General features: G+C 41.6%; 6 protein-coding genes and 1 long non-coding RNA gene across 9 annotated transcripts in view; 3 read left to right on the top strand and 4 right to left on the bottom strand.

The window, feature by feature from the left end:
- The window catches only part of st14b (ST14 transmembrane serine protease matriptase b), a 9552-nt gene extending 442 nt beyond the window's left edge, over positions 1-9110 (bottom strand). The window contains exons 1-18 of the mRNA XM_014128968.3: positions 8674-9110; positions 7216-7375; positions 6709-6842; positions 6450-6520; positions 6048-6244; positions 5796-5831; positions 5448-5682; positions 5133-5275; positions 4946-5043; positions 4734-4843; positions 4460-4593; positions 4082-4189; positions 3878-3994; positions 3653-3775; positions 3238-3421; positions 2783-3054; positions 2517-2653; positions 1-2402 (exon numbers count right to left, since the gene is read on the bottom strand). The exon at positions 1-2402 is cut by the window's left edge and continues 442 nt beyond it. Of these exons, the coding sequence (XP_013984443.1) occupies positions 2241-2402; positions 2517-2653; positions 2783-3054; positions 3238-3421; positions 3653-3775; positions 3878-3994; positions 4082-4189; positions 4460-4593; positions 4734-4843; positions 4946-5043; positions 5133-5275; positions 5448-5682; positions 5796-5831; positions 6048-6244; positions 6450-6520; positions 6709-6842; positions 7216-7375; positions 8674-8718 (2466 nt within the window). The 5' untranslated portion in view covers positions 8719-9110 and the 3' untranslated portion in view covers positions 1-2240. The remainder of the gene's footprint in view (positions 2403-2516; positions 2654-2782; positions 3055-3237; positions 3422-3652; positions 3776-3877; positions 3995-4081; positions 4190-4459; positions 4594-4733; positions 4844-4945; positions 5044-5132; positions 5276-5447; positions 5683-5795; positions 5832-6047; positions 6245-6449; positions 6521-6708; positions 6843-7215; positions 7376-8673) is intronic.
- A 13138-nt stretch (positions 9111-22248) lies between these two features.
- LOC106563537 (WD repeat domain 73) lies at positions 22249-28455 on the top strand. Its single transcript, XM_082957571.1, has 9 exons — positions 22249-22264; positions 22665-22737; positions 22981-23048; positions 23153-23238; positions 23331-23419; positions 26238-26305; positions 26491-26655; positions 26780-27148; positions 27301-28455. The coding sequence occupies exons 1-9, from the start codon at positions 22249-22251 to the stop codon at positions 27537-27539; spliced, it is 1173 nt and encodes a 390-aa protein (XP_082813697.1). The 3' UTR covers positions 27540-28455.
- A 1938-nt stretch (positions 28456-30393) lies between these two features.
- On the bottom strand, positions 30394-33144 carry LOC106563418 (sialidase-3). 2 transcript variants are annotated; one of them, XM_014128973.3, is made up of 3 exons: positions 32880-33144; positions 32415-32666; positions 30394-32275 (listed from the first exon to the last, which is right to left on the bottom strand). In XM_014128973.3, the coding sequence occupies exons 2-3, from the start codon at positions 32643-32645 to the stop codon at positions 31277-31279; spliced, it is 1230 nt and encodes a 409-aa protein (XP_013984448.2). In that variant the 5' UTR covers positions 32646-32666; positions 32880-33144; the 3' UTR covers positions 30394-31276. The 2 variants fall into 2 exon arrangements, with proteins under 2 accessions (XP_013984448.2, XP_013984447.2); XM_014128972.3 differs by having other exon boundaries at positions 32415-32663.
- Positions 33145-33300: 156 nt separating this feature from the next.
- On the top strand, positions 33301-40672 carry xrra1 (X-ray radiation resistance associated 1). Of its 2 annotated transcripts, none has more exons than XM_014128971.3 (17): positions 33301-33824; positions 33940-34118; positions 34278-34349; positions 34497-34569; positions 34680-34777; positions 34984-35132; positions 35520-35621; positions 35777-35955; positions 36043-36095; positions 36215-36337; positions 36418-36511; positions 37055-37173; positions 37388-37687; positions 37801-37966; positions 38082-38197; positions 38337-38442; positions 40135-40672. In XM_014128971.3, the coding sequence occupies exons 1-17, from the start codon at positions 33731-33733 to the stop codon at positions 40287-40289; spliced, it is 2178 nt and encodes a 725-aa protein (XP_013984446.3). In that variant the 5' UTR covers positions 33301-33730; the 3' UTR covers positions 40290-40672. The 2 variants fall into 2 exon arrangements, with proteins under 2 accessions (XP_013984446.3, XP_045546025.2); XM_045690069.2 differs by having other exon boundaries at positions 33921-34118.
- A 146-nt stretch (positions 40673-40818) lies between these two features.
- LOC145859250 (uncharacterized) lies at positions 40819-43366 on the top strand. The gene is made up of 5 exons (XR_014379456.1): positions 40819-41141; positions 41259-41406; positions 42269-42369; positions 42503-42581; positions 42693-43366. It is a non-coding gene; the product is annotated as an uncharacterized LOC145859250 (long non-coding RNA).
- A 5503-nt stretch (positions 43367-48869) lies between these two features.
- On the bottom strand, positions 48870-58239 carry LOC106563420 (chordin-like protein 2). Its single transcript, XM_014128975.3, has 11 exons — positions 58069-58239; positions 57398-57510; positions 57041-57134; positions 56643-56788; positions 55683-55776; positions 55527-55588; positions 55116-55284; positions 54695-54883; positions 54405-54593; positions 54195-54287; positions 48870-53819 (listed from the first exon to the last, which is right to left on the bottom strand). Exons 1-11 carry the CDS (start codon positions 58142-58144, stop codon positions 53686-53688), a joined length of 1359 nt encoding a protein of 452 aa, XP_013984450.1. The 5' UTR covers positions 58145-58239; the 3' UTR covers positions 48870-53685.
- A 1311-nt stretch (positions 58240-59550) lies between these two features.
- Positions 59551-68713, bottom strand: spag7 (sperm associated antigen 7). The gene is made up of 7 exons (XM_014128976.3): positions 68611-68713; positions 62349-62416; positions 62065-62153; positions 61841-61925; positions 61571-61660; positions 61044-61200; positions 59551-60932 (listed from the first exon to the last, which is right to left on the bottom strand). Exons 1-7 carry the CDS (start codon positions 68693-68695, stop codon positions 60811-60813), a joined length of 696 nt encoding a protein of 231 aa, XP_013984451.2. The 5' UTR covers positions 68696-68713; the 3' UTR covers positions 59551-60810.
- Positions 68714-69915: the final 1202 nt, after the last annotated feature.

Below are 69915 nucleotides of genomic sequence, written 5' to 3'. Positions count from 1 at the left end.
TTATTTTTTGAGCAATCAGATCTTTTCAGATCTGATGGGACAAAACACCAACTACTGGAAAAAAAGATCAGAATTGGGCTGCCTGTGTAAACGCTGCCATAGTAATGTTAACATCACTTGTTAAAATGTGTACTAGAGCAATGAGATGTACTTTCAACTAATGTATAAACCTAGACAAGGACCAAGCAACCAACCATATTGACATACTATAAACCAGAAATATATTACACACCAAACGCTCTCTATGCTCTATGACATTTACATATTGATTACAAATTTAAATCTGTCTAGGGAAGAAAATATAAAAATCAATGAACTGAGTTTAGTATAAAATCACAAAAATACCTTAATTCATATCTAAAATGTTTGTGTAAAGTATAGCTCCCTGAATATGTGAAATATTTTCATTTACCATTTCCCTGTTCAATCAAACCATTAACTGAGTACCCAGGACAGTAATTTTTAGTCGTATGGTATCTCAGAAACCCAGTCACCTGTTTTGACCGAAAAGGGCCCTAAATCTCAGAGCATATTAGACAGTAAAAAAAAAAATTCAGGTACACAAGCTGTCAGGTTTACTGAGGTACAGCAGTCTGAAGATCAATTAAAAAATAAATATAAACAGGCAATGAAAACATATCCTAAAAAAAACCCACCTACATTAACAAAACATAATATAAAAAGACAAAGACATATGAGATTTTAAGAATCCACAAAACTTCATATAACATATCACTTTTGGAAAAACAAACGATTGCCTAGGCAATGTAAGGATAAGGATTATAACACATGAACAAAGCAAATTCTAAACAAAGAAACCCAGGGGGGAAAAATGCCTACAAGGTCACAAAAGCAGGCAATTTAGTGCACTTGGGTGCAAAAATCCATCTTTAACCTGCAACCAATGCTTGCTAAATGCAATCAATGCTTGCTAAATATTTATTTAAGCAAGATAATAACACAGCTAATGTAATGCCCAGTCTATTTTTAAGTAAGTGTATGTGTAAGTATGTAAGAATGGTATTTTCTATATAAAGTAATACTTTTGGATAGAACTAAACACCACGTATAAGTGTAAAATAATGAAAACTCCTTGTTGAGTCTTGTAGAGTCCCAGTAGTCACACACTGTAGTGTGCATACCAAGATTATTATAGTTTGGTTTTTAAATTCATTTTTTATTTCTATTTGTACATTTTTTTTAATTTGAAATTCAGTTTAGTTGAAGTTACTTTTCGGACCTGATTTGCTAGTTTTTATTTAGTTTTGAGTTTTATAAAAAAAAAATGTATATTTAGTTTTTATATTATTTAGTTTCAGTTTTAGTATTGCTACAAGCCATTTGTGTTGTTTTTGGGATGTCACTTCTTACCACTGAAGGGTGTCATGTAAAAATATTCCCAGTGTGAAATAGTTCCCAATAAGATATTTACATGACAAAGGGCAGTTATGCACAAGGTGATGGGTCAGCTCATAGGCTAGGTTTACATTATAAAGTCAATCTCAATGTGACTTGGATTTAAAGGTAATTGAGCTGAGACTGGTGAAAAATAATAATGTAGAAGGAAACCCATATTTACACCAATCCAATGCTTTTTAAAAACTTAGTAGTACATGTAAGAGGAATCAAGTTAGCTACCTAGACACTTTTTCCCCTGTTAGCTAGTGATAGCTAGGGATAGTAATGAACAAACTAGGCCTATTTGAAACATCACCATCTACTGGAAGCATTTACCCACCAGATTCAGTAGCTTAAAATCCCCCCTAAAGCTTGACAACTTTTTTACATTTACATTTGAGTAATTTAGCAGATGCTCTTATCCAGAGCGACTTACGGTATTGAGTGCATACATTTGTCAGATATCAGTTGCAGCCTTCATCCGCCTTTGAACCGCATTGAAAACCCAATAAGAAGTTTAGAAAAAAACTAAAACTGAACATAACTTATTATGGTTTTTATTTTATTTTAGTTAGTTTTGGAGTCAAAGATAATAGTTTCAGTATAGTTTTAGTTTTTTGAAACAGGTTTGTTAATTATTTTATTTCAGTTTACTAAATGGTTTTTTTCAAGATTCATTTTTGTTTTAGTTTCTGCATTAGTTTACTATAATAACCTTAATGCATACCAATCAAAGGCCTGAGGATTTTAAGAACTTGGACAATGACCAATCTTCTGAGGGCTAAGTATTGCTCAGGCTTGACAACCAGGTTTCCCACTCAGCTAGACCCTGGTCTTCTCAGCTACACCCCGGTCTTCTGCTTTATCCAGTCCCTGTATTTGGTGACTTGGGTGTAGACGCCAGGCTTGTTCCTGCGGGCACAGCCGTCCCCCCAGCTCACCACTCCAGCCAAGAAGAAACGTCCACTGTCCTCCATGGAGGACAACGGACCTCCAGAGTCTCCCTGTCAGAAGGAGCAGGGCAAAGACAGCATGATGATGATGATGATGATGATGACGTTAAGAGCGGCAAAGTAAATATGCAACAAGAAAGATCATCTAGCTGCTGGCTGGGTTACCTGACAGGCATCTACTCCTCCGTCCAGTACACCAGCACATAACATGTTGGAAGTGGTCTGTCCTTCCATCAGGGTGTTACATACTGTGGCATTGATGATACGGACCTCTGCCTTCTGCAACATTGATGCCTCGAAACCTGGGACAGTGAATGACACTCAGTCAGCATCAACAGTAGTCAGAGGTTAAAACATGAGGAAATGTCAATTGTATTACTACAGAACAAGGTGTGAGAAACTACTGCAGCTATACACCGGATTCAACTCACCCCCCTCTCTGGTGGTCCCCCAGCCAGTGATCCACACTGGCTTGCCAGCAGGGAAGTAATGCGTAGCCGTGGGCAGACAGATTGGCCAGATGTTCTGGTTGAGTGTGACAGGACTGTCTAGTTCCATAAGTGCTATGTCATTGTCATAGGTGTGGGCGTGGTAGCCAGGGTGCTGGATGATCTGCTTCAGGTTCTTCTTCAGCGTCCACTTGTTAGTCTGACTCTGAACATGAAGTCCAAGGTATGCTTCCCATTGTTGAGGTTGAGAATACCTGTTGGAACACACACACTTAGTTCACGGTGCTCAATCCTCAAGACCACAAAGGTTTTGAAAGCTGAACTGTAAACAGGAGAGCTTACAGGGAACAGTCCTTAGAGCAGTAAATAAATTGGGGAAACGTACAATGGTGTGAATGAAACTTAGTAAGAGTAGGAACAATAAGGTGAGCACGTACTTGACTTTGACGTCATCCTGGACACAGTGGGCAGCAGTGACGAGCCAGCGGTCGTTGATAACTGAGGCTCCACACACATGGCTAGACCCTCGGATGTGAAGGCTAACCTGCCAGGGCCACTCCCCCTCAATGGAGGCCTGCCCACCCACAATACGGGAGTGTCTGTAAGGCCGTATACCACACTCTGCACACAGACACACGCAAAAACCAATCAGTAAATAAAGGAGGGCCACAATGGAAACAAGTCTGACTTTTTGTCTACATAACCCTCTGCGATTTTGGTACATGTATTGTTTGCCTGTTGTTTTAAATAGTCAAATAAAATGTAATCCAAATGACATTCAGAAGTCAGGGTAATGGTGGTAAAAGTTGGTCTGATGATGTAGAGGAAGCTGTGTGAGATATCTAAACTTACGACAGTCTGCCTCATCTGAGCCATCATCACAGTCCTCTTCTTCATCGCACTCTGGGTTCAGCTTGCTGATGCATATGTTGTTCTTACACTTGTAAGTATACTCTGAGCATTGCAGGGCTAGAGCTGGATACAAGGAGATGAGGAGTCAGTCGCACAAGGTCAAAGGTCATGTTTATATGGTAGCCAGTTGTATTCTACTACAACTATTTATCTTTGGATACGTACATTTTGCGCAATTTGATTCATCAGAGCCGTCAGCACAGTCAGCACGGCCATCACATTTCAGTCTCTCTGAGATACAGTTTCCATTCCGACAGGTAAACGCACCTGATTTACAAGTCCCTACAGAGAGGACACAGTAATACACAGTGTTAACAATGATGATATAATCTTGTGTGACCTCTCTACTGATGTATATTGTTGACTTACCACAGTTTTCCTCGTCTGTGCTGTCCCCACAGTCATTGACTCCATCACACTGCCAGAACTTGACTTTACAAAGTCCATTTCTACATTTGATTTGATCTGGCTCACACTCTGTACAGAGACAAGACATCAACTCAGATTACAGCATAATCATTTAACCTAATATCTCTTGTAGAGGCAAATCAAGCATCTGTTTACAAAGGTGACGTTATGAAACTTAAACACACTCAGACGGAAACACTTGAGAAGAATAGACACGTTATAACGTAGTTCTAGGTCTGTACTCACTGCAGATCTGTACTGATAACAGGTTTTAAAGTATACACTGTAGATGTTAGTTTAAGAAACAACTGTGTACTGATAACAATGTTTCTGGCTTACGAGTAGTTGGCACAAAGGCTTCAAACTCAGCAGTGAAACCTGAATCCACATAAGACATGTCAGAGTTAAATATCACTACTATCTTGTTGACTGTGCTGGTGACCACAGTGCTGTAGGGCTTATCGCCACATAGCCTGCAACACAAAAGGTTAAAGAGGCAAAGATCAGCAATGTTCATCAATTAGGGACATTGCAGAGTCATTGCTGATATTAATGGTAAATTCTTCCAAATTCCTAACGGATATACTGACACCAAGAAGATCCCATGACTCACTTTTCACTGTTGATCTCTACGTAGTCCTTAGGACAATTATTATTGTTCTGTCCTGGCTCAGACATCAACAGCTTGTTGAACTGCACCTTGACAGACTTCCCTTTTGGGACCTGAAAGAGAATAGAATGGTAGGTGGAACTTCAAAAAGAAACACATTCTCACTCTAAAAGGTCAGCAGCAGGCTCCACAACACAAATTCAACATTTGTTTACCTCAATGTCCCAGACACACTTGGTCAGAGGTGGGTAATGGGAGGGAAAGTTTGGAGATGTGAAGGTGCCATTAAGTCCTGATAATTGACCACCACAATCTACACAGAAAGAGTAACAGATAATGAGTCTCATGACCATTGGGGACACAACATGGTACACCCCATGATCATCATAATAGTAGCTGCACCTTGGCTATTGAGGGGAACCTGAGAGTACGTGGCTCTGAAGCCAGGGAAGTTCTTCTCCTTGTTGGTTACCAGTGTCAGCAGCATGACGTTTCCAGAGGAAATGAACGACAGAGGCTCATTGCGAGTGTAATATCCACATTTCCTGGACAGAGATCAACACATGATTTAACTGAGGCAGACAGTTGCACTTGGATGGAACTCAGGAGTCATGAGGCTAGCATCTGAAGGAAATATCAGTGGGAAAATGTTGACTGTGTTTCTTGTCTCCACTTTCTCTTGATCCTAAAAGTACTGTACAACTCCTCACTACTCACTCTGCCATGACCTGCTGCTCCAATGGCACCAGGGAGTCATACACCTTGATGAAGTCGTTCTGACAGTCAGCCTCCAAGTTGAAGGTGTCAAACTCCAGTTTAATCCTGTAGCCTCGGTCAGCATGTAGTCTCCACGACACATATGTGTTTGGAGGGTATGGAGAATCAGGAAAGCCAGGTGACTGTAATGTGGCCGTGTGATTCTCACTGATGTGATAAGAATAGGTTTGGGGGGCTGAGGAGCGGACAGACAGATACAGTAGACAAGCTCAGTGAGCTGTACAAGGACGGCCTTTAACATCCAGAAAGATAATAGTTGAAACTATAACAGCGAATGTTGTTTCTCACCATTCAATAAGGCCTTTGTCATACGTGCATCCAGAGCTGTGAAATGGAGGCACATATGAGACATTAGCATGGAGCAAATAAAAACATCTGCTCTGACCTTTAACAGCTCTTCTTTTATCTGTGGGATAGAGAATGTGAAGGAAATGACTACAAACGCTCCTATTAACATAGGCCTTAATAAACAGGGATGCATACAAGAGTATAGGTAACTTTCACATCCCAAGGCTGAGTGATGTTCACCCTTTACTCTACCTCCAGACATCACATTGTTGATGAGCAGGGAGCTGGTTGGCCGGCGACCCGTCCCCATCCTCCCCTTCGAACTTCCCTCCATTGGATCCATGGAGCCAATAGCTGTATCCACTGCAGACCCCCGACCGATCGGTACATCAAACTCAGACAGGTAGTAGGCTACTACACTGTCTGCCTCACTCCCTCTGTTGCCTTCACTACAGTGGAAAGACACATAGTGCATTGTAATTTTGAATATGTTAAGCAGCAAGAAAACATAACAATTGTGGGTTGAATTGAAACAACTGTCTGCTACCCTTTGTTGTAATGTCTTTATAATGTCATCATCTTCAAGTAATCAACCATAACTATCTCTGAATTTCAAAGTGACCTTAGGGGAGTGGTTAAATGGGGAACAAATACCTGAAGGCTTGCACTGTGGATCCCACTAAATATTTATCCAGATCTTTGTATTTAGAGTAGATCCCCTTCAGCTGAAAAGCAGCAAGATGAAACGTGTTATTGTAGCTACCAGGACTTGCTACAAATAATAGAGAAGGTGATCAAGTAGAAACAACAGAAAACAGTAGACACACAAATACTTTATACAACAGCCATTTAGCAACGTGTGGTTTAGTGTAAAGGACTCCTAAAGATCCAGATCATCATCACCCTGTCTTACCTGCTGTGACACCTGCATAGCCAGTTGTTTGAACTCATTGCTGTTGGGGTTGTCGTAGGAATCTATAAATCTTTGGTTGGTGATACTCATAGAGCCAATGTACATCTTTGTCAATCGCACCTCTCCTCTCCGCACTGCAAAATAAGAGAGGGGCAGGAGTGAGGACCAGAATAAGTATACTACTGGGACCAGAATAAGTATACTACTGGGACCAGAATAAGTATACTACTGGGACCAGAATAAGTATACTACTGGGACCAGAATAAGTATACTAATGAGGCTAGAGTAAGTATACTAATGAGGCCAAAATAAGTATACTAATGAGGCCAGAATAAGTATACTAATGAGGCCAAAATAAGTACACTAATGAGGCCAGAATAAGTATACTAATGAGGCCAAAATAGGTATACTAATGAGGCTAGAGTAAGTATACCAATGAGGCCAGAATAAGTATACTAATGGGTAATGGCTCTATAGGGGTTCAGTCAAGGTGGACAATATACTCACAGTGAAAATGCCAAACCAGCAGGCCTGTCGTCAGCGCAATGACTGCTGCCAACCCCACGAGGCCAATCCCAACAAAAAGTGTTTTACTCCCTCTATTTTTCTCCAGCTTCTTCTTGTCTGGGGCTGGAAGGAATGTGACAGAATTTTCCCAGTCATCATCCTACAAGTGAGAAAATAATGTTATTTTACTGGCATTTAATTTCAACATAAACATTTCAGTGTCCATGTCAATGGCAGCAAAAGAGAAATGTCTCCCTAGATAGTAATTGGGTTTATATCGACAGCACATTCAATCAATCCATGACAACATGAATATACTAACTTGTCAAATGATCTGTCCTTAGGTGTTATACTACTTATGGTGCCTGCATAACACAGTTATATTAACTGTTATTGCAATTGAACTAACCAGTGCAAGTCAAGTCCTGTCAGATTCAACAGTTACTACATTTTCCTACAACCACACCCTACTTCAACGTATCAGTTATAGACTATTCTTTAGTGTCTAAAGAGCCATACCCTTTTTGACAAATTGACTCACATGCAGCCTAGGCCATATGATCCACCAAGCATTCCAATTCAAAGGGAGCAGCACTGAGAGGAATGCTGCTTACATAATACACCGTGCATACAAAACATGAATAACACCTGCTCTTTCCATGACATAGTCTGACCAGGTGAATCCAGGTGAAAGTTATGACCCCTTATTGATGGCACTTGTTAAATCCACTTCAATCAGTGTAGATGAAGGGGAGGAGACAGGTTAAAAAATAAATTTTAAGCCTTGAGACAATTGAGACATGTATGTGTGCCATTTAGAGGGTGAATGGGCAAGACAAAAGATTTAAGTGGCTTTGAACAGGGTATGGTAGTAAGTGCCAGGCGCACCAGTTTGTCAAGAAGTGCAACGCTGCTGCGTTTTTCATGCTCAACAGTTTCCCATGTGTATCAAGAATGATCCACCACCCAAAGGACATCCAGCCAACTTGACACAACTGTGGGAAGCATTGGAGTCAACATGGGCCAGCATCCCTGTGGAAGCTTTCGACACCTTGTAGAGCATGCCCCACGAATAGTAGAGTGAAGTCCACGGGGTTCCATCCAAATGATCCCAGTCTCTTGTTTTTTTAAAGAGATACATACGACTGAACTACAACATCTGTTTAAGAACAAAACAAAACTCAACAGCGTTTGGAGTAAAATGGTTTTGTTTTCTGTTGCTTTTTTTAAACCGAATCGGTGCAATGAATCGACCCCAGGTTTCCACTCTAGAAATACACTGAGTGTATGTATGTAGGAATGTTTTGTAGTCAGTGTATTTCTAGAGTGTATTCACACAATTATATGACAATTACACATAGCCTATATTTGATGAAACGTGCTATAAAGATTTGCTTAGATTAGACAAAATAAATGATCGATAGCGTTATAACAACTGTATTAGTAGCATTACAATACCTGCGTTTTCGGGGTAAACTTCGTTCCCGAATCAAACAAATCCATGACAGAAGAACGTCACGTGTGGAAATTGACCCAAATTTGATTTCACTGTGCTTGAAAATGTAAATGATTTGTCTAGTTTCGGTCAAATTCTACAAGCCTTGAGAATTATTATCGACAGCATCGGTCCATTGTCTTCAATAGGATGGCAACAGCGACAGGTGTCTCGCAGGTAAATCCACACCAGTCATTACGAATAGGTTGTAATTTTTCCCCTATACAAAGTATTCTGAAGGATATCAGAACAACCGAAAAGTTAATTAATTCCGACACTAATTTGTGTTTATTTAGCGTACCTAAAAGAAATGTCGATATTAGGCCTATTGTAGACAGAAACCAAGCCACCTATCCATTCGACTTCCTGTGTACAGGTGATACACTGAACAATGGGGGAGAAGGCGACTGACTGAATAGAGAGATGAACGAGGAAATAAAACCTGTGGCACATATTCTGCTCATCCATAGGTTACTATTACAATCCTGATGTCTTCAGTTTAGACTACTCTTTCCTGGTCATAGTTTTGTATCCTGTAATATTTGTTAATTTTGAATCACATAAAATGTTTGGTTTGCAGGACCAACAGCTCTGAGTTCATCTCAGGGCAAGTGACTATCAAACAGAAGACAAATCACTGCCATTTAGATCAAATAAAGATATGGAAAGAAGTAGCCTAGTTGAGGACCTGAACGGATGTCATTATACGACTACAAATTGGTATGCTTAGGCCACACACTGTATACTATAATGTATTTGTCTCTCACTGGAGGGCCAGTAGTCTGTCTGATCCCTTAACACTAGAGGGCGTAGTAAACCATGTCAATATGACAGTGAGTCTCCGCGGTTACGATTGTTGTGCAGTTAACAATAGCTCCTGCGTCATCAGAGTCGTGTGTTTCGTGCAGTTTCATTGCAGTTTGACAGCATCGGCAGAATCATAAAAACGACAGCCATATTTAGATCTGGGCAGAGCGGTGTACTGAAAGAGCAGTACTAAAACACTGTGGAAAAGACACAGCTGGATGAGTTGTTTGTATCTTAATCAAATAGTTATTGAGATAATTCACCATAGCCACGGGAAGTAGTTTGAGTGTGGTGTGCTGCGAGTTTTTTGCCCGCGCTGAAGAGTCAATATTTGTCCTCTAATACAAAACTAGTAAAGGCCCAATGCACTACTTTTGTGAAGAAAAATATATATATTTGAGTGTTTACCAGCATTTGCAACTTGAGTTAATCTGATAATACTTGTGGAATATAAAAATACTTGCTTGATGTATTTTTTCCAGTTTCTTGAAATACTTTGCAAATGCAACATATTGTGAAAACTGAAATGGTCTATTCATTCCTTTTCCATAGGCGATCTTATCCAGAGCAACTTACAGTAGTGAGTGGGAATCAAACCCACAACCCAAGCATTGCAAGTGCCATGCTCTACCAACTGAGCCACATCATCACATTACATCATCACAAACCACTTGATGTCTCAATGTACTCAATTACTGTACTGCACATTGTTTTTCTTCATGGTGATGGAAAGTCTACAGGTACAAACCTAGATGACCAGCCAGTGTACAATACAGTAATGTACATTTACATTAAGTGGTTTTGTCACGACTTCTGCCAAAGTCGGCTCCTCTCCTTGTTCGGGCGGCGTTCGGCGGTCGACGCCATTGCCGGTGACAGGAAGTCTCTCCAGGGCCTCGACCAGCGCAACCGGGGTTACCTCTACCCGTCCCGTCCGGATCCAGCTCCAGTGGGATGCGTCTCTCCCTTCCCAGGGAGTATGATGGGACGGCTGCACAGTGCCAGGGGTTCCTTTTACAACTGGACCTATACCTGGCCACCGTTCACCCAGCTCCCTCAGGAAGGGAGAGAGTATCCGCCCTCGTCTCATGCCTCTCGGGGAGAGCTCTGGAGTGGGCAAACGCCATGTGGGGAGGGAAGACGCGGCGTTGGACCACTTCGAGGAGTTCACGGACCTTGGCCGCCGGAGCAGGATGGAACGACAGGGCTATCATCGACCACTATCGATGCAGCCTGCGTGAGGATGTCTGACGGGAGTTGGCCTGCAGGGATGCCACCATCACATTTGACCAACTGGTGGATCTGTCCATCCGGTTGGATAACCTGCTGTTCATCCGTGGACGTCCTGAGGAGGCTCTGTCGGTTCCATCTCCCAGCACTCCCGCTCCGGTGCCCATGGAGTTGGGAGGGGCTGCGCTTAGGGAGGCTGGAGGAGGGGCCTTCACGTGCACCATCTGTGGCCGCAGAGGGCACACTGCCGGTCGGTGCCGAGTTGGTCCCTCTGGGAGTCGAGGCAGCAGGCAGGGCACTCTGGCGTCACCCCAGGTGAGTCTGCACCACTCTCATCCAGAGTCCTCTGTTGTCCACCTGTTTGTACCTGTTTGTTTCCCCGAGTTCTCCCCGCATTCCCAGCATAAGGCGCTCGTCGATTCAGGCGCAGCTGGGAACTTTATCGACAGAGTGTTAGCTCTTAGTTTAGGGATCCCAATTATTCCTGTAGATAGACCTTTCCCGGTTCACGCTCTGGATAGTCGACCATTAGGGTCTGGGCTAATCAACGAATCCACCATCTCCCTGGCCATGGAGATGCAGGGGGGTCACGAGGAGAGAATCCGTCTCTTTCTCATTGACTCTCTTGACTCTCCTGCGTTTCCCGTGGTACTAGGCCTTCCCTGGTTGGCTCGTCATAACCCCACCATTTCCTGGCAACAGAGAGCTCTCACAGGGTGGTCGTGAGAGTGCTCGGGGTGTTGTGTAGGGGTTTCCGTTGGTGCTACCACGGTGGAAAGTGGTCTCCACCGTGTGCATTTCCCCAGAATATGCTGATTTGGCTCTCGCCTTCAATTATCACCCCATCGACGGGGGGATTGTGCGATAAATCTCCTGGTAGACGCTGCACTTCCCCGGAGTCACGTGTATCCCCTGTCGCAAGCGGAGACGGTGGCTATGGAGACATGTGTCTCCAAATCCCTGCATCAGGGGTACATTCGGTCCTCCACTTCACCCGCCTCCTTGAGTTTCTTTTTTGTGAAGAAGATTGGAGGTCTGCGCCCGTGTATTGACTATAGAGGTCTCAATCAAATCACGGTGAGGTACAGTTATCTACTACCTCTTTTCGCCACGGCGATTGAGTCAATGCACGGGGCGCGCTTCTTCACTAAACTGGATCTCAGGAGTGCGTACAATCTGGTGCGTATCCGGGAGGGAGACGAGTGGAAGACGGCGTTTAGTACCACCTCAGGGCATTATGAGTACCTCGTCATGCCGTACGGGTTGATGAATGCTCCATCAGTCTTCCAATTCTTGGTAGACTAGATTTTCAGGGACCTGCACGGGCAGGGTGTAGTGGTGTATATCGATGACATTCTGATATACTCCGCTACATGCGTCGAGCATGTTGCTAGGGACTCTTTTTGGAAGAAGCTAGCTAGCTAACGAAGAACAACAAAGAATATCTAGTTAACAGAAGAAAAGAAAGAGAAAATCAGGACAGAAGAAAAAGGATATCAAAGTGAAACAGTTCTCTAAAGACACAGGAGACAATAATACAAGAAACAACACTTCTGTAGCTTGTCAACTATGTGTCTGTCTATCCCTGTTCTCTCCTCTCTGCACAGGCCATACAAACGCTTCACACCGCGTGGCCGCTGCCACTCTAACCTGGTGGTCCCAGCGCGCACGACCCACGTGGAGTTCCAGGTCTCCGGCAGCCTCTGGAACTGCCGGTCTGCAGCCAACAAGGCTGAGTTCATCTCAGCCTATGCTACCCTCCAGTCCCTAGACTTCCTGGCGCTGACGGAAACATGGATTACCACAGATAACACTGCTACTCCTACTGCTCTCTCTTCGTCTGCCCACGTGTTCTCGCATACCCCTAGAGCATCGAGCCAGCGGGGTGGTGGCACTGGAATCCTCATCTCTCCCAAGTGGACATTCTCTCTTTCTCCCCTGACCCATCTGTCTATCTCCTCATTTGAATTCCATGCTGTCACAGTTACCAGCCCTTTCAAGCTTAACATCCTTATCATTTATTGCCCTCCAGGTTCCCTTGGAGAGTTCATCAATGAGCTTGACGCCTTGATAAGTTCCTTTCCTGAGGATGGCTCACCTCTCACAGTTCTGGGTGACTTTAACCTCCCCACGTCTACCTTTGACTCATTCCTCTCTGCCTCCTTCTTTCCACTCCTCTCCTCTTTTGACCTCACCCTCTCACCTTCCCCCCCTACTCACAAGGCAGGCAATACGCTTGACCTCATCTTTACTAGATGCTGTTCTTCCACTAATCTCATTGCAACTCCCCTCCAAATCTCCGACCACTACCTTGTATCCTTTTCCCTCTTGCTCTCATCCAACACTTCTCACTCTGCCCCTACTCGGATGGTATTGCGCCGTCCCAACCTTCGCTCTCTCTCCCCCGCTACTCTCTCCTCTTCCATCCTATCATCTCTTCCCTCTGCTCAAACCTTCTCCAACCTATCTCCTGATTCTGCCTCCTCAACCCTCCTCTCCTCCCTTTCTGCATCCTTTGATTTTCTCTGTCCCCTATCCTCCAGGCCGGCTCGGTCCTCCCCTCCTGCTCCGTGGCTCGACGACTCACTACGAGCTCACAGAACAGGGCTCCGGGCAGCCGAGCGGAAATGGAGGAAAACTCGCCTCCCTGCGGACCTGGCATCCTTTCACTCACTCCTCTCTACATTCTCCTCTTCTGTCTCTGCTGCTAAAGCCACTTTCTACCACTCTAAATTCCAAGCATCTGCCTCTAACCCTAGGAAGCTCTTTGCTACCTTCTCCTCCCTCCTGAATCCTCCTCCCCCTCCCCCCCCCCTCCTCCCTCTCTGCGGATGACTTCGTCAACCATTTTGAAAAGAAGGTTGACGATATCCGATCCTCGTTTGCTAAGTCAAACGACACCGCTGGTCCTGCTCACACTGCCCTACCCTGTGCTTTGACCTCTTTCTCCCCTCTCTCTCCAGATGAAATCTCGCGTCTTGTGACGGCCGGCCGCCCAACAACCTGCCCACTTGACCCTATCCCCTCCTCTCTTCTCCAGACCATTTCCGGAGACCTTCTCCCCTTCCTCACCTCGCTCATCAACTCATCCTTGACCGCTGGCTACGTCCCTTCCGTCTTCAAGAGAGCGAGAGTTGCACCCCTTCTGAAAAAACCTACACTCGATCCCTCCGATGTCAACAACTACAGACCAGTATCCCTTCTTTCTTTTCTCTCCAAAACTCTTGAACGTGCCGTCCTTGGCCAGCTCTCCTGCTATCTCTCTCAGAATGACCTTCTTGATCCTAATCAGTCAGGTTTCAAGACTGGGCATTCAACTGAGACTGCTCTTCTCTGTGTCACGGAGGCTCTCCGCACTGCTAAAGCTAACTCTCTCTCCTCTGCTCTCATCCTTCTAGACCTATCTGCTGCCTTTGATACTGTGAACCATCAGATCCTCCTCTCCACCCTCTCCGAGTTGGGCATCTCCGGCGCGGCTCACGCTTGGATTGCGTCCTACCTGACAGGTCGCTCCTACCAGGTGGCGTGGCGAGAATCTGTCTCCGCACCATGCGCTCTCACCACTGGTGTCCCCCAGGGCTCTGTTCTAGGCCCTCTCCTATTCTCGCTATACACCAAGTCACTTGGCTCTGTCATATCCTCACATGGTCTCTCCTATCATTGCTATGCTGACGACACACAATTAATCTTCTCCTTTCCCCCTTCTGATAACCAGGTGGCGAATCGCATCTCTGCATGTCTGTCAGACATATCAGTGTGGATGACGGATCACCAGCTCAAGCTGAACCTCGGCAAGACGGAGCTGCTCTTCCTCCCGGGGAAGGACTGCCCGTTCCATGATCTCGCCATCACGGTTGACAACTCCCTTGTGTCCTCCTCCCAGAGTGCTAAGAACCTTGGCGTGATCCTGGACAACACCCTGTCGTTCTCCACTAACATCAAGGCGGTGACCCGATCCTGTAGGTTCATGCTCTACAACATTCGCAGAGTACGACCCTGCCTCACACAGGAAGCGGCGCAGGTCCTAATCCAGGCACTTGTCATCTCCCGTCTGGATTACTGCAACTCGCTGTTGGCTGGGCTCCCTGCCTGTGCCATTAAACCCCTACAACTCATCCAGAACGCCGCAGCCCGTCTGGTGTTCAACCTTCCCAAGTTCTCTCATGTCACCCCGCTCCTCCGCTCTCTCCACTGGCTTCCAGTTGAAGCTCGCATCCGCTACAAGACCATGGTGATTGCCTACGGAGCTGTGAAGGGAACGGCACCTCCATACCTTCAGGCTCTGATCAGGCCCTACACCCAAACAAGGGCACTGCGTTCATCCACCACTGGCCTGCTGGCCCCCCTACCTCTGAGGAAGCACAGTTCCCGCTCAGCCCAGTCAAAACTGTTCGCTGCTCTGGCACCCCAATGGTGGAACAAGCTCCCTCACGAGGCCAGGACAGCGGAGTCAATCACCACCTTCCGGAGACACCTGAAACCCCACCTCTTTAAGGAATACCTAGGATAGGATAAAGTAATCCTTCTAAACCCCCCCCCCCCCCCCCCCCCCCTTAAAAGATTTAGATGCACTATTGTAAAGTGGTTGTTCCACTGGATATCATAAGGTGAATGCACCATTTTGTAAGTCGCTCTGGATAAGAGCGTCTGCTAAATGACTTAAATGTAAATGTAAATGTAAATGTGTCCTTGGTGCGTAAGGTACTTGGACGACTGTTGGAGCATGACCTGTACGTCAAGGCTGAGAAATGCATGTTCTTTCAGCAGGCCGTCTCCTTCCTAGGGTATCGCATTTCCACATCAGGGGTGGAGATGGAGAGTGACCGCATAGCAGCCGTGCGTAATTGGCCGACTCCCACCACGGTAAAGGTGGTGCAGCTATTTTTAGGGTTTGCCAATTACTACCGGAGATTTATCCGGGGTTTTGGCCAGGTGGCTGCTCCCATTACCTCACTGCTGAAGGGGGGTCCTGTACGTCTGCAGTGGTCGGTTGAGGCGGACAGGGCTTTTGGGCACCTAAGAGCTCTGTTTACCTCGGCTCCCGTGCTGGCCCATCCGGATCCCTCTTTAGCATTCATAATGGAGGTGGACGCGTCCGAGGCTGGGATCGGAGCCGTGCTCTCTCAGTGCTCGGACACGCCACCAAAGCTCCGCCCCTGTGCTTTCTTCTCGAAGAAGCTCAGCCCTGCGGAGCGGAACTATGATGAGGAGGACCAGGAGCTGTTGGCTGTGGTTAAGGCTTTGAAGGCGTGGAGACATTGGCTTGAGGGGGCTAAACACCCTTTCTTCATCTGGACTGACCACCACAACCTGGAGTACTTCCGGGCAGCTAGGAGACTGAATCCAGGTCAGGCAAGGTGGGCCATGTTCTTTACCCGTTTTGTGTTTACCTTGTCCTACAGACCAGGTTCCCAGAATGTGAAGGCAGACGCACTGTCCCGGCTGTATGACACAGAGGAGCGGCCCATGGATCAGGCTCCCATTCTCCCGGCCTCCTGCCTGGTAGCGCTGGTCGTGTGGGAGCTGGACCCGGACATTGAGCAGGCGTTGCGTACAGAGACCGCTCCACTCCAGTGTCCCGTCAGGCGTCAGTACATTCCATCTGCTGTCCGTGACCAGTTGATCTATTGGGCCCACACATCACCCTCCTCTGGTCATCCGGGGATCGGTCGGACGGTGCACTGTCTGACTGGGAAGTACTGGTGGACCGACCTTGGCTCGGGACGTGAGGGTTTATGTTTCCTCCTGCTCGGTGTGTGCCCAGTGTAAAGCTCCTAGACACCTGCCCAGAGGTAAGCTACATCCCCTACCCGTTCCACAACGGCCTTGGTCACACCTGTCGGGGGATTTTCTAACGGATCTTCCTCCCTCACAGGGAAACACCACGATCCTGGTCGTTGTGGATCATTTCTCTAAGTCCTGTCGTCTCCTCCCTCTGCCCGGTCTCCCTACGGCCCTACAAACTGCGGAGGCCCTGTTTACACAAGTCTTCCGGCACTACGGGCTGCCTGAGGATATAGTGTCTGATCGAGGTCCCCAGTTCATTTCGAGAGTCTGGAGGGCGTTCATGGAACGTTTGGGGGTCTCGATCAGCCTCACCTCGGGTTTCCACCCCGAGAGTAATGGACAGGTGGAGAGAGTGAACCAGGATGTCGGCAGGTTTCTGGGGGAGTGGGCGGCGTTCGTGCCCTTGGTCACCGCCAGCAGGCCACGCTGCACCAAAAGACCAGCGCGGACCGTCACCGCAGTGAGGCCCCGGTGTTCACACCGGGGGACAGGGTCTGGCTTTCGACCCGAAACCTGCCCCTCCGCCTCCCCTGCCGGAAACTGGGCCCGCAGTTTATGGGGCCATTCAAAGTCCTGAGGAGAGTGAACGAGGTATGTGAACGAGGTTACAGCTTCCCCCGATTACCATATTAACCCCTCGTTCCATGTGTCTCTCCTCAGGCCTGTGGTGGCAGGTTCCTCCGCCCCCTCTGGACATCGAGGGGGCCCCGGCGCACTCCGTCCGTTCTATCCTGGATTCGAGGCGTCGGGCGAGGGGCCTTCAGTACCTCGTGGAGTGGGAGGGGTACGGTCCGGAGGAGAGGTGCTGGGTTCCGGTGGCTGATGTATTAGACCCTGAACTGCTGCGTGAGTTTCGCCGGCCGGATCGCCCTGCGCCTTGCCCTCCGGGTCGTCCCTGAGGCCGGTGTCGACGCACCGCTGGAGCCGCGCATCGGGGGGGGGGGGGGGGGGTACTGTCACGACTTCCGCTGAAGTTGGCTCCTCTCCTTGTTCGGGCGGCGTTCGGCGGTCGACGTCACCGGCTTTCTAGCCATTGCCGCTCCATTTTTCATGCATCCATTTGTTTTGTCTTGTTCCCTGCACACCTGGTTTTCATTCCCCAATCAATCTACATGTATTTATTCCTCTGTTCCCCATCATGCCTTTGTGAAAGATTGTTTGTGTTACGTGTTATTTGTTGACGCACCAGACTAGTTTGTTTTTTCCGTGGTATTTCACGAAGATGTTTATTGTTAAACATAATTCTTGTTTTGCGCGTTTTGCACTTTTGCCTCAATAAAGTGTGCGCCTGTTCACAAATCTCTGCTATCCTGCACCGGACTTCGCTACCAGTACGCACACACCTGACAGGTTTGTAAGGATGGTAAATTAATACTGCACTAAAAGTGGTTGTTTTCCATGTTATTTGATCAAGAAAAACATTTAATGGATGTTTTGTGTTTTTGCCTATAACTTTGTACTTTTTATTGTAAATGTTTGAGGACAGGGTTTTGTTCTTTTTGGATTTTATTAGAATGACAATTGCAGAGAAAGGGACAGGGCAACAACTCTTACAATTCCAACTATTGAATCCTGCAAGATACTGTTCTTAATTATACAACTACCTTTTTTGCCAATGCAGAGATGCTGAATTATTTTTTGTTGTTGCATGTGCTACAGATGTCTATATTGGTCTGCTAATACTAGTAAAGGCCCAGTGCATAACTTTTGTGAAAACATTATAAAAAAATTAAAATAAAAAATTATTTTTTTCAATTCATATATATTAATATATATTTCCTCCTTTTCAAGAACCTGTACCTGAGGAGTTCTGTAAGGAGGATATAGTACCCATTTTTACCCCAAAAGACACCTCTCTTTCAATAATACTCTGCAATTGTGATTTGAACAGAACCCATTGATTCCTCCCCCTGGGGGTGAAATACTGTATAAATGCAGCATCAGCCCTGAGAACTGCATTTGCCTGGAGAACTTAATGTTGACAAAACATGAAGCGATTGGGCTTGGTTGTCCTTGTACTTCTCCTGATGCTTTTGGCTGTTGAGGGTAAGCAGTGGATACAGTACCTTGGCTTTGTTATGCATCATACCTGTAAAATAGGATTTCATTAGTGTACTTGCTGATGTGTATTTGGGAGAAATGTTTTGGATCGTTAGTTCTTATTTTACCATTAAAGACATTGCTCTAAAGACATTGAACTTGTTCTCAACTAGCCTACCTGGTTAAATAAAGGTAAAAGAAATTGCAAATGTCTGATTATACGGATCATACGGTAAATGTAAGATCTTCAATGGTAATGTTTTAGCTTGACATTGGTTATACTGTTAACATTGATTGATCATCATTAAAGGTAATATAATAACAGCTCATAAGTATTCTAGTCATTAGCAAATTACAAAAATAGTGTAGTTGAAATGTTCTTCTACTAATTGTTCCATGATTGTTTTACTGTTGTTCTAACAGCTGATGAGGCAGGGATGCAATATTGGACATGTGGTTATAGAGGACTCTGCAGACGGTTCTGTTATGCCCAAGAATATATTGTTGGACACTACGGTTGTCCTCGCAGATACAGGTACATGAATGATCTATTTGAAATGTACAGTGCACATGTAACTATGGTGAGATTTGATATCATGTATATTGTCAGAGAGACCCTGATGGAGACAGATCAGCTTTGTCAGACATACACAAGAAGAGTTGCTGTTATGATGTTACACTTTGTTGTTTTTTCTTGATCTTTCAAATTCAGTTGAGTTCTTTCAGTTAAGAACTGTCCAAGATACCTTTCTGCACAAGCCCTCACTGTGTCTATGTTCATCATTTGCAGGTGCTGTGTTGTGCGGTTTTAGCAGTGACTGACAGTCTAATGATACCTGTAGCAGGACATCACAGGCTGATGATTGGTCTGCTTCTTTGACATGGATTCTTTTGGACAAAGCCTACTGTGATCAAATTGCAAGCCTCTTGGTAAACGACAATGACAATGTTTTGGGGGAATTTTCAGCTGATGTCGAGATCAATGTACAGTATCTTGCTATGGAATCTGAAGTATGTAGTTGACTTGAAGTGACTGCTTTGATTACAGTACATTTGACATAATACATGGTAATGCAACTAAAATAGAGTTCATTTGAAACGCAATACTCATAGGATTAAAATAATCTCTAAAATACTGTAGGATCAATCACAGTGATATTATTTCCATAACTATTATCAATGCATTTTCAAACAGTTGATATGTGCTTTGGAAATGAGTGGTTGACAGTAAATGTGTATCAATACTTTCTTTGTTGTTTGTTTTTTTATTCAAAATATCAGGTCTTCTAATTATATCATGTTAGATGATGAATACCACTCTGTCGACCAGATGTGATGATTATTAAAATGAGGGTTTCAGGTACTCCATTTTACATCCTTTGTCTGATGTAATGCTGTTAGTCAATAATATTGTCATGTTGCTTTGGAAGGAGAGAAAGATATGACTACAAGGTATAGATTGATGCATGCACTCTGAACAGTGTTTGAATCAATGTAAAAAAAAAAGAAGAGTACTACACTACCACTACATATCTACAATACAACACATTATTACACCACTACACTACCATATCTACAATACAACACATTATTACACCACTACACTACCATATCTACAATACAACACATTATTACACCCCTACACTACCACTACATATCTACAATACAACACATTATTACACCACTACACTACCATATCTACAATACAACACATTATTACACCACTACACTACCATATCTACAATACAACACATTATTACACCACTACACTACCATATCTACAATACAACACATTATTACACCACTACACTACCATATCTACAATACAACACATTATTACACCACTACACTACCATATCTACAATACAACACATTATTACACCACTACACTACCATATCTACAATACAACACATTATTACACCCCTACACTACCACTACATATCTACAATACAACACATTATTACACCACTACACTACCATATCTACAATACAACACATTATTACACCACTACACTACCATATCTACAATACAACACATTATTACACCCCTACACTACCACTACATATCTACAATACAACACATTATTACACCACTACACTACCACTACATATCTACAATACAACACATTATTACACCGCCTTATTTTTTATTTACTTTCTACAAATAACAGCATACAAAGCTGCTAATGAGGGGGACAATGACAGTCAGGTGACTGAGCCAAATAGCTTTGGTGGAATGGTGCTTTTGTGAATGAAGTGTGACAGTTGGTGCTCATGTTTATGTCATCTCACCATGTATGGATATGTTTGTTTGGCATTTCCATGGCATAATTCTGTCCTAGGCCATTTTACTATGTTACAACGTCAAAGCATTACCATTTTAGTGGGATGACTAATATGGTTGACACTAGAGATGTCAAGTAGCCGCTAGACTTGTCTGCCTGTTGCTATCTTGGACCAGGTTACCTTTCGCCATAGTACATGTATATTGAGACCAATTCACAAATAGCAATAATATCCCCAAATCATACGAAACTTCCCTTGAAATCCAAATTGATGCATACCCAAAGAGAAAAACAAAAACCAAGCAAACTTCCTAAAATGCATGTCCTACTCAGTGGTTTAACTAGTAACAACCTGTTATAGACCAGTAGGAGTGTTAACCCTGGTGTCCTGGCTACCTTCCCAATCTGGCCCTCATACCATAATGGTCACCTAATCATCTCCAGCTTCCAATTGGCTTATTCATTCCCCCTCCTCTCCCCTGTAACTATTCCCCAGGTTGTTGCTGTAAATGAGAATGTGTTCTCAATCAATCTACCTGCTACAAAAAGGTTTTAAAAAATGTAAATAAAAAGGACTCAGTCATTGTCTGAAGCTTTGGCTTGTGACTGGCCTGGTGGAGTAGAGGTTAAAGGCATGGATGTTATCTGTAAAAATGTGCCACTGCATTGTACACTGCTTTGTGTTCTTCATTCATCATTCTATCTTTGTACCTCTGCTATTCAGTCAGCACAGCGTGACACTACCACAATGGAGTAAACCCCCACAGATCTGTTTACATGAGGCTCTCTATCTTCACAATTATGTCACGGCAAACCACACAGGCGTCACACCAGCTGGTTTATCCCAGGATTGTAGGGGTGGGTTTCTGATGTTACTTACTAGTACTTTATTTTGATAAACTAAAACGTTTTATTTTGAAAAATAGATTTGAACATATAGTCAACTATTTGAAAGTTAGCTTAGTTGTGCAGAGTTGAATGTTGTTAAACAGAATCATAAATGTTCTTTTCTGGAACAGGATGGTGTGACTTCGGATAGTTTTCTCCCTGTATTTGATCACCTTTAGTACAGTCCTGTTTGATGTGTGTAAAAATAATTAAGATTCAAGATTAAGATTAAGTTATGGGTGGCCAATTAAATACATGCTTTTGCTTTGAAAGGGAGTCAAAAAGACATACCTTATTCATTTAATGTTGTGATCACGTTGGCAGAACAAACCTACCTCCATTACATGACCTTATCTTGACAGATAGCTAGTCTGTAGGTTTCTGCTCTAAGCCAAGTGTAACATTTCACCATTACACATAAGAAACTACAATCAACTTCCTGGCTTGTCATCAATGGTAGGCTAAGCATCAAGATGAAGGTAAAGTAGGAGGGGTTGACCATGATTTGCAGCGACAGTCTGTAATATTTAGAGTAATTTAAACTAAGGAAAAATCCTATCTATTACACCATTGTTTATGTTTTGGTTGTCATATGAAAGACAAATAATGTATGATGTATATATATTTTAAAAGTAATTATTCTCTCTTAAAATGTCATTCCTTGAACACTACAGGTATATGTTAGAAATCAAGTGCTATTTCCATTGTGAAAATCTCATGGGATGTAGTTGCTTCATTGTTTGTTTTGGTTGGTGGCCCTGGCCCACTCTTTGATTGTATGCGCATTACAGAGTGTGGCTCTGACTCTGGTCGACTGTAGCCAACACACCAATCCGGTAGGTGGCAACACGGCTGCTTATCTACTATTGACCAAATACCGGCAGGGCACTACAGAAGTTGTTCAGCGGTGGATGAGGTCTGGACGAGATAAGTGAAACATCCTTGGATGAGAAGGAATTTGATGACTGGTTTATCGAGTCTTTGAAAATGTAAGTACGAGGTATTTTGTGAAAGTGAGTTGAGACTCCGATGATATCTTTTAGTTGCATAAATCATGCTTCACGTCACACGTCTCTGTAGGAAAACAACAGGGGTACATTCACAGGCGTAACGTTTTAGGACGTTGCAGATAGGGCTAGATTATAGATCAGAATCAAATTGCTGCTTTGCTTATTAAGTGAATCTGTACTGCACCTGCTCTAATCCGAGTAACCCCTACACCTCCCTTTCAGATACAATAATATTCATGAGTATCAACTTGAACATCCTACAAGAGTAATTGAGTGGACCGCAGAAAAAAGTATGCCTATTCATAATTGGCCCATGTTATAAGGCTACAGTATATTTGGATTATAACCAACAACATTGATTGTGTTTCATTGCCCTTTTGTCTTTACCCCACAGCTATCTGTGTCGCAGGTTACAGTTTATCAAAAAATGAAATTTTAGAACTGCTTTTGCCTCTGAAGCTCTTTGCTGATGACAATCAGGTAATGGATTGAAATGATAAATGCTTCACGATATCAGTGATGAATTGGAATGTCAGTGACTGCCAAGGTGTCTGTCTATTCAATGTGTGCAGGGTCTTTGTGGAGAGCGAGATTTCAAACTGGTCCATGGAGGTTTTTCAGATGGCGCCGTTCATTGCCATAAACACATTCCAGGAACAAGGTAGCTGGATCATAGTAGCTATTGCTTATGTAACTTCCTTTTGCTGTCATTAACATTCATCTTCTTACAGTTTTTCTCAATCGCGTACAAGCAATTTTGGGATCTGTGTTGAAACGCATCTATAGCAGAACAGCAATGACCAAATGCTGAAATATACAGAACTTCTGTTCATTTTCTTTCTTTTGTACCTCACTTGCATATCTTAAACCACTTTTTGCAAAACTTTAAATACAAAATGTCATTAGTAAATACAAAACACACTTAAGTGTTTAGTTTACATAATATTAACACATTGTTTTAATCAGAAGAGAAATGTCTGATATTGTGTTCACTGTTTCCAGCAATCAGTAAATACTACTGCACTACATTTCTAATCATCCTATCAGGTTCATACCATGTACAATAGAGAGAAAGACCTAGGCAATAGGAACTCTATTTTTTTCTATGATTTTGTACAGTATTGTGGACATGCAGAGAATGTAGTTGGTGTACTTCAAAGTAAATAGGGATACTTCTAAGTTATCATCTCGAACATTGACCTTCCCTTAGGCTATAGAGCTTCGCTTTGGTGTGGATTGAGGCTTTACATTCATATCAGTTGTGTTCCTCTATTGGATTCACCTTTCCTTATTTCTATTGTGGATTGTGTTTCTGTGAGCCAATGAAAAGTCTACAAAACTATGAGCAAACCATCCTACAGTGCAGTCGGAAATTATTCAGACCCCTTCACTTTTTCCACATTTTGTTAAGTTACAGCCTTATTCTAAAATGTATTAAATAGTTTTTTCCCCTCATCAGTCTACACACAATACCCGATAATGACAAAGCAAAAACAGGTTTAGACATTTTTTTAAATGTATTAAAAATAAAAACAGATCATATTTACATAAGTATTCAGACCCTTTACTCATTACTTTGTTGAAGCACCACTGGCAATGATTACAGCCTTGAGTCTTCTTGGGTATGATGCTACAAGTTTGGCATACCTGTATTTGGAGAGTTTCTCCCATTCTTCTCAGCTGATCCTCCCAAGCTCTGTCATGTTGGATGTGGAATGTCGCTGCACAGCTATTTTCAGGTCTCCAGAGATGTTTGATCGGGTTCAAGTCCGGGCTCTGGCTGGGCCACTCAAGGACATTCAGAGACTTGTCCCGAAGCCACTCCTGCGTTGTCTTGGCTGTGTGCTTAGGGTCATTGTCCTGTTGGAAGGTGAACCTTTGCCCCAGTCTGAGGTCCTGAGCGCTCTGGAGCAGGTTTTCATCAAGGATCTCTCTGTACTTTGCTCTGTTCATCTTTGCCTCGATCCTGACTAGTCTCCCAGTCCCTGCTGCTAAAAAACATCCCCAAAGCATGATGCTGCCACCAGCATGCTTCACCGTAGGGATGGTATTGGCTAGGTGATGAGCGGTGCCTGGTTTCCTCCAGCTGTGATGCTTGGCATTCAGGCCAAAGAGTTCAATCTTAGTTTCATCAGACCAGAGAATCTTGTTTCTCATGGTCAGAGTCCTTTAGGTGCCTTTTGACAAACTCCAAGCAGGCTGTCGTGTCTTTTACTGAGGAGTGACTTCCGTCTGGCCACTCTACCATAAAGGCCTGATTGGTGGAGTGCTGCAGAGATGGTTGTCCTTCTGAAAGGTTCTCCCATCTCCACAGAGGAACTCTGGAGCTCTGTCAGAGTGACCGTCAGGTTCTTGGTCACCTCCCTGACCAAGGCCCTTCTCCCCCGATTTCTCAGTTTGACCGGGCGGCCAGCTCTAGGAAGAGTCTTGCTGGTTCCAAACTTCTTCCATTTAAGAATGATGGAGGCCACTGTGTTCTTGGGGACCTTCAATACTGCAGATTTGTTTTGGTACCTTTCCCCAGGTCTGCGCCATTACACAATCCTGTCTAGGAGCTCTACTGACAATTCCTTTGACCTCGTGGCTTGGTTTTTTCTCTGACATTTACTGTCAACTGTGGGACCTTATATAGACAGGTGTGTGCCTTTCCAAATCATGTCCAATCAATTGAATTTACCACTGGTGGACTCCAAGTTGTAGAATGATGATCAATGGAAACAGGATGCACCTGACCTCAATTTTGAGTCTCAGCAAAGGATCTGAATATTTATATAAATAAGATATTTCTGTTTTGTTTTTATAAATTTGCAAACATTTCTAAACCTGTTTTTGCTTTGTCATTATGGTGTATTGTGTATAGATTTATAAGGATTTTTTTTATTAATCCATTTTAGAATAAGGCTGTAACGTAACAAAATGTGGATAAAGGGAGGGGGTTTCGAATGCATGTATTGACTACATGGAATTGGATTGTGATGAATAAGTCCTGCACACAATGTGCTTATTTTCTTTTCTTTTTTTAAAATCAGGATTAATATTTGATTTGATGTGTATGGAATTGTTTGCTGAAACATGCATAAAAGGACAGTAATTACCCATAATTCTGCACCTTTGGATAGTTGTACTTCCAATTTTGATCGTCATGATTTAGTGACTGCAAAGAATGTACTGGGCTTTTGAAAAGACAGATTCACTTTTTGTTTTGTCTGCATGGACTCAAGAGATAAGTATGGTTGCATTAGTCTTTTTGCAGGCAGTAATTTTTTTTAAATGAATGTTATGCTTTTATGACAGTATAATATCGTTTTTATGACTATTTATATTTTAGGAAGGCAACTACATTTTGAAAGCACATTTACTGTTTTGCAACAGAGTTCTGTGTCTTGTGGACTAAAATCGACAACATTGTTCCCAAAAATGCTGGTACGCAATTGAAAAAACTGTAAATGGCTACTTTCAAATTCTTGTTTCTTGTTAAGATGTGTCGTTACCAATGATGGCTTCAGCTCCAAGCTCCTGGTGTGGGACTTAGGAGGAGATGATTGTGGTGAGTAAACCTACTGTCTCCTCGTCATATTTTCAGTGTATTACAGTGTAATCGGCTCTTCACTTTATACTGTAGCTATATCCACTAGGCATGGATGATTTACAACCTGATTAGGTCACAGTACACATTGGTCTTGCCCACAGTGAAAGCACATTTCTGTTGTGTGATTTGTCCTCAAATGATAGATGTCATAAAGAGTACTGGAGACATACAACTAAAGAGTGCATCGTCAGATAAAGGTGTCAAGGTAGCCTCCGGAATAACTGGAAACCCCTGCATTCTTCATGGCTCTCAGATCAGCGATATTCAACTGACTGAGCTGACGTCAGGGAAACCACTCTACTCTGTAGGTAATAACCTGTTTTATATACACTGTAGCCTTTTTGGACTGTGTCGATTTATAATTTCCTTTACAATATGATATTGGGTGTAGAAACACATCTATAACAGTTATTTTGTTTCCTTCTATCGCAGAAACAGACAGTCCAGATGCACTGAGCTCCCTGCAGTTTGTGAGTGGCAGTGTATTTCTCGCTTGTGCCTGCAATGGTGACCTGTATGTGGGGGACACACGGAAGCCTTCAGCTCTTCAGCAAACCCCAGCTGGAGGGAGAGAGGGAGCCCACTGGTGTATGGGTGTTAAGACAGACCTGTTGTCATCAGACCCATTCTCCTGTAGTGTAGCACGGCTCTCCTCCTCCTGCCAAGTGTTTGTGTCTGATCTTAGGGACCTAAGAGCCCCCGTGAGTAAAGCCCAGCTTGATGTCCAGAGGAAAACTACCGATAATGACTTCATGAAGGTGACATGGGCGCCAGCTTTAGACAACTGCCTTGCTGTTTCAGGTAAGCACAATGTCACTCTTTCATTTTTGTTGGATTAATAACATTAATGAATGTCTTATGGACAGAACAAAGTTGTTCTTGCTTTTTTAGAACGGCTGTCATAATAAAGCACCTTTTCCTCAATTATCAATTGAATTTGTCTCCTCTTCTAGGTTTTGATGGAATGGTGCAAATCTACAACACTGCCTCTTGGAGACCAGAGTTGGTGGAATTCCAGCCTCTTTTTGTCCACCGTGGTCACATGATGTCTGATGATCAGTTTGACACTTCATCAGCTGTGGTCACCACTCATGTTTGGCATCCAAGTCGACCCAGGACTGTCCTCTCTGCTGCTGTAGACGGGTCTGTGCATGTATGGGACTGGGTCGACAAAGCCACTGCCAGCTGTTGACATTCAAACAAACTTACAGTTCAATGTTAATCATTATGCAGCTTTGGACCTTGCCTGAAATCTAAATATTTTTTTCATTATGTAAATATGTAAGGAAAAATATCCTCCGTAAAGCACAATTTATTGTGATGGGATAAGATGTAAAAATTACACTGTTATGAGTAGTTATTCAATGCTATGAGTAGTTGTTCCACGCTATGAGTAGTTATTCCATGCTATGAGTAGTTTTTCCATGCTAGAGTAGTTATTCCATGTGTAACCGATGTGAAATGGCTCGTTAGTTAGCGGTGGTGCGCGCTAATAGCGATTCAATCGTGTGACGTCACTCGCTCTGCGACCTGAAGTGGTTGTTCCCCTTGCGTTGTAAGGGCCGCGACTTTTGTGGCGCGATGGGTAACGATGCTTCGTGGGGTGTCAGTTGTTGATGTGTGCAGAGGGTCTCTGGTTCGAGCCCAGGTTGCGGCGAGGGAAGGAAGCTATACTGTTACACATGCTATGAGTAGTTATTCCATGGTATGAGTAGTTATTCTTATACTGTACACAAAGTTGCATTATTGATAAGGGAATTTATATGTTAAAGTATGTTAAAGTAATGATAAGAGAATCTGAATGACATTAAGAGTAATGACTAAAGTATTTCACCCTAATAGTTACAGAAGCTTAGACAATGTGTTTAGACATAATACTAGAATATTGTGAGACAGTGGGAACATTGTGTTTGTGTGTGATGAAGAGGAACTGACAACAGACATGTTTTGGTACTGTGAGACCAAGGACAGGAGATTAGGTTCCTCCACCCAGGGAGGAACAGATGCGCTTGTAGACTTGTAGGCGCTTGTAGGAGTTATATAAAAGGCTGTGCGCATTATATGACTTTAGAACGTTCTCGTGAATAAAGAACCAACCTTTTGCAGAAGCTGAGTCTTTGCCTAATTATTATTAAACCCAGGGTCTTACAAACCTCGGGGATTGGTCAAAGCTTAAATAATTGTTAGTTATAATCATTGGGATTGAAAATTCTCATGACAATTATGGAAGAGGTATTCTGAGTTTATACTATTATACAATGCATTCGAAAAGTATTCAGACCCCTTGACTTTTTCCACATGTTGTTACGTTACAGCCTTATTCTAAAGTTGATTAAATATTTTTTCCCCTGATCAATTTACACACAATACCCCATAATGACAAAGCGAAAACAGGTTATTATACATTTTTGCAAATGTATAAAAAAAATAAAAACAGAAATACCTTATTCACATAAGTATTCAGACCCTTTTCTATGAGACTCGAAATTGAGCTCAGGTGCATCCTGTTTCCATTAATCACCCTTGCGATGTTTCTGCAACTTGATTGGAGTCGACCTGTGGTAAATTCAATTGATTGGACATGATTTGGAAAGGCACACACCTGTCTATATAAGGTCCCACAGTTGACAATGCATGTCAGAGCAGCCATGAGGTCAAAGGAATTGTCCGTAGAGCTCGCAGACAGGATTGTGTCAAAGCACAGATCTGGGGAAGGGTACCAAAATATTTCTGCAGCTTCGTAGGCCCCCAAGAACACAGTGACCTCCATCATTCTTAAATGGAAGATGTTTGGAACCACCAAGACTCTTCCTAGAGCTGGCTGACCGTCCAAACTGAGCAATCGGGGGAGAAGGGCCTTGGTCAGGGAGGTGACCAAGAACCTGATGGTCACTCTGACAGAGCTCCAGAGTTCCTCTATGGAGATGGGCGAACCTTCCAGGACAACCATCTTTGCAGCACTCCACCAATCAGGCCTTTATGGTAGAGTGGCCAGACAAAAGCCACTCCTCAGTAAAAGGCACATGACAGCCCACTTGGAGTTTGCCAAAAGGCACCTAAAGACTCTCAGACCATGAGAAACAAGATTATCTGGTCTGATGAAACCAAGATTGACCTCTTTGGCCTGAATGCCAAGCATCACGTCTGGAGGAAACTTGGCACCATCCCTACGGTGAAGCATGGTGGTGACAGCAGCATCATGCTGTGGGGATGTTTTTCAGCGGCAGGGTCTGGGAGACTAGTCAGAATCGAGGGAAAGATGAATGGAGCAAAGTACAGAGAGATCCTTGATGAAAACCTGCTCCAGAGCGCTCAGGATCTCAGACTGGGGCGAAGGTTCACCTTCCAACAGGAAAACAACCCTAAGCACACAGCCAAGACAATGCAGGAGTGGCTTCGGGACAAGTCTCTGAACGTTCTTGAGTGGCCCAGCCAGAGCCTGGACTTCAACCCAATCGAACATCTCTGGAGAGACCTGAAAATAGCTGTGCAGCGACGCTCCCCATCCAAGCTGACAGCGCATAAGAGGATCTACAGAGAAGAATGGGAGAAACTCCCCAAATACAGGTGTGCTAAGCTTCTAGCGTCATACCCAAGAAGACTTGAGGCTGTAATCGCTGCCAAAGGTGCTTCAACAAAGTACTGAGTAAAGGGTCTGAATACTTATGTAAATATGATAGTAAAGTAGTTTTATTTATTTATTTGCAAAAAATTATAACCTCGTTTTCCTTTGTAATTATGGGGTATTGTGTGTATATTAATGGGGGAAAAAAGCAATTTAATCAATTTTAGAATAAGGTTGTAACGTAACAAAATGTGGAAAAAGTCAAAGGGTCTGAATACTTTCCGAATGCACTGTATTTTATAAGAAAGCAAGATTGTTCACTTTTGTTACATATTTGATAATAAAATGTTAATAAGTAAACTGATTTCTTCATGTACCTGCTAAATAAGTCAAATCCTGGCCTGGAGATAGAGGTGGAAGGCCGTTGCATCAAATTGTTTGCTCACAACACTTTGTAAATCAAAAAGCTAAACATAGTTCATCAGATTTTTTACATTTATTTTCAAAAGATAGTTCTGCATGCCATTCTGCATAGCCAAGGATACAGGCAGGGACAGGATTGTGCAGGTAGTTGAGACAGGACTAATATTGTAGCATTATTTAGAGACGGAAAAATAATCTAATTTGGCACATTGGAGTTCTCAGCAAATGAAGCTGATCTGTCCTTTAGCAGACACTTTTCAGAGTGGCTCACTGTCAGTGCATTACAGAGGGTCTGAACAACAGCATAAATGATATAAATAACATTCACAAATTACATAGTCATAACATTTATAAAGCTATGGGGAATGTTTGAACTGTCCAGACAGGGATACAATGTGCTTAAAGACAGGGTTGGATAGTGTGGCATTGGGAAGCCCATGCAGTTTGAACAGATGAGTCACAGTAGATAACAAACAACTTCATGATAGAGGGATGTCTGTTTATTCAACAGGGAGCAGAGTTGTGGCCTGGTCATGGCCTGTAGGTGGTTGTTCTCTTCACAGTGTGCTTGGCAAGCATGAGGAACTGAATCCTTTGAATCAATGTAGAGGTAAAAGGAGTTACATTGCAGAACTAAGTAACAAACGTATGCTGTTTAAATAGACTGCCGTCCCATGACAGCATGCGTTGCAGTCCATAGTCAGACTTCACAAAATGATCACATGTACAGATTATATCACATTTAACTATGATCGCATTTCAATGACATTTTAGTGTAAGTTGCCTTTTCTACACAAAACGCCTTCGATATAAATTATCATATTATTTTCAGATTGCTTCTTTTTCTATACTAATAAAGTATAGCGATGATAATGCATCTACTGACCACTGAATCTGATTGGAGTTGGAGTGTATTTCTGAAATTCAACCCTAACGAAAACCTAGAAGGTCTTTTCTTTCTCATCAATGGTCTGCATGACATCACTGAGTGGAAAAGACACAAAAGCAATCTGTTCAATCTCACTCTTCTCTCCACATTCCATCAGGCAAGCAAAGTGCTCAGTGTCCTCACTGTAGGCCAGGTCTGAGTGACCACTGGGTCCACTGTGGACGATCCAGGGCCGGTCCCAACCTGACGTGTGCAGTGGGGAACGGTTCAAATACACTCCCAAGTCTTTCCTCGTCCTCTTATTGGTCGGGTGGGTGAAGAGTAGCCAGGTTTGTGTGTCTGAGGCCCGTGGTGATGATGTGGTACCACCCATACCCTCTTCACCTTGCTCAGGGGCAGGGAAGCCAATCACACTGCCTTGGCAACCACCATGGCCTGGCTCCACTAACCTCGGAGCCAAGCGAGGTTTGTCATAGTAAACCCCACTGCTCTCACTCAGAGCCTCCACTCTGTGCCCTCCATGGCGGGCGTTGCAGTACAGGTGACTCCTGCCCTCGTGGTCTATGATCTCTGCCATCTCACATTCACAGGACTTTCTTTGAAGCATCCTGCCCATTTGCCATGTCTGACCGAAGTCATCACTGTATATTGAGAGAGCATGAGGCTGTACCGTGAATGGGAAGGGGAAGGAGAAGCATTTGAAGTGGATATAATAGGCATAGGTAGGTATGATCAATCTTCCACTCTCCATTTGAATGCCATGGCCTGGTCCCACAGCAAATGTAGCCCACCTTCTGACCGTTTTGCCAATCACACTCTCTGTCAAGTCCTTTGTCTGGCTCCAGCTCTGGCCCTCATCATTACTTGTGATGTAACACAGGTGGGCCTTATTCTTGCCTGTCCAGATCTGATGGTACTCTGAAGTGTTCCCTAAAATGCAGATGAAAAACAGGAATAGAGTCTTGGTATTCTTCTCATACACCGGGCAGGGGTTCATGGTGCGGTGGTGGTCTGGTAAACATGCTGATAACAGCTCCTGGGATTCTGACCACTGGGGAACAATGGAAAAGAAATGAAACAAAAATTAACAAGTAGAAACTGTAAGCAGTATGTAACAACTCAATTAAAGATGAACACCTTCAACTGTGTATTATGACTGTGATGTGTTTAGATTTGGAGGGGACATTTACCTGAGTGGATCCATTTTGTTGAGTTCCTCGCCTCATAACAATACTTTTTGCATCACTGTCACTGAGGGAAGAGCGCTTTTCTGCAAAGGCGAGGAATGTCTGACTCTCTTTTAGGTAAATGAGAGCTGGAATTCTGTATCTTGTCCCAGTTTGCTCCTGTTTGAACAGAGTTGTTTTTGCAGGTTGCATTTCGATTCCTGGGAAATAACTCCTTGATGATGTATTCCCCATAGCTGAAATTGCTGGTTCCTGCTAACAGAGGGATTACTTCAAACACACATGACATATCACCTGAGCCACTAAATTCACTATATTTATTCCCTTGCCATGAAAGGCGTATTGGTTGAATCGGATAAACGCTTTGCACGGCTGCTAGTTTACATTCAAGTAAATCATCAAGCTATTTTACATGCAAAAAGATAGTCTACTACGTCGACGTCGTAATAAGCCAAAACACATACTTACAGGAGCAGGCTTTTTAGCCTACAAATCACACCGTTGAGTCGTGAGACCCAGTTAAAACGACCATAGCTTAGCTACCTCTAAAACTATTTATTATTATTATTTTTCCTTTCGCTATTAAATGTGGAAGCGTGTCGTCAAATAACAGCGTACGTAGCTCGTCTAGGGTGTATTCATTACGTCCTGCAACGGAAACCGTTTGCCGTTGAAGAACCAAACGGGGGCAAACAGAGCATTTGGAACAACACGGGAAAGGACCTACCAGAGGTGTAATCGTTACGTCGATTATTTTGCAAAACCGTTTACTCCAAACGGAAAACGTTAACGAGAGATTATATTGAACACATTTAGAGAGGTCTTTCAAAGTTTCGTTCTGTTTGCTTCCGTTTGCTTTAAACTTAAAACTGTAAACGTTTTCCGCAATGAATAGCCTACACACCTGAATTAGTCCAATTGAAACTCTCGTTTTTGTTGCAAATTTGCACATTTCCATTTGGAGTAAACGTGTCTGTTGCTAAACGTTTTGCAACAGATTAAACGTTTTGCAACAGAATTGTCGTAATGAATACACCCATGTTGTGTGAAAGTCAGTGGCGGCAAAAGAGACCAAAATATTCTATACTGCCAACAGCTGGAGGGAATGTAGTCCCGACTTGTTGACGTGTTGCTAAGATACCGGAGTCTTGACTGTTTCGATCTTTATCCATGTTCGCACGTCATGAAAATTGTGTTTTTTTTAATGTCTTGGCTGGTGAGTTAACAGTTATGGTAAAATAGGTAAACTTGGCCTGTAAATTGTGTAAATAATCTGGATAGCTGTCGACTACTTGCTGTAGATGTAACAGTGGACGTTAATGGCTGCAGCCGGACTCTACAAATTAGATGTGGGAGACAGTTACCCCGCCAATTGTTTTCCCATCCGACCATTGTTTCATCAACGAAAAAAAGGTATGAATTCACCGCTCTCTAACTGCAATAGTTTTCACTGTTCATAGAATGCATTTGATTAATCTATCCAAGACTGTCTGGAATAAAATAATTCAGTTTTCTGTTGATTCGTTAGGGGCTGGTCACTGGCTGGTTGCTCACAGAAATGCAGTGGAACATAAATACAAAAATACACGAACTAAGAAATCAGAGGGAAACAGTTTTGCCTCAAACTCAGTTGTGTCTGAGTGGACACGGGTTGAAGAGTGTGGGACACCAGATATTCCTGGCTATACATTGGATGCTCCTCTCCTGGTAAGCAAAGAACACATTTGGTTTACAACTCTTTTTCATTTGAGAGAAAACCGCAAACCCATGCAGTAAACCATGAACAATGTATCTATGAAATAATATATTTAATCTCATTAGTAATAAAAATAACTATTTTGAGATTGTTTTATATTTGCCTTGTAGTTGTCATTGCATTGTGTGGACAAGCCATCTGACCTGTGCTCTGTTGACATCAGTGAGCAGAGATTGAATTTGGTAAGATTTGCTCTTTGGGCGATTCATTTCATTTAGTGTTGGATGAATTCAAACAGTCTTAGAATTCCAAGGGGAGATAGTTTATAGGTAGACACATAGCTTCATAAAGTTCACTAATGTTTGAAGTTTTCTCTCTTTCTTCTACAGATCAATACAGAAGATTTCCTGGATTTTAAGAATGTTGCTTATGTCAACGCATCTGACAACAGTCTTACCATAGGTATATCATGTAATTATGTTTTTTTTCTTCATTATTAAACATCTTATACATCAATTTTAATTGAAACAGAATAGAAAAGTAACAACAACAAAAAGTATTTTCTGTTTCAGAGCCTTTTGGTAAATTCCCCTCCCTGAGGGAACTTGAGCTATCCTTGAATGGCCTCTGCAATGTGACACTCAATGCGGAAGATTTCCCTCACCTGGAGGTAAAATTACACTATGGTTCTACAATACCCTGTACTCTCACGATTAACATGTTGTCAAAGGTATATTGGAAAGGCAGATACATTCATTGTGTAAACCAGATGTTTTTAGATGTTCTAATTGAATCACTACACTGACTTGGATTGAGAAGGAATTACCTTCATCTCTGCCAACTAAATTATGTTTAACTGTATTTCATGTGACACAGGTGTTGGATTTGTCTTACAACAATCTGTCTGGGGATGACATCATGTCCATTGGTCTACTTCCCTGTCTGAAAGTCCTTCATCTCACCGGGAATCAACTTCAGTTTCTTCCTCCCAACCTGGCAGCCCCTCCCCATGGCCCCTCACAACGGTAAGTTTATGTTACTGGAATCAAATTGTTTTTATTGTAAATAGTCAACTTTTTACTGTAGGTAGGTGCAGTTTTCTGGTTTAGTTCACCCAGTCATTGATGAAACATTCCTACTCAACAGGAAAGAAATGAGTGGCTTCCTGGTGTGCAAGTGTTCAGAAACGTGGCTCTTGTTAATTGTTATCTGGTTAAAGTTTATGGTGTAGTACCCTACATTCCATTGGGTGGCAGTATAGAATTACAAAGAATAGAGATTTACAGTCTGTCTAGTTATACACGTTTGCACCTAATACCTGCAAACAGTGATGGACAATACACACTTAAAGTAATTTTATGAAAACTATAAGTATGTGGAATAATAAGCTAATATTTACTCCTACTGAATAGCGCAAAGGATAATGGCATGCGATTTCAAACTCTTGAAGTGCTGATGCTAGATGACAATAAGCTGTCCTCTGGTGTCTTCAGCAGCCTTGCCAACCTGAAAAGGTCAGTCATTGTTTATTAAGTTAGTACTATTACTGTCCACAGTATGGTAAATTAAGAAAATACTCCAATACATTACAGTGCATAATACACACCTACCTGTATACCTACTGTATATATCTGTAAGCTTCCATAGTAATATGGCATGTCCATTTTAGGCTACAGCATTTAAACCTGCAGGGGAATCGTATCTCAGAGGTGCCAGAGGTGTTGCCGAGGAACCTGCAACAGAAGGGATATCTGCAACACCAGAAGGTGTTTCACAAACAAAATTGTGACGTACAGGACCTCAGGAATCACCGTGTCTCTGAGGGGTTAGAGACTGAATACATGAATGGTTGGTATGCTATATTTTCAAAATAACGTAGCTGGCTTGTACACTTCTTTGGACAATATTCATGTGTTTACTATTTCTTAAATCTAGCCCTCTCCGGCGTTCCGAAACACCAGCATGAACATATCAAGAACAGTTCAGAGGTACAAAGTTGTTATGGTGATTTGTATCACTTCTTTGTGCTTTTATTACTTCTTCATACTCTATAACACTAACACTTGCAACTTATTGCTCTTTTTTCTGCATGTTCTTTCTATTATAGGATGAGTGTGGTCAATCCAAAAACTATTCCCCCATTCGCATATCCCTTGACACTGAGGAATTTTCTGGAGCATACGGTTTGCCACTACCAGAGCTTTGTTTCCTCAATCTGGCTGACAATAAGGTCTGTATATTGTCTGAATATATTTGGGAAGACTATACTGTGAGCAAGTGAAGTCACTTGTGTCTCATTATTGCCTCCAGATTGTTGAGGAAGAAGCACTGTTGTCTGTGGCCCTGTTTCCTATGCTCAGTGAGATTGTTATTCACTCCAACCCACTGACCACACAGAGAAGTGGTATGTTGACTCTCCATATTTATTTGAAGCCTTTATTAGATATGAATTTGAGCTTCTGTTAAATAATTTATTTAACTATGAACACAGACATTTTAATAAAGTTCCAATGCAGCCATTTGAATCTCAATATGAAATAATTTAATATGGTAAAAAAAAGAACCAAAAATAGCTTCTTAGCAAAGAGCAATTTCTCAAGCAACATTTTTGCTAGGACTGTCTGGGAGTGGTCTGAGTGGGAAGGGGAAAACTGAAAACTAGCTGTTGGCAGAGAGGTTTGGAACTCTCTTTCTTATTGGCTAATTTACCACCTGGTGATGTCACCAGGAAGGCCAATACTCCATCCCACCAAAACAGGCTGCAATTTCAGGCGGTCTTTTCAAACAGCTGTTACACTAAAAGGGCATTTATCAGAATTTTCAGAATTTCACAGTATTGTTCCTAACTCATAGTGTGGAAATATATATAAAACACAGGAAATAAAGTGTTTGACTGCACTGGGCCTTTAACTTTTTTCTTCTTATCATTCATTGTATTTCCATCCAGGTGACCCACCACTTCTGACATACTTTCTCCAGGAAAGGTTGGGTATTAGAATTAGGCGCAAGAAGACATCAGAAGTTGTGAAGCCCCCTTTGATATTATGTATTGACTCAAAACGAAAGGTTTGAATGCAATATTCTTAATCCACATTTCGGCATAGCACATACTCATTTAACTAGGAAGTAAGATATAACTGCACATTTTTGACTGCACAGTCTTAGTTTTAATTTCAATATTTTTCAAACTCAATGCATCTTACATCATTCGGGTCTAACAGAGACTAACTTTTGATTTTGAAACTAATTGAGGAACATTCATATTGATCTTTTTCTTCAGGTAAAAACGAAAATCCCAAAGGTAACGAAGGTGCCTTTATTGATTCTCCTTGAAGCACCTTGTAGTCCTGCCTTACATGATCCTGGCTCTCTGGAGGAGAAGCATGTTGAAGATCACTGTACGAATCCTCTCTCAGTAGAGAGAAAGTCAACAGAAAAGTCTGGCTGTTCCTCACACGCAATGGATGAGGAAAATAAACAGGAATCCATGGGAACTGCTCATAGAGTTGAAGCAATAGAGGATGCAATAGAATCATCAGATGATACCTTCCAACATGGAGAGTCATTCTTTGTGACACAGGTGATTTGCATGGTCTCTTTCATGATATTCAGGAGGACAGTTATTTGCTTTGGTTTAACATGCCAATGTCCAGTATGGTGACATGAGTATAATAGTTAACTTGTTATTCTCAGGTGACAGATTTACATGATGAATCTGAATACCATCTGCTATCTGACGAGACAGAAGAAGTCAAAGAGATTGATGGGAAAAATGAGTCAAATGCAATTCCAGGAAAATTCAGAGGCTTTGAATTGCTATTGGATGCCAAACCAGATCCAGACATGGTGGAGCCTGTTGGTGAGGAGGACCCTATTATGAATCATTTAAGTAGAATTTTCCTACGAGTCAACGGGATTGTGGGCAATTTCAATGCTGCACTCCCTTAAGTAATGTAATGTTATGTGTTCTACAGGACTACAACATACTGTGAGAATGTTGGAACAAAAACTCAAGAATCTCCTAGTTTACAGAGATTCCAAACCTAACCTTGATTGCCTGCAGAAACCATATGAAGAGAAGGAGAAAAGGGTGAGCTATGTGAATAACATTCGAAGCACTGAAAATGTCATATGATCTTATCTGTCACGTGTTATCTGCTTCAACCTGTTGAGTTGTGTGTCAGTCATCCATATTTAATAATAAAACAACAACAAACTTTAATTCTCAGATTGGAAATCTACCATCTCTGAGACCAAGAAAGCAGAGAGGAGAAAGAGTTGAAGAGATGCTCATACAAATAAACGAGAGGAAAACAATCAGCGAAATCCCTCTAAGTACTAAACCTCTTTTTCTTGTCATCAATAACATGGGAAGTGAATATCTGTCTATCTATCTATTATATGTAATATTATTTGTTAATTATGTAATCCTGTTCTTTCATACAGTGAGGGAAAAAAGTATTTGATCCCCTGCTGATTTTGTATGTTTGCCCACTGACAAAGAAATGATTAGTCTGTCATTTTAATGGTAGGTTAATTTGAACAGTGAGAGACAGAATAACAACAAAAAATCCAGAAAAACGCATGTCAAAAATGCTATAAATTGATTTGCATTTTAATGAGGGAAATAAGTATTTGACCCCTCTGCAAAACATGACTTCGTACTTGGTGGCAAAACCCTTGTTGGCAATCACAGAGGTCAGACGTTTCTTGTAGTTGACCACCAGGTTTGCACACATCTCAGGAGGGATTTTGTCCCACTCCTCTTTGCAGATCTTCTCCAAGTCATTAAGGTTTCGAAGGCTGATGTTTGGCAACTCGAACCTTCAGCTCCCCCCACAGATTTTCTATGGGATTAAGGTCTGGAGACTGGCTAGGCCACTCCAGGACCTTAATGTGCTTCTTCTTGAGCCACTCCTTTGTTGCCTTGGCCGTGTGTTTTGGGTCATTGTCATGCTGGAATACCCATCCACGACCTATTTTCAATGCCCTGGCTGAGGGAAGGAGGTTCTCACCCAAGATTTGACGGTACATGGCCCCGTCCATCGTCCCTTTGATGCAGTGAAGTTGTCCTGTCCCCTTGCTAAAAAAACACCCCCAAAGCATAATGTTTCCACTTCCATGTTTGACGGTGGGGATGGTGTTCTTGGGGTGATAGGCCGCATTCCTCCTCCAAACACGGGAGTTGAGTTGATGCAAAAGAGCTCCATTTTGGTCTCATCTGACCACAACACTTTCACCCAGTTGTCCTCTGAATCATCCAGATGTTCATTGGCAAACTTCAGACGGGCATGTATATGTGCTTCCTTGAGCAGGAGGACCTTGCGGGCGCTGCAGGATTTCAGTCCTTCACGGCGTAGTGTGTTACCAATTATTTTCTTGGTGACTTTGATCCCAGCTGCCTTGAGATCATTGACAAGATCCTCCCGTGTAGTTCTGGGCTGATTCCTCACCGTTCTCATGATCATTGCAACTCCACGAGGTGAGATCTTGCATGGAGCCCCAGGCCGAGGGAGATTGACAGTTCTTTTGTGTTTCTTCCATTTGCGAATAATCGCACCAACTGTTGTCACCTTCTCACCAAGCTGCTTGGCGATGGTCTTGTAGCCCATTCCAGCCTTGTGTAGGTCTACAATCTTGTCCCTGACATCCTTGGAGAGCTCTTTGGTCTTGGCCATGGTGGAGAATTTGGAATCTGATTGATTAATTGCTTCTGTGGACAGCTGAGATTAGGAGCCCTCCCTTTAAGAGTGTGCTCCTAATCTCAGTTCGTTACCTGTATAAAAGACACCTGGGAGCCAGAAATCTTTCTGATTGAGACGGGGTCAAATACTTATTTCCCTCATTAAAATGCAAATCAATTTATAACATTTTTGACATGCTTTTTTCTGGATTTTTTGTTGTTGTTATTCTGTCTCTCACTGTTCAAATAAACCTACCATTAAAATTATAGACTGATCATTTCTTTGTCAGTGGGCAAACGTACAAAATCAGCAGGGGATCAAATACTTTTTTCCCTCACTGTAGCTAACGTCTTAGAAGGCAAGGGCGTCTTCAAGGATGAATATGAAGAGGCTTTGACTTTGCTGAGGGATATGAAGAAAAGGTACAAGATGGTTCACATGAAGGCAGTGGAGCAAGCAACACTTATTGAGTGTGAGAGGACCACCAACCAAAAGTAGAGATTCACAAACTCTGTTACTTTCATGAAACATGAACATTAAACAATCAACCAAACACTCTTCTTCCAAGTTATTTAGGTGAAGAGAATGATCAGCTACAAATTATTTCTGGGCTGAAGGGAAAACGTTCTTATTGACTTTATTTAGCCCATTTATGACAACTGTTATGTATAACATTATCATCATGCATTTGTTTGTCTGTTTCATTATTAAATAGCTCTCTTTCAACTTTATTCAACCTTGACCAGAAGGTGACAGTGGATCTTGCAAATGGAGGTGCTGTCACCCAGGCTCATGGCGGAGTTTTGTATTTCAGTGGAGTATCAATAAAATCTGTTTTAATAAATTAGTTGGTAAAACAGTCTAACAAGGTGCCAATGTGATATGGGGTGTCGTGTCATCACTTCAACTTTGTGTGTCATTATGATTCTGTACAAATACTATGCAACAGACCCTGAACGCTTGATACTCTTGAACATATCTCGCGCAAACACTCATGACAGGAAGTAAATAAAGGGCCGTAAGGGACGTCGATGTGTTCCCGCCTGAAACCGAAACGGAGGCAAAAGAGCTATCGAATAGATAGCAACATACATTGGACAATGGATGACCTTTATTTGGATAATATTGATGAATTTGTCAACGACTAGAATAAAATCGTAAGTCACTTAGCTACCTGATCTATCTCGACCGATCCAACTAGCTGTTGGGGTCAGCTACTTGCTATTGTCGAATGATGCAGTGTAGTTTTAAGACCGCATCAGGCCCCCAAATTGTGTAACTACACAGTCGGTTGGGGAAACTTCGAGCTGTATTCCTTCCTAGAAGATGGGAATATAACGTACGCAACCGGTGAGTTTTTCAACTTTCACAAATCATATATGGGGATATCGTTCTATAATTTCACATGTAAATACTGCACTATTGTCCTTTACATCTCGTAAGATAAATCCTGTATGTCCGCCACAGAAAAACCTGACAAATCCATCAAGGAAGAGGTAGAAGCAGCCCAGATGTCCTCTTCAGTGGATGAGAAGCCCTCAAACCCAGTCCCTAAAGCAGAGACTCCTGTCAAGGAGGAACTACCAAAAGGTGCTGTGGTTGAGAAAGATATTAGGTGGGTATTATTAACTCTTGTAGGAGTCATTGTATAAATATACAACTTGTGTCGTAATAAAAAGTACCATGGGTACTGCAGTGATTATAAGAGGAAGTATTTGTTTGACACAGGGCTTGTATAGTATATTAGAACCAATGATGGATCTTAAGGATTTTGGTCACCAGCCAGCCGGGCTAGTAGACTGATCTTTTTTTTTTTTTTACTAGCCTGGGTATTATTCGTATCCAAAGTCTGTACCGAGCGGTAATTAAAATAATAATTCACTGGCCACCGGGCTAGTTTGGCACATGTTCTATTAGCCCAGTCTGAAAAGTGCTAGCTTAACTTAAAAACCCTGCTCAGAACCAACATCTCGCAGAAACCTTGTCGTCTTGGCGAACGGTGAGTGTTTCGAATGGCATTTCCAGAATATGCTTTAACAGAATACTTTCTTTTCAGTAGTAAGAACAGTCTTGACCATTCCGATAGTAAAGAGAAGAACGCGAGTCAGAAGAAGAACAAGCGTCGGAGGATAAAGAAGCCCCAGTCAGACAGTAGTGATGATGATGATAAGATGAGCTGTAAAGGGAGGGCATGCTTATTGCTCAGGCTCCCCTTGACATTCACTGTCTTCCCTGTGGCTCAGTTGGTAGAGCATGGTGTGTGCAACGCCAGCATGGCGTGTGCAACGCCAGGGTTGTGGGTTCAATTCCCACGGGGGGCCAGTACAAAAAAATAAAATGCATGAAATTAAATGTATGCATTCACTACTGTAAGTCACTCTGGATAAGAGCGTCTGCTAAATAACTAAAATGTAATTCACACTGGACTTCAGAGTTCAACTGTTTCATGGTTAATAACAGAACCTATTCTATGTCAGTTTTTCCAGATTCTCCTCCAAGGTTGCAAGAACAGAGGGGCCCATCACCAAGCCTTGTGAATCAAAAACAGAAAGAACCTTTTGCTATTTCTCATTCAGATGTAAGCTTTAACAGTTTATTTATTTAAGTACTAAACTGTTGAAGTTGCAGGATATAGTTAGTAAAAAATGTTAAATGTATCTTTTTTTATCACCAATTTGTAATGATCGTTATCTACCTATCAATCCATGCAGGAGCGTTCGGATTGTAAGCGGAGGAAGAGGAGACGCGTCTTGAAATCGCGCACCTTTTTGGATGACGAGGGATGCATTGGTAAAATATGGATTTATTTTGTTTGTTTTCTATTCAACTTTTTCTTGTAAACATTTTGCCTAAGTCTAACGCCTCTGACATACACATGACGCCTATTTCTTCTCCTTGAAGTGTGTGTGTGTGTGTGTAAGCTGAGATAGATTCCAGACCCACCAAAACCATCAACTGGCAAGAAAGAAGAGAAGGAAGAATGTTGTTGCAGCCTCTAATAAATCAACTAAGCAGGCTTCTATTATGGGATTCTTTCAAAAGAAATGACAGACATACTCACAATGTACTGAACACTGAGAAGATTAACATCAGTTTTGAGGGACTTGAGGCCCAGGTGGAGAGAATCTAGACTGACGCACATTATCAAATTCTCCGGAGGATGAATGTAGTTACCTGACTGGCAACATTTGGAAGAATGCTGTAATTTCTTTCCTATTTAAAAAAATAAATAATTGAAAACATTTACACATTACTGTATATGATAAAGTGGCATAAATATATCCACAACACATTGTAAAGTACCGTCAGAGCTAATTGACCATTGCCATGTTATTGTAGCATTTATTTGGGGGGGTTGAAATTGGTTACAATTCTGCAAGTATTGAAGGGTTTATACTGTGGGGAACCTGAACAGCTGCAGTGCGGAACGCTCTTACCTGCCTCTTCAACTGGTGCCTTTCCTTGGGTCTTGTGGAAAGAAATGTCTGTCGGAATGCATTTTTATTTTTTTTATGGTAGAAATTAACTTGAATGTTTAATCTGCATATTCATTAAAGGTACAGTGTTTTCATATATTTACTTGTGTTCACTACAGTATATTAATGCCAAGTTTAAACATTTTCAATATTCACAATATACCGTCTGATCAATCACGGAAATGGTTTGTGAAGAAAACAGGGGTGTTTTGCCGTCGGGGGTATGCCAAATAAAAAATGTGATTCACATAAAAACAATTTTTTTTTTAAACACGTAAAAAAAAATGTCTTCTATTTTCCAACGGGGCTATACATTTGGGTGAGGTTTTTTTCTCGCCTGAGTAGCCTCGTTTCACTGCTAAAAATAAAATTAAACCATCTGGTGTTCAGTGAAATAACACAATGTCAAATACAGGTAGTCTAGTCAATTAACATTAACCGTTAATCTCTCCTGGGAATTCCACTAACGGTCCGTATGTAACCAAATGTAGCTGCTGCTCATGTTTGGTATCTGTACTGATGATGTAAAAGCCATGACAGGGAGACATAGTGGAGTGGTAACGCGTGTGCAAGCAGTTGCCCCCGACGCCACTTGGGTACACTGCAGCATTCACCAAGAGGCTCTTGCTGCCAAGGGAATGCCTGACAGCTTGAAAGATGTTTTGGACACTACAGTGAAAATGGTTAACTTTGTTAAATCAAGGTCCCTGAACTCTCGTATTTTCTGCACTATACAATGATATGGGCAGCGACCATGTAACGCTTTTACAACATACAGAAGTGCGCTGGTTATCAAGGGGCAAAGTATTGACACGTTTTTTTTAATTGAGAGATAAGCTTAAAGTTTTTACTGACCATAATTTTCACTTGTCTGACCGCTTGCATGATGAGTTTCTCACACGACTGGCCTATCTGGGTGATGTTTTTTCTTGCCTGAATGATCTGAATCTAGGATTACAGGGACTTTCCGCAACTATATTCATTGTGCGGGACAAAATTGAGGCTATGATTAAAAAGTTGGAGCTCTTCTCTGCGTTAACAAGGACAACACACAGGTCTTACATCAATGTATGATGTTTTGTGTGCAAATGAACTCAAGCTTACGGACTATGTCAAATGTGAAATAGCGAAGCACCTGAGTAAATTGGGTGTGCAATTACGCAGGTACTTTCCCAAAACTGATGACACAAACAACTGGATTCGTTATCCCTTTCATACCCTGCCTCCAGTCCACTTACCGATATCTGAACAAGAGAGCCTCATCGAAATTGCAACAAGTGGTTCTGTGAAAATTGAATTTTATCAGAAGCCACTGCCAGATTTCTGGATTGGGCTGCGCTCAGAGTATCCTGCCTTGGCAAATCGCGCTGTTAAGACACTGATGCCCTTTGCAACCACGTAGCTATGTGAGAGTGGATTCTCAGCCCTCACTAGCATGAAAACCAAGTACAGGCACAGACTGTGTGGAAAATGATTTAAGACTGAGACTCTCCAATACAACCCAATATTGCAGAGTTATGTGCATCCTTTCAATTCACACCCTTCTCATTAACCTGTGGTGAGTTATTCACAATTTCCGATGAAAAAATAAGGTTTTATATGTAAGATGGTTAAATAAAGAGCAAAATTATTGATTATTATTATATTATTATTTGTGCCCTGGCCCTATAAGAGCTCTTTGTCACTTCCCACGAGCCGGGTTGTGACAAAAACTCACACTCATTCTTATGTTTAATAAATGTATTGTATAGTGTGTGTGTGTGGCAGGCTTACAATGACGGCAAAAACAACATTTGAGAGTGCTGACCCTGGCGCAGCTGGAGGTTGAATGCATGAAGGGGTACGGGACTATAAAGTTTGGGAACCACTGGTGTAGAAAATACAGTGGTGGCATTTTAGATGCATCGTGTCTTTGAGTAATAGGTTTGCTTCCTATGGTTTTGATATGCATGATATCACTTGGGCACAATCAGGCACTCAGGTTATGTTTCATACACAATGGTCTGCCTTTGGCAGGGCTTAACTCTGGAAGCACACTTTGGAATCAACTGGTGTCTGATCCAGTGCCACAGACGTGTTATTGCTTGCCGCATGGCTTGCAACATCCCTTGATGCAGGATAGTACCCGGTCCCTTTGACAGGCTTATCAATTGAAACTGGCTCTCTGAATTTCACAGGACAAGATGAAATTACATTCATGTGCTTTGGGAATGTATGTTTGGATTAATTTCATCAATCAACAGTTACCAAATCTGAACTGACCCCAATCTTACTTTAGGTGCTCTGGGTCAAGAGCATGAAAGTTGTCTTATTTTAGATGCCAACATAAGACATCACACATTTGTAATAGATCAGATTAGTGAATAATAAAATAACACATTGCGTGTGCCATGCAGTAAGCAGAGTTGCTTTCATGAGTAAAAGGCAACTGTTGAGCAAACCCATGCAATGGAAAAACAGGCCATGGATGGTCTAAACTGAGGCAGGGTTCCCTCTCCATGACTTGGCTATGCAATGAGGGAACATGATGAACTGTTTCCAGGTTTCTTCAAAGGTACATTCGTGTGAGGGAGGGGTTGGGAGATTCATACACTATCACACGCAGCAGGGAAGAACTCTTTACGAGAGGATGGGGCATGCAGGTATGTGGACTAATGAATCTTCATTTTTTGGTACATAAAACAAAACAGTCAAAATCCCTGCATCTAGGCGGATAAAAGTGATACTCAAAGAAACACTGTGAAAGCTGTGAACAAAACAAATTAAACCAGACAAATAAAAGTGAAAACACAATGACTTATTTGCGGATCTGAAGTTTCCGAGCCCAACAACAGCACAACATCAAATATACTCTACAGATAGTTACCTACGGAGTCTAGAAGTGTAAGGCATTATGTATTATTAAAAACATGTATTATTCAAAACTGACAGGCTGAGACTTTATAATTAAAACTCAATTCAAGGAAAGAAATTAAAACACAGTGTCAGTCAGCTGTGTGTTTGCTAAAGGAGGGACATTATTTCACACATTTCAGAATTAGTTAAACAATCAGCATAGATTAAAGATCTCTACTGTGTAACATACAGTCAATTACAAAGTACTCCAACATTGGGGTTTAGTGTTGCCACACCACCTGAATGTGGTACTGAATGTGCACTCACTGTTCTTTCCACATATTGGTTTCTCTGTCCATCCCTTGTTCTATCCACATATTGGTTTCTCTGTCCATCCCTTGTTCTTTCCACATATTGGTTTCTCTGTCCATCCCTTGTTCTTTCCATATATTGGTTTCTCTGTCCATCCCTTGTTCTTTCCATATATTGGTTTCTCTGTCCATCCCTTGTTCTTTCCATATATTGGTTTCTCTGTCCATCCCTTGTTCTTTCCACATATTGGTTTCTCTGTCCATCCCTTGTTCTTTCCACATATTGGTTTGACTGTCCATCCCTTGTTCTTTCCACATATTGGTTTCTCTGTCCATCCCTTGTTCTTTCCACATATTGGTTTCTCTGTCCATCCCTTGTTCTATCCACATATTGGTTTCTCTGTCCATCCCTTGTTCTTTCCATATATTGGTTTCTCTGTCCATCCCTTGTTCTATCCACATATTGGTTTCTCTGTCCATCCCTTGTTCTTTCCACATATTGGTTTCTCTGTCCATCCCTTGTTCTTTCCATATATTGGTTTCTCTGTCCATCCCTTGTTCTTTCCACATATTGGTTTCACTGTCCATCCCTTGTTCTTTCCACATATTGGTTTCTCTGTCCATCCCTTGTTCTTTCCACATATTGGTTTCTCTGTCCATCCCTTGTTCTATCCATATATTGGTTTCTCTGTCCATCCCTTGTTCTTTCCATATATTGGTTTCTCTGTCCATCCCTTGTTCTTTCCACATATTGGTTTCTCTGTCCATCCCTTGTTCTTTCCATATATTGGTTTCTCTGTCCATCCCTTGTTCTTTCCACATATTGGTTTCACTGTCCATCCCTTGTTCTTTCCACATATTGGTTTCTCTGTCCATCCCTTGTTCTTTCCATATATTGGTTTCTCTGTCCATCCCTTGTTCTTTCCACATATTGGTTTCTCTGTCCATCCCTTGTTCTTTCCATATATTGGTTTGACTGTCCATCCCTTGTTCTATCCACATATTGGTTTCTCTGTCCATCCCTTGTTCTTTCCATATATTGGTTTCTCTGTCCATCCCTTGTTCTTTCCACATATTGGTTTCTCTGTCCATCCCTTGTTCTTTCCATATATTGGTTTCTCTGTCCATCCCTTGTTCTTTCCACATATTGGTTTCTCTGTCCATCCCTTGTTCTTTCCATATATTGGTTTCTCTGTCCATCCCTTGTTCTTTCCACATATTGGTTTCACTGTCCATCCCTTGTTCTTTCCACATATTGGTTTCTCTGTCCATCCCTTGTTCTTTCCATATATTGGTTTCTCTGTCCATCCCTTGTTCTTTCCACATATTGGTTTCTCTGTCCATCCCTTGTTCTTTCCATATATTGGTTTGACTGTCCATCCCTTGTTCTATCCACATATTGGTTTCTCTGTCCATCCCTTGTTCTTTCCATATATTGGTTTCTCTGTCCATCCCTTGTTCTTTCCACATATTGGTTTCTCTGTCCATCCCTTGTTCTTTCCATATATTGGTTTCTCTGTCCATCCCTTGTTCTTTCCACATATTGGTTTCTCTGTCCATCCCTTGTTCTTTCCACATATTGGTTTCTCTGTCCATCCCTTGTTCTTTCCACATATTGGTTTGACTGTCCATCCCTTGTTCTTTCCATATATTGGTTTCACTGTCCATCCCTTGTTCTGTCCCTCTCCTTGATTTCATGGTCTTGCCCACCTTACGATTTAAATTATATTCCAGCTAGGCAGATGTGGAATGCACTTTTAAACCCAGGTGGAATAAATCAGTGGGCATTTAAAAAAATATATCAAGTGATTCCACATTATTATATTCAAACAGGCCTTGAGCACTGGATTTATTCCCAGTCTCTGAATACATTAGATATGATGTTGTCTGTGGTAAACAGGCCCAGCCCATGCACATTCCTTCTGCAGTCTTAATTACAAGTATCTCTGTCAATAATCACATAAAACAACTAACATACATTACATGCATATTCTAACAAGCAGAAATACATGTTGAAATCTGAAGATAATACGCATGGTAATTTACCTGCACATTTTAGTTAAAAGTGTTATTAAAAAACACTTGCCTGTAGAAAAACATCTATGATTGATTTCATGCATACAAATAATAAATATGTTGAGTTGCGTTTAAATACTATCTGTCATCATCACATGAAATCCTATGATTTACAGAGTACATCTGGAGGTTGTTAGACGGTTCATTGCCCTCCTGTTTGTTTTTATGTATAAAATAATGTCCGTGGTTATATTTATGTTTATTTTAGGTCCGCAGAAAACCAGAAGTATGAAGTTATCTCAAGGTAAAGCATGCTGTAATAGATCTACATCTACAATATGAAGACATACTACACTATACAAATACAACACACATTTGACTACTGGCACAGCCACTGCTCAACCTCTTGATACAATTGACTAAATTGCAAAGGCACCTACTGCCAGTAACACATTCTTTATTTAACAGATCTCTCTCTCTCTGATTCTAGATGTTAGAGAAACATGTGGTTGTGAATTGCGTTTGAGAAAAAAAGTTTGAGAGAAAAAAAGTTTATGTTCTTGTCTATTTTGAGTTCTTGTTCAGATTAATATCAACAAACAACTTTAAAGGCAAATAAACATTCTCTTGTAATTTACTTTTATAATCCCTTTCTTTCTCTTCTTGAAAAACTCTTCAAAAGAAAATGATGAATTGAAAACAGGTTTTTACACATGCTCTTAGGACTTGGTGATGTAATAGAATCTGGCTCTGCTCTCTGTCCAAAAGAAAACATAGGCAGACATAGCTGGGAAAGGCAATGAGGAGTCTGAGGATCTTCAGGAATTTATATCCTCGGGTCAATTTCAGTGTATCTGGGTGCGCCAGTATCTCCACATCTGGCTTAATCGTTGCAATCAAGCCTGAGAGATGTTTGGATACAACTGTTGTTTTGGATCATAAATTGAGACCTAACAGTAGGAGAATACTACTGTGTGGGGAGGCTGAAACAGTTCCTTTGGCTCTGGGGCCAAGCAGCTGATTACCTCACCAACACTCCTCATTAATCAATGTGCCAAATGAGTTTATTCAAGATTGGCCCCATTCATCATAGTCTTTTTGATGCACAAGTATACTTAGAAACTGTAGTACACACTTAACATGAAATCATAGGGAGAATGATTGAATGGTCCATAATTGTACATTTGTAGTAATTTTTTCTCTTGAACAATAATCATTTCAGCGCTGAACAAAAATATTCCTGGGAAACGTGGTCTTGGTTTATCAATCATGCCTCCATCACAAGCATGTGTTTAAAAATGTGAACCTCTAACAGTGGGGTTCAGGAAAGAGGGTGTAATGACTGAAGTGTTTATGACATGAATCCCAGTATTGTCCATATTTTCTTGGCACTGCCCAGATCCTCAGCTGAAATGATCAGGGCCAACTTAATTAAGGAAAGGGGTAGGGTGTAAAAAACAGTGCCCTTAATAGATTTCGGAAGTATTTTGATGAAGCAAAAACTCAGGGGTTCTCTTGAACACCTTAATCAGCTATGAAAGCAAACACATCTATCAGACTTAATTAACTTAACACAATTTGGCTCCCTTTGAATCAAAAGACTGCCTGATTGATTTTCAATGCTTCAGTTCCTCACAAACACTGTTTCTGTGAGGCACCATAATTATGGTGTAGCAGCCTAGGGACAGATATTTCTAACATTTATTTAGTTTGCTTACCTCACCTGCCTCCATCTACTGCAACTAACGGCTCGCTGTAGTCCGTTATCAACAGGAAATGGCTACATTTCGGATAACAAGTTGTGGGCTTGTACAGTAGGCCCATAGACTGTAGCCATCTTGTAGCATACAATAATATATTGTTGCTACTCACACGTTGAGACACTTTTCAATAAAACTACAGATGTAATTACAGTATTGTAGTAAATATTCTTACTCTGATTCTAACCCTTAATGTACTTGAGTTCTTCAGTTCTGGGAGAATTCCCTGGTGTGACATATTCTCTAACAATGGGCAGCAGCAGGGTTGAGTAGACATGCTCCTACAGAGAGCTGACCCCACTACCTGATTTATACCCACTGACTGCCCCCAGCTGTTACTATTGCCTGAGCCAAGACTAAGCATGCATAGCTGAATTGGCCAAATGCTACTTAGAGGGAATTTGAAACGTCCTCTCCAAAAAATTAACAGACCGTATAAATGCTGAAAAGTTTCAAGATTTTCCACCAGCAATAAAATATAGAACCTTGAGGTATAAAAATGTCAATGTGACAAAAATGGTCAGCCCTGTTCATTACCTGGCCTGCCACAATGAGGGATGCTGTACTTTGCGTTATTATCCGGGATCAAGTTACTTTCTCTAAATATAACACTGCATTCTGGCATATAGCAAATACTTTCTCTAAATAAAACACTGCATTCTGGCATATAGCAAATACCTTCTCTAAATATAACACTGCATTCTGACATATAGCAAATACTTTCTCTAAATATAACACTGCATTCTGGCATATAGCAAATACTTTCTCTAAATATAACACTGCATTCTGGCATATAGCAAATACTTTCTCTAAATATAACACTGCATTCTGGCATATAGCAAATACTTTCTCTAAATATAACACTGCATTCTGGCATATAGCAAATACTTTCTCTAAATATAACACTGCATTCTGGCATATAGCAAATACTTTCTCTAAATATAACACTGCATTCTGGCATATAGCAAATACTTTCTCTAAATATAACACTGCATTCTGGCATATAGCAAAAACTTTCTCTAAATATAACACTGCATTCTGGCATATAGCAAATACTTTCTCTAAATATAACACTGCATTCTGGCATATAGCAAATACTTTGTCATTCATCAGTTTGGAAGAGAAATAAGATGTGTTTTTATGAAGAAGTGGAAAGAGGCACATCTACCTCCTTTATGGAAGAGGACCACCTTAAACCTCTCAAAAGAAGATATTGCCAGGAACTGTCAAGTCCAACAGCCTCTAGAAATAAGTCACAGCTTCATTGTAAAACTATTAAGGTCTACAACTGAGGGGCTTCTGTTACAAAATATTTTGTCAGGCCTTTAGTGAGAGATGGGCTGCAATGTCTGGCGCAATGTGTGAAGCCAACACAATGAGTCATTGTAGCTGTGAAGGGAGAGAGTGGACTGTTGCGGTTCACAGATGAGGGATATTAGTCACAAGTCTGTGCACTGTTCCCATATCGACAGGACTCAGTGTATGGCTCTTGTCTACTGCAATGAAAATGGCACAGGGACAAATGGGCTTATCTTACACCTGTTGACCTAAACAAGCCTGTTGACAAGCTGTTCACAGGGCAGCTCAACTCAGAGGCGAACATGGATTTCAGATGCTGTGATCATAAGCCAGCTTCTCAATGTGTGTAGAACAGTAATGACATGCTATCTCAATAACTTGTCATAATAGTTATTTGATGTGGTAGAAGAACACTCCAATAATATCCTACATTTTTAAAGACCAAGGATTTATTTTTCTTGGGTTTGGTGTATTATACATACTGCAAATAATCAAATTGTGTCTAACTATTTGACAAGCATGTTACTGTTGTGCTGTATCCCAGTGTGTCCCAAACTCGGTCCTTGGGCCCCCCCTGGGTGTACGTTTAGTTTTTTGCCCTAGCACTACACAGCTGATTCAAATAATCAAAGCTTGATGATGAGTTGGTTATTTGAATCAACTGTGTAGCACTAGGGCAAAAAAACAAACGTGCACCTGAGGGGCAGGACTGAGTTTGGGACACCCTGCTCTATACCTTTTTTAAAAAGACTGGGTCCTCCATCAACAATATTCTTATTTTTCAATATTATTCCTCCCTGAGCCCTCTCTTCTTCTTCAGTTCTCTGTATTGGAAAATGTTGGTGTCCTTCCAACTGATGACCTACATTTATATCAAATTAACAGAGCTCTATTGTTGTGCTCATCCTGTTAGGCCATTACAACCCTTGAGAAAACAAACTATAGCACTGGAGCACAAATCCAAATTACAGGCACAGTTTATAAAGGTCCGACTGGGTTCACTGGAGGGTAGTCCAAAGAATAACAACAGCCTGATTTGTGCAGGAATTCTTGCCTCAGGTAGAGCTCAACTATATCATATTTTTGGTTGGCTCCAACTTTTAGCCTTGTCATTCACGTGCAAGAATGCCTTGCCACTGTGCAAAGGGGAAAAAGATGCATGAAGTACTGAAATGACACATAATCCTATGGAAACTTGGTCTGTAGAAAACTGGCCAAAAATAATGATAAACACCTCAGAGAACATAATAGAAAGGGCAATACCAATGCCCAGATATCAAACCCACATTCTCTGAGGAAAGCCCTATATGTATACTGCCCTGCCAAGCAAAAAGGCTGTAACTGCTCATAGCGTGGAACTGAGAAAAATGGCTTTTATTTACCTTGGTTTCACTGTAACTTTATGCAGTTACTGCTAATATTACCCCCATTTTCTTCAAAACACAATACAATAGAGGCAGGATACTTGTCCACATGATTAAGTATGTATTTAATGACATTAACTCATTTTCAACCAAATGAGCAGTTACTGCCTTTTTGCTTGGTAGGGCAGTATAGCCCAATGAACTAAAGCCATGGTGTCTCAGGCAAGGCCTTTCAGTACACACTCAAATGTCTACAGAATGTACAAACAAACATTTCAAACAAACCAATGTTGTACGCTCTGCCTCAAAATGACATCTGTTAGCATATTTGTATTTACAATAAATATGTTAATGAATATTTCTCGGTACATTCTGAAAAGGCATACAATTTGAAACAGCAGTATTTCTCAGAACAGTAAAGTGATTGTAAATATGGTTTACTCTATAAAGGTGTTTTTGACAGATGGCTGTCTAATTTGCCCAGTGTATTTTTCTATTATATACATGTACACCTGTATTTTTTGAGATAATACCGTTTTTACTGTATTCCAGTATGCCAGAAAACAAAAATGAGATACAACTGTAATTCATTTAAAGTATTTTTTCCATTTTGGTTTCTTCTATTACCAAATGCTACCAACAATGTTGACAATTCTGCTGACTAATTTTTACTGAGAATATGGAACATCACATTGTAATGAGTTATGATGGCATTTAAAAATAAACAAAAGCTTGTTATTCTATAACCAATAAGCAGTGCTATGTTTCATGTCTAATGAAATGCATATGAATGCTGTGCATTTTCCATTGATGTCAAAGTCAGGGGATGAGAGTTAAGAAGAGCACAGGCTTTCCAGCTGGTCTGGGTACAAGAACTTCACTACCTCCCTGAATCCATCCTCACAGGTCCTGGTCTTGGGAAATTCCTTCTGATTGTCTTCTTCCTCCTTGAATCTTTTCCAAGTCTCTGTGTAAAAAGAACAAAGAATTGACATGTTGCCATCCAACAGCAGACAAAAAGCGTACAAATCCATAACTTTTTTTCCTTCAGCAGGAAACAAGATGGTCACTGACAAGAGGAAGCAGCCATTTTTTAATCAGTTGAAATGAAATGAAATTTCCTTTGGTCTACAATATGTCTGGTTGGTCTATGACCTTATGTCTAGAAATGGTTTGAGCTGTATTGCCTAACAATTCAGATTGGCAAAACAATGGAAAAGCTTTACTTAAAAGAAACTAAAGGATTACAAGATTTATAACAAGAGAACTTTTAAATTACCGGAAAATAAAGGTATGCATACAAAAACAACAAAAAACACACAAAAAACATGGATAAACTCACCTTCATCCAATGTTGCCAGTAAAGTGTAGTTATCTGGATTATCTAGAAGATCTTTCTTCAGAACATCCCCAGTTTCCATTAATTGTAAAACTCCTGGGAAAAGTGAAAATACATATTGGGTGACATTCCGAATAGTTAGGTAATCCACAGCTGTAGCTTTGTTATTAACACTGCCATGCAAGTGCCCTCTATACTTCCCCCTCCTATTACCTCCTACTGTCTTCCATACTTGCACTTCAACTTCAGCAGTCCCTTGTCTTTCAATAGCAATTATCCTAACTGTGTCCTCTGTGTGAACCTTTGACGATGGCTTAACTTTGTACACCAAGAGGTTGTTATTGTCATGTCCAAGATTCATGTTTATGTAACAGCCAGTCCTGTTGCTCTCAGCATTATGTTCTAGGGGCAGAAATCAGAGAGATTAAAAATGTATATTGTTCAAAACCTATGGTTAAAATAATTTTCTGAATTGCATTGTGAATACTGCTGAGCTACAGTACCTGGACAAATCTTGCAGCATTTTCCCTCGGTTTTAACGGGATTTTGGCATGGATATTGGCTGGGACATGAGAGGCGTTTGCAGTCCTGTATGCCATCCTTACAGGTGCACAGGATGCACTCCAGGACCTTCCCCAGGACTGGATGCCACACATCACCATGAGAGTAGGTGTTGCCGCTGTACTGACATGCTGAGAGAAATAGGAAAAACATATATGCTCTAGTACTGCATATTATTACAATCACAGAGCTGTAAGAGTTAGAATACATTGACTGCTCAATGACCAGGGAAGTGACTCCCTATTGTAGGCCATGAAAATAGTACTACTATTAATAGGATAATAATAATAACAACAAGTAGAATAGCATTAATTAATATTATTAATATTATTAATTATTGTAGGGCTATCATTTAACTCTCACCCTTCTGGTGCTTTTTCTGCAGCAGGAAATTCACGGTGGTCTCTGCAGCACCTTTGAAGTGGAGCTTGGGCAGGCTCAGGCCTCTGGGAGTACCCCTGACTGTGGATGGAGTAGAGCGGACAGAACGCCCTCGGAACTGCTCTCCAGCACACTGGTCCACTGAATGCCTCTTGTGTATTCACAGAGACAAATAGACACAGTTATTATGGGGTTATTTTGGATTTATGAGCAGTTCCGATGCCAGTGAGTTGGAACCCCACCCCACTCCAGGTAAACTTGATTTACATGCCCCACAAATGAAGATTAAATATTAGTTGTTGTCTTCTCTGCAAAGGTGTGGTGTTTTGGATGTCATGGTTTGACAAATCTACAAGACTAAACCCATCAATGAATGAACAGAAAACCACCTACCACGCCTCGGTTCAGCTGTTGGCCTACATCCTCCACTGATGAGTACCCATTAATGCCACCATCTAATCAAAGACAAATGAAGAGGATATACATTGACTTTGATTACAACAGAAAGTAGGGTGAAAATCTGCTGTGGTAAGAAACAAATGTGATCACCTTTGCACACCAGACAGCAGGTATCTGGGAATGAGACTGGTGAGGAGCAGGTCAGCGGCTGGCAAGTTTTCAGAGCACAGAAAATATTTCCATTCTAAAAACAAATGTGGAAGAAAGCCAAAGGTGAAGGAAGAATAGAAGTGATTGTAGACATTGCCAGTCCTAGCTTTTTGGGGGCCCTAACTAAATATTGTTTTGGGGCCCACAACTCGCAAGCAAAACATTTTAGTGGCTTCCCTCTTGACGGCGGAGAGATCTTATTTTTTTACAAGTTAATTTCCTACAATTCTACACATTTTGCCATGGGGCGGAGAGAAAATGTAGCAGTTGTACAACTCATTTCATGCAATTCTACTCATTTTGCCATGGTGAGGAGATAGAAATGTGCAGTTTTAGAGCCAATTTCCTGCAATTCAGTGCAATGCCATAGGGTGGGGATACATTTTTGCAGGTTTAAAGCTAATTTCTTGCTGTTCTACACACTTTGCCATAACTTTTGCCATGTTAATATGATATCTGAGTGAGAGTGACTAACAAAACCAATGGATAGAAATTTGGGCACATGCCCTTTCTTGCCCGGTCGATAATTCAACCATGATTACTACAAGTTTAGATAGTTGGCTAGACTAACTGACCAAACTAAACATGTTTTGCTGACATGGCTAATTGAGTGACTGTCAGTGACTGAAATAACAAGAGAAAAACTGCTGATGCACATCCACATTTCTAAATGTCACCTTGTGTATTCTACTATTCTAACTCTCAACAATAAGTTGAGACCAAACTGAGTTCCTACAAAAAAAAGTAAAAAAAAAAAAAGAGTTGCTTACTGCCACAGGGAATTGTAGATACATTAAGAGCTCCAGTATTATGGCTGACCCATGAGGACAAATTCCCAGTTACGTTCTCAGAGTAAGGAGCTGTACACCATAAACTACAGGAAGAGAGAGTGTGACTTACTGAACATGTGCACATGACACACTGGTTTGTTTGTCGAGATGGGAAGAGGTCATGGTTGGCAAAGGTCTCCCCTGGTTGGTAGAAAGTTCCATTATACCTGCAGGACTTCACTGGGGCTCTCAAGCCTGCTGGAATCCTAGGCTCATCTGAGCAGATAATGAATGGTAAGCACAAGATGAGTAAGTGAATGCCAAAGCAGGATGTTTTTGTTTTACACACCTCTAACCTTATCTTCCTCAAGGATAGAAATGGTGGATGCAATTCAAGATCAAGTCCTGTGACTAGACATGGCATAAAAGCATACAGGTACTACTATACCAAATGGTGTCATAGAAATGATGAAATAACTTCATTGTACTGCATGTGTGTGCTTATTGTATGAGAATGCCTGATCCTACCTGTACAGCGAGGGCAGCACTGCTGAGAGTCAGTCACTGGGTTGTCACACCGCAGAGTAGGACACTTAATTGTGTTACATTTCACATGGCCTGTCTATGAGGGAAACGTTACATGGTTTACGGCATATCTTGAAATCCCACCCACCAAAACAACTGCCAATATGATGTATAGCCAGTAGCCTAAATCCTATTTGCACACAGTAGCCTCCAATCCAATACTCAGGTTTAGACAGTTTGATACAGTAGAGTATAGGGCAGTGTTGGGCTTCTTTTGGTACACGTTTACATGGTTTCATATTAGGCTACAGATGTGACAAAACTGACCAATGATGTATTCTAATTCTATGGGTACAGTACCTCAGTGCAGGAACACCGCATACAAAACATGAAACCAAAGGGTTCCAGATAAGGATGCCAGCTGTCTCCAGGACTGTATGTTTTCTCTTTGAAAGAACAGAAAACTGCAGACACTGGGTGAACCAAAAATGAAAAGTAAAGATGGAAAGTTATTTTAGCAGTAGAAGCACTTTAATATGAAGCAAAGCAGGAATTTTCATAAACAGAAAACGAAAGAGACTAATCTAATAAAAAATGATCTTCCATGGCTCACAAACCTGTCAGAGTAATAACTGCTAATATCTTCTGGCAAAAAAACACGTGGATTAAATCAGTATACTGTCATAATTGATGTTATGTGGTTATATAATTAATGTTGTGGTTATATAATGATTACATTTCAACCGGAATTAGCACAATGTAATACTAAATACAGTTTAATACTACACTGACCTTATAGACAGGCTAGAAATACACGCTGTATAAACTTGCCAGATATAGAAAAAAAGTTGGTTGCAACAATGATGAAATCCAGAAAAGGAAAAAATAACATAAACCCATGTTTAATCGCCAGTGGTGAGTAGTTGTAGTGTATTACTATAGTAAAACTCTTCGTTTGATTTGAGCTACAGACGCATCTCATCAATTGTGGATAACGGTTTAACTTTAGATTTGCAGACAGTCTGTCCTACCTTTTCTTGCTCTTATAACATCCGAAGCACAACAAGCGAACAAACAGACGCAAATTAATAAGAACATATGCTTCATGTTGGGGGATAAATCCTTGTCAATATGAAATGAAATAGCAGCAACTGCGACAGCAAACCCCAGGACAGTGTGAAACTCCCCATAAAATCACGAATTTATTCTTGGTTTTCATCGAAGGCGCCTCCTACAGGAAGAATACGCCAATGTATAAACTGGGTGAAGTGAATGATGTGATGTTGTCAAAGGAAATGGAATGAATAAGTCTAAGTTTGTTGGTTGTCAAGTATGCCTAAAGTAGGAATAAAGCCTATAGATATTGTCAAATAACTTATTGGAGGCAGAGCATATTATTACTGTGTCTCTCAAATGCACAGTAGCCCTAACATAAACATGTACAGTAAAACACCCTGCTAGACATGTCAGTGACATTATGGGTGCGTTCGTAAATTCACTCTGGCTATCTACTCCGATTTCAGAGCACTCTCGTCTGTGTACCAGAGCGCAGAATAACTGATGAATTTACAAACACTTAAAACCGTTTGAATATAGCCAGTGTCAGTAAACGTCGGCAAAAAAACACAATTAAAATTGTCAACAGCACAGTTAGTCACCAACGCTCTGGACAACATAACACCCTAACCAGCTCTGCTAGGGCGAGTAAAATGGTCAGAATGAGATTCTCTCATTTGTGTCTGGAAGTAGCTAGCAAGCTAGCCAATGTTAGCTTGGTTGCTTGACTGCCTTTGTGAGGTCAGAACGCTCGGATCAACCCTACTCCTCAGCCAGCACAACACTCTGAATTTACTAACACCCAGAGCACACTCTGGCACTCCAGATTGAACACACTCGCTAATGAAAGTGGATGGGAGCCTGTGATGTCATAATGAAAATGGGATGGGAGCCTATGATGTCATAATGGAAATGACATGACCTCCTTGAGGTCAAAAGCCTGCCACTAATTTGTCAAAGATTCTAAGGCAGGTAAGACCTTTCAATACGGAGAACCACATTCCTACTGGAGCACAATGGTTAGGACTCGTGCGCAAGTGGCGCTGCTTGCTCAACGCAACGACCAGCATCTGGGTCGCCGTGGAGGGCCACAAAGTCTGAGGCCCCGTCATGACAGACCTCAGAGAGAGAGGCCTCGGAGTCGACGCCCCCGATGTCAAGTGGGTCCGATGGTTGAGAAATGGACACGAAAACGATTAAGCTTCCACAGTCAAGATCATTCGCAGATGTGAGACGAAGACTGAAGGGCCGACACGTGGTACTTTGTGTTGGAGAATTGCCCAATTAGAAATGAAAGTGCAGATTAAAGCTTTGAGGCCTCAAAACATTTGTAAAGATACTTTTAGGCCTACTGTTTTTGTTCTCTAGACATCTAGCTACCCTCCTAAAAGTGGTGAAAGGGCCTACAAGTGCTACCAACACACTGCAATGTTATGGGACACAACATAAAAGGCCTGTTAAATCAACATTTCTCCAGCATTTATTAAAACATACAGGAAACATACAGGGATTAAAATGGTTACAGCTAGATGCCATCATGCCAACATCTTTACAGACTGAGCAAGTGAAAGAGCGCATAGAATAAAACATTGACAACACACCATTGTCCACATAGCATAGGACACTTATTTCAATCATTTAAAAATGTGACTGATTCAGTTTGACCAGACTAGATTACACAACGGAGTAGAGCTGTATTACATTTGCTGAAGGTAACAATGATTTATAGACAGTGAGATTCAAACAGTGCTTTGCGTCTCTAAATGAGACACTTCCCCATGAATATGACCCCAGAAATGTAATCATCAACTTGATGTTTGCTAGTATATCTACCATGTAGGCCTATAAACTGCAGTGGTTTCATTCTCAAATTAAGTCTTCAGCCCCCATTCACTTTTCATTTGTGGGATCGAAACACTGTATGGGCCTGAGAACAAAGACTTAGGGCTCTATTCAAGCCGTACCGCAGAAGTTCAGTGTTACCCTCTGGGCACAGCCGTCAATTCAACGTCTATTCCACATTGGTTCAACGTAATTTCATTGAAATGACGTGGAAACGACATTGGTTCAACCAGTGTGTGTCCAAGTGGGTACAGTGTGATTGACATTTAGCGGAGACTGCATTCACAGTAAACGCTGCATATGTCAGCTCAATCTGAAATGACCTTTCTATCAGGTAATCTGTAACACTTCAGCGATGAGATTGAATAGAGCCCATAATGTAGCTAAAAACAAACATTATAATAAAAATATCCTTTAACTCCTAACTGCCACGATATGTCATAATAGGAATTATTTTCCTTGTAAAGGTGAAAACAGACAAAGGCTAAACTATCGGCAACCTACTGTTGCCCCTCATGGTTGTGCTACTCTCCTCTTTGCGTTCACTGAGAAAAATGATTAATTTGTGTGGGAGAAATTACAGGACTTTGGGGTAGACAGAAAGAAAGCCAATAGACAAAATGCTCTTAATTAGACTTCCACACGACCAATTTGGTTGGAACATAAAAACAGTCAACCCGAGTCAAGGACAGAGGAGAAACATAATTCAAGAACCTTCCTTACCCACAAGTTTCACCTACTGTATACGTCCTGGGAAACATGTAGGATCTTTCAATGTAGTAGGCCTCCTGTAGGTTAATACAGATTTTAGGTACTCCCTCTGTGCCCCTCATACGTTTTCTCTCTTTTACACTCAGTCACACACACACGCCCTCTCAAGAGGTGGAGGTGCTCCCTGCCCCGGTATCTTCATCTCCTGTCTTCTGACGTTTCTTGGCCCGAATCTCATTCATGGCCTGCTCTATGGAGCGGGTGTCCCTTTTGTTGGCCACAGGTACTGAGGGAGTAGAGACAAATATATTTTGTTAAGCAAAGAACACAGCACACACCATGAGGAGATGTGATTCTCTGAGGATGAGAAATCAATACTGAGCCTCTTCACACTGACCCATGCCATATGCCTGGTTGGCTTCTAGCGTATGTGCTGCATCCTTAGCAGAAGAGGTGCCGATCAGATGGCTGTACTTGTCACGGTAATTGGAGCTGGGAGACGCTGCCCTCTTCTGTGTCTTACAGGCGGCCTCCTCTTCTAACGCAGCCTGCTCCTGAAGAGCAGTGGACAGGTTTAATTATCAAACACTTTCTTTGAGCAATAGCTCTGAACCCAACCTATACTCCGTAGATATTACGCTGAGTGAACAAAAGACAGCAGCATATTATAGAGCAAAGGGTTACCTGCAACATGGCAAGGACTATAGCTAGAGTGATTAGATCTGTTAAGGTGCAGAAAGACTCAAGTGTGAACCTTCAGTACTTGCGATGTTATAACAAGTCTACATTACTTTAAATCGGATTTCTCGATGTGTAAATGAATGTATTCTGCCAAATGATATACAGTTATGGACATGTATACTAAAGTATGTGTTTCTCTTCAGTTTTTTTCCTCAGTGAGCGTGACTGAGTCTCCAGTCTTACTTTAAGTCTTCGGCGATATTCAGCTTTTTGGGGGTCCCACTCCTCTCCTTTCCGGTAAGCCTCCAGCTCGTCGTCTGATGGAGCAAACTCCTGCCACAGTCATTTTGAATACATATTTTCAGTTACGCATCAGGAAGAATAACACATATACAACACATAATAAAATGCCACCACAATGCACTAAAATAATCGTGCAACTCATGGGAAGGGCATGTAAATCTGGTGATATTTGTGAATGCAGCCATAAAGAACATCCAAAAGAGGTCTGACCTTCTTAAAAATCATGACGTATCTACTCTCCTCATCCTCTCCGAAGGAAAACGATGCCAGACCAGCGACTTCTGCAACATCATGCCTTTAACAAGCCAGGATGTCAGTAAAAGTTTACATGCAAACTGTTACATATTATGTTTGTAGTCCTCTCATAAAATAAACTTATTACATAATGCTCTCTATTTATAGATTCAAGGATATATTTATAATTTTTCACTTACAATATGCTCCTTTCAATCTTTCCCATGGGATTGTACTTCCTCTTCTGTTGCTTAGTGTCTTGAATGAATTCTGACACCTCTTTCTCCATCTGAAAAAGAGATGAAGGCAGTATAAACAGGATCGTTCTTTACCCACCAAAGATCAGTCAATGAAGAATTGGAAACAATTCTTGGATTTGTTTCTTGGGATTTGGGTTGTCCAAGTTACTGACTGGACATTCAGCTGGATGAGCAGAAAATGAGAGACAGAATATAACCCCCCGCCTGCAGGCAGAGCCTCTCACCCTTTTCCTGAACTCGGCTTTCTTTTTCTTCTCATCCTCCTGCATCTTCTTTATTCTTGCTGCCTGTTCTGTTGAGGGATAGAAAACAAGGTTATATTATTCAATTGTTTTCATACTGAAAATATGGGCCTATTAATTCCCATGAGATGTTAAAACATATCGATTGTCTGAATAGCATATATTTCCTATACCATACTTTAATTACTTAGACATCACTTTAATTATGTTGGTAAACTCTGGATTTAGTGTCATCTGAGCAAATTAATCCATAGAGCAACAGGATCCTATGCTATAGATGCTTAAGTGTAATTCGCATCATTTTTGGATGAGGGACTACTGACAGCACATGTGACTTGCATAACATCTGTTCAGCATGTTGTTCATTAATACCAAATCACACACCCACTGGGCACACTGTCATTTCAGTGTGGATAATATTTGGTTGAGACGTTGTTCAATAAGATAATTCAATTAACTTATAGGTTTCTAATGGTGTTATCACTATGCTTTCAACAATCTAAAAGCACAACCAAATTCCAATGGAAAACTGTTTTTGTTTAGTTGTCACCCATATGCCAATTAAAGCACTTTCAACCATTTAAAAGTTAAATAAAAGGTTACAGTGCCTTGCAAAAGTATTCATCCCCCTTGGCATTTTTCCTATTTTTTTTGCATTACAACCAGTAATTTAAATGTTTATTTTTTTATTTGGATTTCATGTAATGGACATACAAAAACAAAAAAAGTGGTGTGTGCATATATTTTCACCCCCTTTGCTATGAAGCCCACCTTCATAAGTCACATAATTAGTTAAATAAAGTCCACCTGTGTGCAAAGTGTCACATGATCTCAGAGAGAGAGAGATCTCTCTCACACACACACAAACCTGTTATGAAAGGCCCATAAGTCTACAACACCATTAAGCAAGGGGCACCACCTAGCAACGGCACCATGAAGAACAAGGAGCTCTCCAAACAGGTCAGGGACAAAGTTGGAGAAGTACAGATCAGGGTTGAGTTATAAAAAAATATATATATCTGAAACTTTGAACATCCCATGGAGCACCATTAAATCCATTATTATAAATTGGAAAGAATATGGCACCAAAGCAAACCTGCCAAGAGAGGGCCACCCACTAAAACTTACGGACCAGGCAAGGAGGGCATTAATCAGAGAAGCAACAAAGAGACCAAAGACAACCCTGAAGCAGCTGCAAAGCTCCACAGCAGAGATTGGAGTATCTGTTCATAGGACCACTTTAAGCCGTACACTCCACAGAGCTGGGCTTTAGGGAAGAGTGGCCAGAAAAAAGCAATTGCTTAAAGAAAAAAAAATAAGCTAACACATTTGGTGTTCGCCAAAAGGCATGTGGGAGTCTCCACAAACATATGGAAGAAGGTACTCTGGTCAGATGAGACTAAAATGTAGCTTTTTGTCCATCAAGGAAAACGTTATGTCTGGTGCAAACCCAACACCTCTCATCACCCCGAGGACACCATCCCCACAGTGAAGTATGGTGGTGACAGCATCATGCTGTGGGGATGTTTTTCCCCATCGGCAGGGAAACTGGTCAGAATTGAAGGATGTCGCTAAATACAGGGAAATTCTTGAGGGAAACCTGTTTCCGTCTTCCAGAGATTTGAGACTGAGATGGAGGTTCACCTTCCAGTAGGACAATGACCCTAAGCATACTGTTAAAGCAACACTCGAGTGGTTGAAGGGGAAACATTTAAATGTCTTGGAATGGCCTAGTCAAAGCCCAGACCACAGATTCTCAACTGGATTGAGGTATGACTTAAAGATTGCTGTACACCAGCGGAACCCATCCAACTTGAAGGAGCTGGAACAGTTTTTGTCATGAATAATGGGCAAAAATCCCAGTTGCTAGATGTGCCAAGCTTATAGAGACATACCAAGAGACTTGCAGCTGTAATTGCTGCAAAAGGTATTGACTTTGGGGGGGGGGGGTGAATAGTTATGCACACTCAAGTTCTGTTTTTTTTGGCTTACTTCTTGTCTGTTTCACAATAAAACATCATTTGCATCTTCAAATTGGTAGGCATGTTGTACAAATCAAAAGATAACCCCCCCGAATTAAAACCGATGGTATTTTAATTGGGTGGGGTTGTAAGGCACTGTGCATTTACAAAATAAAATAAAAAGAGGTAATACAATCTCAGATATAGTTTATTTACACAACAAATTGTGTTATCACTGTGCTTCATCTAAAAGCAGAACCAAATGACCTGGATTGCAGTTGAGATCACATTAAAAGTATATGGTGCAAGTGATCAATGTCATTCGAGATTCTGAGCAGATTATTACAGGAATGTGAAGATCGCCACTGATCTGTGATGACCTATGCATGCTCTCTTGAACATAAGAACATAAGAAATGTATAGTTACAGTAACCTCATAATGTGGCCACGGATGTTATTCATTAAGGTTAAATGTTATAAACTCAGCAAAAAAATAAACCTCCCTTTTTCAGGACCCTGTCTTTCAAAGATAATTCGTAAAAATCCAAATAACTTCACAGATCTTCATTGTAAACGGTTTAAACACTGTTTCCCATGCTTGTTCAATGAACCATAAACAATTAACAACCGTTCCACAAGTGCATGTTCATTAAGACTAACAGCTTACAAACAGTAGGCAATTAAGGTCACGGTTATGAAAACTTAGGACACTAAAAGAGGCCTTTCTACTGACTGAAAAACACCAAAAGAAAGATGCCCAGGGTCCCTGCTCATCTGCGTGAAAGTGCCTTAGGCATGCTGTAAGGAGGCACGAAGACTGCAATTTATTTCCCTGGCCACATCTGCAATGTCTGTACTGTGAGATGGCTAAGACAGCGCTACAGGGAGACAGGACGGACAGCTGATCGTCCTCGCAGTGGCAGACCACGTGTAACAACACCTGCACAGGATCGGTACATCCGAACATCACGCCTGCGGGACAGGTACAGGATGGCAACAACAACTGCCCGAGTTACACCAGGAACGCACAATCCCTCCATCAGTGCTCAGACTGTCCGCAATAGGCTGAGAGAGGCTGGACTGAGGGCTTGTAGGCCTGTTGTAAGGCAGGTCCTCACCAGACGTCACTGGCAACAATGTCGCCTATGGGCACAAACCCACCGTTGATGGACCAGACAGGACTGGCAAAAAGTGCTCCTCACTGACGAGCTGTGGTTGTGTCTCACCAGGGGTGATGGTCGGATTCGCGTTTATGGTCGAAGGGATGAGCGTTACACTGAGGCCTGTACTCTGGAGAGGGATCGATTTGGAGGTGGAGGGTCCGTCATGGTCTGGGGCGGTGTGTCATAGCATCATCAGACTGAGCTTGTTGTCATTGCAGGCAAACTCAACGCTATGTGTTACAGGGAAGACATCCTCCTCCCTCATGTGGTACCCTTCCTGCAGGCTCATCCTGACATGACCCTCCAGCATGACACTGCCACCAGCCATACTGCTCGCTCTGTGCGTGATTTCCTGCAAGACAGGAATGTCAGTGTTCTGCCATGGCCAGCGAAGAGCCTGGATCTCAATCCCATTGAGCACGTCTGGGACCGGTTGGATCGGAGGGTGAGGGCTAGGGCCATTCCCCCCAAAAATGTCTGGGAACTTGCAGGTGCCTTGGTGGAAGAGTGTGGTAACATCTCACAGCAAGAACTGGCAAATCTGGTGCAGTCCATGAGGAAGAGATACACCGCAGTACTTAAGGCAGCTGGTGGCCACACCAGATACTGACTGTTACTTTTGATTTTGAACCCCCCTTTGTTCAGGGACACATTGTTCCATTTCTGTTAGTCACATGTCTGTGGAACATGTTCAGTTTATGTCTCAGTTGTTGAATCTTATGTTCATCCAAATATTTACACGGTAAGTTTGCTGAAAATAAACGCAGATGACAGTGAGAGGACGTTTCTTTTTTTTTGTTGCTGAGTTTATTAGTTTGTGTTAACTTTAGGCTATTTACTGTATTACAAAAGTAATAGACAAAAGTTACAGAATAGGACTAAATCAAATCAAACTTGAAATGCACTTTAAATAAAGTTTGAGTTGATGTAGTCCTATTCTTTAACTTAGATTATTGGTTGAGATGAAGACTTGAATCCAACATATCAATTTGAAATTCAAACAAACTGGAATTAAAGCCAGACTAAAGTCAGATGCAAAGATTGGACAATCCAAGCAGAAGACATCTCCTTCAAAATGTTGATATTTGGTTGCGTTGACGCCAAACAATTCAATATCAATAAATATATATATATTTTTTTTAAATAAAAAAAATCTACCTGAGCTTGAAACCCTAGGCCTAATTTATTGTCTATTTTTTGTTGAATTCAAACAGTTGCTCTTTGACTTGCAAATGCTATAAACAGTGCATTCAGAAAGTATTCAGACCCCTTGATGGTGGAACAAGCTCCCTCACGACACCAGGACAGCGGAGTCAATCACCACCTTCCGGAGACACCTGAAACCCCACCTCTTTAAGGAATACCTGGGATAGGATTAAGTAATCCTTCTAACCCCCCCCCCCCCCCCCACAAAAGATATAGATGTACTATTGTAAAGTGGTTGTTCCACTGGATATCATAAGGTGAATGCACCAATTTGTAAGTCGCTCTGAATAAGAGCGTCTGCTAAATGACGTAAATGTAAATGTTGACTTTTTCCACATTTTGTTATGTTACAGCTTTATTCTAAAATGGATTAAATTAAATAAAAAAATCCTCAATCTACACCCAATACCCCAAAATGACAAAGCAAAAACAGGTTTTATGAAATGCTTGAACATATATATATTTTTTTAAATAACAAAAAAATACCCTTCCCTAGAGCTGGCCGCCCAGCAAAACGGAGCAATTGGGGGAGAATAATTCTTTGTCCTGAATGCCAAGTGTCACGTCTGGAGTAAACCTGGCACCATACCTAAGGTGAAGCATGGTGGTGGTGGCAGCATCATGCTGTGAGGATGTTTTTCAGCCGCAGGGACTGGGAGACTAGTCAGAATCGAGGGAAAGATGAACAGAGCAAAGTACAGAGAGATCCTTAATGAAAGCCTGCTCCAGAGCGCTCAGGGCCTCAAACTGGGGCAAAGGTTCAACTTCCAAGCAGACAACAACCCTAAGCACACAGGCAAGACAACACAGGGGTGGCTTCGGGACAAGTCTCTGAATGTCCAGCCAGAGCCCGGACGTGAACCCGATCGAACATCTCTGTAGAGACCTGAAAAAAAGCTGTGCAGCGACGCTCCCCAGCTTGAGAGGATCTGCAGAGAAACTCCCCAAATACAGGTGTGCCAAGCTTGTACCATCATACCCAAGAAGACTCGAGACTGTAATCACTGCCAAAAGTGCTTCAACAAAGTACTGAGTAAAGGGTCTTATGTAAATGTGATATTTCATTTTTTTTTTTTTTTTTTAAATACATAGATTAAAGCTGTAACGTAACAAAATGTGGAAAAAGTGAAGGGGTCTGAATACATTTCCCGAATGCACTGTAGGCTTAAAAAACATAGTTGGTGATTGACAAAGTAAGGTCACATTTCATTTGCTCTCTTAAACCTACTGTTTGGAATGACTTCGAAAGCAACAGTGAAGTTAAGTGTAGATCTCTCAACAAATCATTCTCACGATAGTGCATTGGTAAGTCAGTGACAAACATAGCCAGGCTTGGTTAAAACCCTGGAAGGGAGCCCAAAGGGCAGATAGATAATTCTCCAGTAGGAGGTGCTGCCCAGACTACTTTGTTTTCTGATAGCAGATGTTGAAAGCCTATTATTTTAATAGATATACATTCAACATTTTATACAAGGTTTGTCTGTTTTAATATTTGGTAACCATGCGGACATAGTGATGTAGTTTAAGTTTATGACTTTTTTCAAATCAAATATATTTTTCACGTAGATTCAACGTCACAATACGTTGACAAATTACATTGAAACAACATTGATTCAACCAGTTTGTGCTGCTTTGCGTTCGCAAACAAACAATGAATGATGGATCATTTGGCCAATGAGAGCACTAGAAGGACTGACTTTGACCAATAGAATGCATCTTAAACAAAAACGTAATTCACTACAAGGGCAAATACTCGTTCGTGACTGGATACTTTTCTGTACAGACGATAGGGAGGTTGAGTTCTCCACGGAAGGGATCCTGTAAACAGCTACATTTACGAAATACTCTTATCTTTACAATCGAATAATACAAACGAATTGAGGATAAATAACTGTAGAGTAATACTGAATATACCTCGGGCCTTTCGTCGGCTCTCCTTGTCGCCGACTGTGGGAGGTTTTTCCATCGAACTCAAGATTGAGCCCAGGAGGTCCGCCATTTTGGACTGAATGATCACTACCGGAAGCATGTTGTTTAAAATCATTCGTGAGGAGGGAATACGCATGCGCATATCAACAAAGAATATTAGAATAATCGGCATAACAGGCTATTTATTATAGCCTTCTATTGACAAATGATGGGTTGTATTAGTGAATGTACTGAAATAATATATATATTTTGTTTCTTGAGTTTAATTACGGTGCCTTTTTTGTTGTCTGTAAATTGTCTGTGTATGCTACAGTACACAGAAAAATGAAAATAAAAAACAAGTTTTTTCAATGTATTGCAATTTGCAATATACGTTTATAATTTTTTTATAATAGCTCTAATCAATGATAGAACATTTTCTTCATGAAATAAATAGCAGGTAGCCCAGCATTAGCGGTTAGGAGCATTGGGCCAGTAACCGAAAGGTGGTTCGAATCCCTGAGCCAAGGAATTTAGGTGAAAAATCTGTCTATGTTCCCTTGAGCTTAGTGATCAACCCTAATTGCTCCTGTAAATTGCTCAGGATAAGAGTGTCTGCTAAAATGTAAAACATTAAATATAAAACATTAATATCCCTTTTTATGGAAAAATACAACTAGCGATTGATCAGTTGAAGGGAGGATTATATCTTGCAGTTCAAGTCACACTAAATTTATAAAAAGAGGACCTCCGTAAACCGTTGTAGAAGACAGAAGTCTAGTAAACCATGCAGTGTGTATACGGATGCGACATTGAACTTCATTGGCATTGTATCAGTCAATGTGATTTCTCTCTGTCAAGAGGTGAAGAATCTTGTTCTTAAGATGAGGTAGGAATCAGCTCTTTCATTCACACACAAATGGAAGGAGCAGCAAGTAGAACTTGTAGCACTTGTATACCATTTCCAGCAAACTGATGGTGTTTCAACAATGTAATCTGACACATTCTGCTTTTCCAGTATGTGCAGCGCATAACACAGAAGCGGTCAGTATTGGCAACACAACAAGTAACCTTGATGTCACTCCCCGCTTCTCACTCTGCAAAGGTCAGACCTCCAGTTGTCTCGAGGGTTTACTTCAACACAGGAAGTGAGGCAGAAGGAGAGAGTCAAGGAAGTAGTGATGACAGACTAGTGACAGACAGCAAACTAGAGGTGGAAGATGTGACGTGCAGCAGTGAGAGTGCAAGCAGACTCACCAGGACACTTCTGTACTCTGGCTGGCTATTATTCACTCACATAGTATCTGTGTC

The sequence above is a fragment of the Salmo salar genome, chromosome 11 (genome assembly GCF_965601325.2).
Source record: "Salmo salar chromosome 11, fSalSal1, whole genome shotgun sequence".
NCBI classification, from domain to species: Eukaryota; Metazoa; Chordata; class Actinopteri; order Salmoniformes; family Salmonidae; genus Salmo; species Salmo salar.
The sequence above is the reverse complement of the archived record's forward strand: the minus strand, read 5'-3'. Positions and strand labels throughout refer to the sequence as shown.

Bases quoted from the DNA above. Each gene is read 5' to 3' on its own strand.
- LOC106563537 (XM_082957571.1), top strand. The intron at 22,738-22,980 runs GTAAGTACGAGG...CCTCCCTTTCAG, and splicing joins TTTATCGAGTCTTTGAAAAT to ATACAATAATATTCATGAGT. The intron at 26,306-26,490 runs GTGAGTAAACCT...CTCAAATGATAG, and splicing joins CTTAGGAGGAGATGATTGTG to ATGTCATAAAGAGTACTGGA.
- LOC106563418 (XM_014128973.3), bottom strand. From the start codon at position 32,645: ATGGGGAATACATCATCAAGGAGTTATTTCCCAGGAATCGAAATGCAA. The intron at 32,276-32,414 runs GTAAATGTCCCC...ATTGTTCCCCAG, and splicing joins AACAAAATGGATCCACTCAG to TGGTCAGAATCCCAGGAGCT.
- xrra1 (XM_014128971.3), top strand. From the start codon at position 33,731: ATGGCTGCAGCCGGACTCTACAAATTAGATGTGGGAGACAGTTACCCC. The intron at 35,622-35,776 runs GTCAGTCATTGT...TGTCCATTTTAG, and splicing joins AGCCTTGCCAACCTGAAAAG to GCTACAGCATTTAAACCTGC. The intron at 36,096-36,214 runs GTACAAAGTTGT...TTTCTATTATAG, and splicing joins ATATCAAGAACAGTTCAGAG to GATGAGTGTGGTCAATCCAA.
- LOC106563420 (XM_014128975.3), bottom strand. From the start codon at position 58,144: ATGAAGCATATGTTCTTATTAATTTGCGTCTGTTTGTTCGCTTGTTGT. The intron at 56,789-57,040 runs GTAGGATCAGGC...TTATCTGCTCAG, and splicing joins GTGCTGCCCTCGCTGTACAG to ATGAGCCTAGGATTCCAGCA. The intron at 55,589-55,682 runs GTGATCACATTT...GTCTTTGATTAG, and splicing joins CTGCTGTCTGGTGTGCAAAG to ATGGTGGCATTAATGGGTAC.
- spag7 (XM_014128976.3), bottom strand. From the start codon at position 68,695: ATGGCGGACCTCCTGGGCTCAATCTTGAGTTCGATGGAAAAACCTCCC. The intron at 62,417-68,610 runs GTATATTCAGTA...ATCCCTCAACAG, and splicing joins GAGCCGACGAAAGGCCCGAG to AACAGGCAGCAAGAATAAAG. The intron at 61,926-62,064 runs GTAAGTGAAAAA...GGCTTGTTAAAG, and splicing joins AAGATTGAAAGGAGCATATT to GCATGATGTTGCAGAAGTCG.